This window comes from Acomys russatus, chromosome 27, assembly GCF_903995435.1.
Source record: "Acomys russatus chromosome 27, mAcoRus1.1, whole genome shotgun sequence".
Lineage (NCBI taxonomy): Eukaryota > Metazoa > Chordata > Mammalia > Rodentia > Muridae > Acomys > Acomys russatus.
Genome location: NC_067163.1, coordinates 12,861,093 through 12,922,040, shown reverse-complemented (window position 1 = coordinate 12,922,040; position 60,948 = coordinate 12,861,093). Strand labels below are relative to the sequence as shown.

The window sequence follows — 60,948 nt, the reverse complement described above, 5'->3', positions numbered from 1 at the left end:
AATGTCTTAAGCACTGGCGTTAAAAGTTGCTATGCTCAGCTAAATGACTCTGGTTTTTGTTTTTTTTTTGTTTTGTTTTGTTTTTTTAAAGACAAGTTTTCTCCCTGTATCCCTGTGTAGTCCTGGACTAACTTTGTAAACCAGGCTGGCCTCGAACTCAGAGATCTGCCTGTCTCTGCCTCCCCGAGTGCTGGGATTACAGGTGCGTGCCACCACTCTGGCACTAGATCTGTTTTTGATAGAGGGCAACTTGCGTCTAAAATCAGGTGCTCGTAGGCAGGACATTCCCAGGCACATCTTGGTTCTATTTGAGCATCTGGACTAAGGATAGAAGCTTCCCTTTCAGCAGAATCCTTCCAATCCCTGCAGATTGCCTGCTGCCCTTGATGTGCACCGAAGGAGGAGCTGCCCTCTAACACCTCCACTTCCTCCTTCCACCCCAGGAACGCACTTCTCACCATGAGGCTGCTATTCCTTCTTTTCCTCCTTCTTGTATGTTTTACTCAGACAACTTCAGGTAAGCTGTGAAATCACCTGGATGGGTGAGATGGGACAGTAGGTGGCTTTGCAGACTGGAGTAAACCAGACAAACTCAGCCATCGAACAATAAAAATAATACCTTGGCACGGCTATGAGAAGTATAGGGTGTCTGGTTGTTGGTGCTGTCAACTTGACAGAATCAGCGTCATGTTGATGAAGGGTCTCTGGGTATGCCTGCGAGGGATTATCTTGACTGTCTTAGTTAAAGTGGGAAGACCTGTGCCCTTCCTGGGCAGTAGATCCTGGGGTGTGTGTAAGTTGACCCCTAACATGCATGCATTTGCCCTGTCTGCTGTCTGCTTCTTGACTTTGCTATAACATGGCCAGCTCCCTGAAGCTCCTGTCATGTGACTTCCCAGCCACGATGGGGACCCTATTTTGAACTGTGAGCTAAGATGAAGCCTGTCTCCCTGAAGTTGCCATGGTGTGGGAGAACTGCTTCACTCTACACCCAAGGAGAAAGAAGCTTAAAGCAATAAGACGACTTCCCCGGGGCTATCTTTAGCGGGTAATAACTAATAATTGTGACACACAACATTTGTAATGTGCCTTTCAGGTTACAAATCACTTTCATGAGAATAAAAACAACAGCTCCAGCACAAATAGTGATAGGGACAGAGTGTGCCCACTTTTTCTTCCCAAGTGTCACTTTTTAAAACATGAGATATTTGTTAGTGCTTTATTTTTAATCTTGTTAACTTTACTATTGACCCAAAGTCTAGACAACTTTGTGAACTTTATACAGGCACTCAGAGCAGACACTGTGGAGCTTCACGTTAAATCACACTTTCAGTACTGAATGTGCTTTCTGCACTTAGCCATTACTAAAGCCAAAACTGCCATGACGGGATTAGAACCAGAAAAACAATTAGCTTTACATCCTCTTCATGTCTCATGCCTGTCACCTTCATTCAGTCCTTCCTCACCTCCTTATAGTCTTTTTTTTTCTATTCATATTATGTACATTTCTACACACACACACACACAGACACACACACACACACAGACACACACACACACACACACCTGCATAAGAGAGAGGAAATGCGGGTTTTTTTTTCTAAAGATTGTGTCTCAGCAGAGCATGGTGGTGCACGCCTTTAGTTCCAGCACTCCAGGAGGCAGAGGCAGGTGGATCGCTGTGAGTTCGAGGCCAGCCTGGTGTACAAAGTGAGTCTAGGGCAGCCAAGGCTAACACAGAGAAACCCTGTCTCTAAAAGCCAAAAACAAAAAACAAAAACAAACAAAAAGATGCGTCTCACTTAATACTGTATAAATCTATCCATTTTCCTGCAAATTTTTATATTTCATTTTTATTACCTTTGAATGTTATGTCTGTGGAGGAGGCATTGGATTCTCCTGGACGTAGAGTTACGTGTGGTCATAAGCAGCCTGATACTTATGTTGGGAATCAAACTTGTGTTCTCTGAGGAGTAGTTAGTGCTTTTGACTGCTGAGCCATCTTTCTAGTCCCTAAATATGTAGGCCCTAAGTACCTCCTTTTTTTGAGAAAGATTTTCAGATACCATGACTGGCCTAGAACTCACTATGTAGACCAGGCTAGCCTCAAACTCAGATCACTCCCCTTCTGAATGCTGGGACTGAAGATGCACACCACTACGCCTGGCCATAAAAACAGGCTTCTGCCACAGGACAGCCACTGTGCTATTTGCAGCAATACTTAAGGAGTGAGTATTTTATAGCTGTGATGTAGAAATGACATAGCTTGCTTCCAGCCACACAGATGATACAAGTAAGAATAGTTCAGTTCTGCAGCTAACACTGCTAGAATACCCCCACCCATCAGCCACACACCACTCCTGTCAAGCACTCACTAGGTATTACCACATGTTTGCTGTACACTTGTAACGTTTTGCACTGTCTAGGAGGAAGACACTTTAGGAAGGCTTCATACAGAACATGTGAGAGGAAGTCAGTTACAGCCACATTCTCAGAACACGGTCATGTGAGGGGCTTTCTCTGATCCCAGCATCCTTACTTGAAAACAAAACTTAAGCTACAGACACCACAGTCTTTCTGAAGGTCCAGGAAATAAAAACACTGGACTCCTAGGGCCACCTGGCCTCAGCCACCACAGGTCACTTTGGTCTTTATCATGAAAACAACCACAGAGAGTGAGTGAGTGAGTGAGTGAGTGAGCAAGTGTGGCTGTCTCCCAGTTGTCTCCTTCAAAGATACTGAAGTGTGAACTTCATACCAAATGATCTCCCTCATCTGATTTTCTTTATAATAGTCTGCCAGTGAGCAGGTGGTTATAAGTCAGGTCACACCTGAGCCACAAGAAAGGTAATGTGTCTTGTGGATGGTTTTGCCCACCCTTGCTAGACAAAATAAATTATCTTTGGTTTAATGAAGCTTTACTTGTCCCCCCCCCTTTCTTCTTTCTTTCTTTCTTTCTTTCTTTCTTTCTTTCTTTCTTTCTTTCTTTCATTCTTTCCTTTTAATTACTCCCTTCCCTTTTGCTTACAGGGCGCAGAAGAAATTTGAAATATCTTATGTGTGAGAAAATGGGTGGCATTTGCAAGTACCAGAAAACCCACGGGTGTTCCATCCTGCCTGCAGAATGCAAGAGCCGATACAAACACTGCTGTAGGCTTTAATGGCAGCTCGCTGGCATGTGCGGTGCAGCGTGAGCGTAGGCACCTGCTCTGACTTCCGTGTAATAAAGACATTGTCATGTGCGTCTGGTCTTTCCAAGGGTGTAAATTTTAGGTGAAATGCCAGTGAGCTTGAAAATGTGTTAGTGTTGGGGTTGGGGTCCAATGTTTCCAGGTTCTTGGCTTCTTACTCAAGAAATTAAAGGCTCATACAGATTTGCAAAGCGAGCAAGGAAACTGCTGAAAATTTGGGGTTAATGAAGTTGGTACTGAAGTTCCCACTTACTGCCTGCCTTTCTCATCTCAGAAAGGTGCCTGGTTCAAGCTGTGAAAAGCCTAAACCAGAAAAATTTGTGGAATTGAAAAAACGAGGCTGAGTAAACTTGTCAGTGTTACTCAAAGTCAAAACAGGTGAGGATGATAGGCAGGATGGGTGTGGCCCCTGACAGCTCCTATGTTTGAATGCTTGGTGCCCAGTTTGTAGAACAGTTTGGAAAGGGTTAGGAGGTGTGGCTTGATTAGAGCAGGAGTGTCACTGGATGCCTTTTTGCCGCCATGATGATAATGACCTAACCCTCTGAAACTGTAAACAAGTCCCCAGCTCAGTGATTGCTTCTACAAGTCACCTCAGTCATGGTGTTCCATCACAGTGATACAACATTAAGACAACAGGTTAAATGAACATCTGTGCAGTTGAGATGGGGAAGCTGGCAGAGCTGCCCATGAGACACTGATCTTGTACTTGGGTTGAGTCTTTTCCTCTGCCCCTGCAGAAGTGTTTAAACAAGAAGCCATTTGGTCATCAAATCAGGCAAGGGTTTCAGAATACATAAGATGCTTCCCGAGTATTTCAGGGATAAATCTAAAGAAACAGTAATGATTGAATTAATTTGTTTCCTCCCTGCAGGTGTGTGTGTGGATACGTGTGTGTATGTGTGTGTTCACTTGTGCATGTGTGAATGAAATCCAGAGACTGGTTTGAGTACCCTTCCTCTGGCACTACCTTCCAGTCTGAGATGAAATCTGACTGAACCTAGGCCCTTCATTTCAGCTAGCCTGGCTGGTTAGTGCATCCTGGAGACACTGCTCTCTCCTTTGACTTTGCCTAGTGGTAAGATTGGTCCCTACATCCAGCTTTTTGGGTCTAACGATTCAAACTCAGGGCTTCATACGTGTACAACAGGGCTGTCTACTCCACTGAGCCATCCCCCCTTAGCATATGTTATTTTCTACAACTCACTGAGCTTCCCTCTGCCTGGTGACCTAAGGAACTCAGAATCTCCCCTCTTTAACCGGAGCACCAATGATTACCAATAGGGCTTGTGAACAGTTCTGGAGTGCCTGATCTGGAGTGCACAGCATGAAAAAAAAAATAACACTCTGAAAACCCACTGATGCCACAAAGTAGATGGGTTCTCGGAGGCCAAATGCAATGCTCACTGATCTCTATTCAAGTTGGGCATGGCTATCATTGGAGGCATCAAAATTGAAGATTCGATAAGATGGTTTTCACCCCACAGATCTACAGCAAATTTGTGCTGCTGCTAACATGGACATGGGAGGGCAGTTTACCAGGATGGCTGCAAGCGAAGCTCCCACAGGCTGCGCTGCAATCCCATAGACGGCTTTCATCTTCTGCTTTGTTTACACCCTTGACACCTGGGACTTGTGCCTTCATTGCTACTGCTGTGCAGTGTCTTTTGGATGTCAAACCCGTCTTGACCCCTTGAAGGTCGGTGTTCAAGAGGACACCAACCTTCATCCTCACCCAGTGCTCTCTGCTACCCTGTGTTCTCATGGATTAACACACCTGCCACATGGGATGGGTCCCAGTGTCTCTTTAGATGACCACCTCTGGCCTAAGCCACACTTTAAAACTCCAGGAACTAATTTCCTGGAAGCGTCCATCATTCAACAAATCAAAAAAGGACGGTTCCCTCCAGATTCCGTGCCTCTACCTTTTATTTTCCTTTTTTCTTTTGATCGGGGGTCTCAGGTGTCGTGGGTTGCCTTGACACTAGCTGAGGATGACCTTCAGCCTCCTCATCCTTCGGCCTCCACCTCCCAAGGGATTCCTGCTATGTTCCACCATGCTTGCTTCTTTGCTGAAACCAGCTGCATGCCTTTGGCATCGTCTTAATGCATACCCTGAACGCCCAAATATTTCCATTTTAAGTTGTGTAATCTACTGACTGCTTCTGTTTCTAGTCTTCCAGTCCTCCCCCACACCGCTAAAAACTCTCCAGCGGTATGTTACAGGACAAGAGATAAATTAAGTGCATTTAGCTTAGAAACTGGACTGCTCCGGATGTCAACTCTACCTTTGCAAGTTTTATTTCTCACGTCTTAGTTTCCAAATTCCCCTACCAACTGTCCCCCGCCCCTGTGCCTACCATGGTGGGAGCCAGAATTCTGGCATGAAGGCTATATGTAGTTTTCCTTCATTAGAAAAATATTTAGATCACTTCAGCTCTTCCTGGATAGTTCTTACCACTTAACATTCTGCTTGGGCATGCCATTGCCAAGTAGATGATGGCCATCTACCCATTGATGCAATTTCTATGCCTGTGAGCTCCTTAGTAAAGTTGACCTTGGGTTGTGTCTCCAGCTCATCAGCACAGTTCTGTCACACAAAAGGTATCCAATGTGCTTCATAAGTTAGTAAATAAAATGAAGAGAATGACACAATGAGGTCTCAGTGTTCTGATATAATTCAGGAAGAACAGGAGAGATAAATTCCTCAGGTCATGGTTCGCACACAGCAGAAACTCCTGCCAGGGCACAGTCCTGGCATACGAGTACAATTTGTCTTCCTCCTGAGGCACACGCTTGTAGGAGAGTCACAGTAATGGTGTTCATAGTCTGTAGAAGGAACATAAGCTGTTTTAGGCAGAAATTCTCAAGCGCCCTGTGCAGGAATTGATACCATCCAGCACGGTCAGAGCCCATGGACTCACTGTTGATGAAGATGCCTTTCTTCTGTACCAGATCTTTCCACTCAGTCTCTCGTTCCTGTTTACAGCCTTCCGGAGCTAGTTATAAATGAAAGTATTTTTGTTGTTATTTGGAGAATAAGAATCTTCCTGTAGGATAGACGTATCATGAAACCTGTATCACGTAATACTACAGCTCTGCCAAGGAGCTGCTCAAAAATGCTATTTTGAAGGAACATGTTAAGACTTCATGCTTTCTAGCTGACCTGAGAGGCTCCACCCAGCAGTGGATTGACATAGGTGCTGAGACTCACAGCCAAACATTAGGGGGAGTGCGGGGAGCCTGGTGGAAGAGTGGAGGTGAGGACTGAAGGACCCAGAGGGGACAAGAACAAGAAGGCCAACAGAGTCCACTAACCTGGGTCCAGGAGGATTATGGAAACTGAAGCACCAACCAAGGACCAGGCATGGACTGGACCTAAACACCTTACACATATGTAACCGACGGGCAATTTAGTCTTCATGTGGGTCCCATAGTAAGTGGAGCGGGGGCTGTCCCTGACATGGACTCTGGTGTCTGATTTTATTTCACTTCGCTCTGGTATGGCTGCCTTGCCTGGCCTCAGTGGAAGATGCAACTTGATGTGCTGGGATGTATCGGGGGGGGGGGGGTCCTCTTAGGACAAGGGGAAGGGGGAGGGGGAAAGATGGTGGAACCACAGTTGGGGAGAAGAGGGAGGGAGCTACCATTGGGATGTAAAGTGAATAAATAAATAAGCATATATATGCTTTCATCCTCCTGATGACAGGATGCCAATGAGAATATAATATAATAGCTTGTTGCCAGGAGGTGGTGGCGCATGCCTTTAGTCCCAGCACTTGGGAGGCAGAGGCAGGTGGATCGCTGTGAGTTCAAGGCCAGCCTAGTCTACAAATCAAGTCCAGGATAGTCAAGGCTACACAGAGAAACCCTGTCTCAAACAAACAAAGAAACAAACAAACAAACAAAAAAGCTTGTTTCCCCAAGAAGAATTATATTAACACATGCATTAAAATGTGTTAAGATATGTGATATGTCTCAAACCTTTTGAGGTGTTAGCAATACTCGAAAATCTATATACAATTCCAAGGCTTGCAAATCCATGTTTGGTAAAATACGTGTTGTAAGAAAATGAGATTGTAGATCTGAATTTCTGATTCCATGAGTAAAGGACTCAGCATGATAGACATAATCTGGGGTAGAAGTTTTCTATTCAGAAACACAACTTTCACCTTAGTCAGGGCTGAATTTGGCTTCTTGCCTGCCTCCCACTTGGAGGAAAAGGAATGCTCATACAGAGTGCAGGGGCTGTAGTGCTCCCTGTGGGATGGCTTGTCTGTTAGGGACCACCGGCAGAGGCTACCAACTTCAGAACTCAACAGAGGTCCCAGAGGTGACGCTCATCAGCATCAGAGTAGCTTTCCAGGCCATGCCCACCACATGTGAAACCCAATACCAGGGCTGAGTGGAAGATCTGCCCATCCCATGCCATCCTAGCCTGGCCTCAGCCCTATTTCCACAGACCATTCTATCCACTCACTGAAAGGGAAGTGACTAGAGCTATGCTTGCAGCAAAGACACTTCACAGGCATGCTTACCACGGGATCCCATGTCATCATCACTCCAGGGTCGCTAAGGAACTTTGTAATGCAACATCCCTCTCCCTGAGCACAGGTCAGATCTACTCAAATGCAGCTGTCTCACATGGAAACTACCGGGAGCTCTCCCTGCTCCTCCATGGGAAAGCCCCGTGTAGTTTATCATCTATTTGACCGCAAATTGGCTCAGCAAGGAAACTGAGTCAGGACCCGCATTTTGAACGACGCAACATTATTACTTATTCCAGTGTGTCACTGTTAACAAACGGTTGCCATATAAAGGGACGGAAGGACCATGGGTGAAGGAAGGGTCTGTCCAACCTGTTCCCAAATTCGGAGCTTGCTGTCTATCAGTCATCTGAATTAGTAGCCTGGGAAAGCAGATTGAATTCTTAACAGGAAGACACAGGAAGTAAATATTTAATTTTATATGTTTATATAAAGGGCTAATCACAGGAGGAAGAGGGTAGCAGAGGAGGAGGACTCAGGTGGGTAGATGATACCTAATCTGCTGCAGGAAGCAAGGTCCAAATTCTCAATGACCTCCCAAATCAAGGACTCGAAGTTCTCCGAAGCCCTATGAGCTCAGTCCCGCACCAGGATGTAAAGGATGAACAGTACACAGAGAATCAAACCTCTGTCTCCCCTTCATCCCACACTTGGCACTCTTTTCTCAAAATAGGGGACATAATTGTCCAAGTTCCCTCCAAAGTGCCATGGCTCCAATTGTGTGCATGCCTTTCCCCCCCGCCCTCTAAAAAGCTCTAAGCTTTCTCTTCTTGTCTTTGCAGCCAAATGTTAAACATGATGTCTCCAGGCCATGGCTACTGGTAAAAACTGCTCCTGTTCAAGGCCACATCAATAAAGGGACAGTAAGCGAGTCAGCAGGGTGGCTGAGAAAAGTCACCTTCTCCCTTCTTCCTGGGTCTCAGCATTTCTTCACAGTTAGTGAAAAATCATGATTTGTAAGACTTGTTACTGCTCCCGAGAAGCATCCCTTGGGAAGTTGAACTCATTGGAACTCAGAAAAGAAGAAAGATGCTGAATGAGGCTTACCTGCCGTGACTTGAGAAACAAAAAGGACAACCGAGATGAGAAGGCAAAGTAATTTCATGGCACCAGCCTCAGTGGAGAATTCCTTGACGTCCCTGGAAGATAGAAACAACGACACCATTGAACAAAATACAAAGTCCTCTTTCACAGGTTTAATTGGAACGGCTGAACAGTGGATAACCATGATTTGAATGGTGCTAAACAACATGTGAGGCACAGCTGCAGTAAATTCTCCTGTTAGCGTCTAATGGGTCAATGATTAGGAAAGAACAGAAAGATAGTAAAAGTAAAAACAACAAAATCAGTGATCTATTTGTTTTAATAAAAAACCTCTGCTAGTTAGTGGTGCTAATTTTCGTTACTCTCCGACCTCAACTTAAAATCTTATTTTCACAGTAATCGGAGTGTTGCCTGAATGCCTAAAGAAAATAAAAACATTTGCCTACCTCTTAAGACCTTCCTTATGGAGTCTCTGCTCTCTTAGGACACAGTTGTCCACGTCTCCATGGATATGTGACACCCTCATCGCAACCAGCCACTCTTGGCTCCCTTTCCATTTGTCCTTGGTGGAGGCTGGTCCTACCCACCTGGACCAATCAGAGTTGTCACATCCTTCTGGGATGACCCTGCTGACTCAGGTCTCTCTTCAGATGATGGTGGAGTCCCATGACTGATAGAATCTTATGTTCTTGGCTCTTGCGCTGTTAAGTCTAACAGTCCTTGAGTACATGAAATCTGAGGGGCTTTCCTCAATGAATCATTGTAAGAAGTGTTTTGAAAAGCAGCTGACTCAAAATTTTCGTGTCTTTTCCTCTTCTCCCATGATTGATTACCCATTTTCTTTACTTATTCATTAGGACCAATTATAAGGAACATTGTGATTTTCTTATAGTTAGAAGGAAATTACTCTTACCATATCTAGGCATTGATGCTAAACTCAAAGAATTAAGATAAAATTTAATTTAGAAGTATTAATTGTGGTGATAAAGCCTGTGCACGATGAAACCAGAACTATGTTCAGCAGTGTGCCTCTGCATTCTGAGTTATTCACTGTTCTAAGTAGTTTACTATTATTTCTCAAGGATCAGCTATCAGTGCCAAACTTTTAGTAGTAATAGCTTTCTGTGGACTAGTGGCAGTTTAGAAGATAGCCATCTTTAATTCAGAAAAAAAATGACTTAAGCTAAAATCCAACCCTGTTCTTCCCAATAAGGGTTGCTGTTTGAAAACAGTTACTGTTCATAAATATTTATATAAAAACATAGTTTCTTTATTATTTATAGCCACTTAAGTATTTCTGACTTTATTTCAATTATGATAAATATCAGTGCAGAAAATCTTAAAAATTAAAGTTATTTAAATTCTTCAATTTTTTAAAAAAACAAGTTCTGAAGTTTAAAAAATTATATAAAATAATTAAATACTTTATATACATTTATGAATTTGCTAAAGGACAAAATGGAGTATATAAATGTATTGAATTTTAAAATAATTATTTTTTCTTTAGAAGGTATTAATTATAAAAGGAAGCACAAATGAGGAGACCCAAAACAAACAAAAGCTGGGAGGATTTGTCACACAAAATGTGCTATGGAGACTTCTTGAAGGTGAAATGAAAATAAATTAAACATGAAAGCACATAAAAGCAGAAAAGTTGTTGGTAAGGTCAGGACACAGAAAAATCCAGATGACTAGCATCACAGAAAATGTCAGGTGACCGCTTTTGTTTTTAGTGTAGAAGTTAAAAGACTAAAATATTGACACTATAGCTATGAAAATGGAAACATGATGTAAAATGCATAAATTATTACCTGAGTCGCATCAAGGGTCAATCAGGGAAGTCCACATGTAGAATCTTCAAGTTTAACAGTTATCAGCTTAAATTAGAAGTTAATAAGTATATGATATCTTGGGTAAGCTTTATAGCCAGAGGCAAAATAGTTTTTAAAAATGTACAAAACCAGAATGTAATTAAAGCCTCATGGCATGTCAAAGCAAGAAAGGAAAAGGGAGACAGAAGAATCACAAGACAGAGCAGTGGACAGAATGTGAGTATCCAGTCCTCCCTCTCCGTAATTACTCTAAAGGTAAATGGATTTGACCCAGAGCAGCTGAATGTAAGGATGCTCAGATACATGCCATCCACAGAGCCCCACTCTGTATTTTGGACATTTGCTGGCTGATAGTTAAGGAATGGAAAGATAGTTCGTGAAAATGGTAATAAAAATTTAAAAGCAAAATGGCTATATATTAGAGCAGCTAAACTAAGTAAAAAAAAAAAAACTTATGAAACACAGAAGAGGCCGTTATATAATGATAAAATAATTGGTGAAAGAAGATATGGATATAGTTTTAAACATCTACGCAACCCACATCAGAGCATCTAAATATATGGTGCAAACACGGACAGAGCTAAGGGAAGTGTGCACAGCCTTATGCTAATAGTAGCAGGTTCCAATACCCTGATTTCAACAATGGACAGACCGATAAGATATCATTGGGCTTAGAGAGCATTGGAGAAGACTCACAAGACATTCTAGCCACTTCCAGAAGAATACACATTTCTCAAGGAAAAATTACAGATACATGGAAATCAACACACACTTGAAACAACTAAAGAAAAAAAAAAAAAAAAAAGAAAGAAAAAGAAAACATGTTTAAACCATACAGAAAAACAGATTCCAAGTGGGAAGCATATCACTTATACCTATATTATCCAAGAGAATTGTTAACTATTATTATTATATTTGATATTATATTAAACAATTCTACATTTTTTTGGTATCTTATTCTTTTTAAAAATACTTATTTTATTTTTATTTATGTGTATATACACGTGTCCGTCTCCATGAGTGCAGGTGTCTGCAGAGGCCAGAAGAGGGCTGCAAATCCCACTGAACTGGAGTTACAGGCAGTTTTGAGCTACTTGTCCACACTGCTGAGTCATCTCTTCAGTGCCCAGCTTTCTAAGTCTTTCCTAAGGTTTTCTGTTCTTTGTGGCCTGTTTGTCCATGATTTCTCACTGAAGCAGCACCCCCCCCCTCCCGCCAGATCAGCTTTAAAATCTGCAGTCTCTGCTGACTTTTCTTTCAAACCATGATTGTCTTGTTTCTTTGCATGACAAATCCCGTTTACCATTCTTCCTTGAGCAGAGAGCCTCTGCACTCAAGACTTCCTTGCAGGTCCTGGCTTGTGCGAGGGCAGGCTCATGCCACACGGTGGCGCCTGGAATCTGACATGCGGGCGCTCCCCTTTGCTGGGCTCTGCGGCAGCTGAGTGTCTACTTTGGTCTCCTCTCCCTTTTCTTGATCCTGCGGTTTAAAATCAATGTCAATATACCACAGTTTCTTAGTCCATTCTTCTACTGAGGGACACTTAGGCTGTTTCCATGTTCTGGCTATTATGTATAGAGCAGCTATGAACATGGTTGAGCATATGTCCCTGTTGTGTGGTAGGGCATTTTCTGGGTATATTCCAAGGAGTGTATATTTACACGATGGAATACTACTCAGCTATTAAAAACGAGGAATTCCCGAAATTTGTGGACAAATGGATTGATCTAGAAATTATCATAATGAGTGAGTACACCCAGAAGCAAAAAGAGACAAACGGTATATACTCACTTATATCAAAACACTAGTCCAAGGGATATGTACCATGAAAATCTTTACTTACCAAGAAAGTGGGTCAGAGGAGAGGATATCCGATTGAGACTTTAGGCAAGAGTAGCATGGAAGAAAGAGGAAATTGTAGTACCCACAGGGTCCTGGAAACCTACAAGAAGAACTTTATGACAGGCAGATCTGGATCCTGGGGTCCTCCTCAAACTAAGGCACCAGCCAAGGAGAATATAGGCAGTAAGCTTCGAACCTCTACCAAGACCTAGCCGATGAACATGATACTCTCAACCATTGAGTGGAGAGTGAGATCTGACTCTCACAGGAACTCTGGTGCCCCTTTTCTGACCATGTCCCCCAGATGGGGAGACCTGGTGGCACTCAGAGGAAGGATAGCTAGTTACCAAGAAGAGACTTGATATTCTGAGAGCATATATAGGGGGAGGAGGTCTCCCTAGGTCACGGACATAGGGGAGAAATGGGAGGGAGGGAAGAATGGGAGGAAACGGGGGAAGGGCTAACAATCGAGATGTAATATGAATAAATTAATAAAAAAATCTAAAAAAAAATAAAAGAAAAGAAATAAAATCAATGTCAAGGTTAAAAATTCTTTCGTTGTTCTCTTTGAGTGCACGCGCTTTTTTTCGTGTCTGTAGATTCCCGTCTTTAAACAGCAGCCACGCCCCCCACCCCACCCCAACCGCTGCAAATGCCAATCACTGTGTTTTCAAGCATTGCTTCATTTCAACCTTTGCGAGAGACTGTCTCATGGCATCTTCGTATCCCTTTGTTTTTATTTCATGACTTCACCCTTCTTATTTTTGTTATTTTCAATCGTGTTTCTTTGTGCTGCCATCTGTGTGGTTTCTCCAGCATCGTCAAGCATTCCTCGGCCGCGTTGAGTGCACCATTAGCTGATAAGCTCAATTTCTGATCCATAATTGTGGTTGTTCAAATATTTTCTGTCAGTTTTTAATCATCACCGTGGACTTTCCGTTTTGAAGTTCCGCATTTTCCAAATGTAACCACTTGTTACATAGTTGATCATTACCTTCTGTGGTGCAATTTTACAGTATCATGTTCCCAACAGCTCCCATTTCTGTGATTTCTTTTTCTGTGTGGCAATTTTTGAATGGTAAGTCATACTTAATTTAATTGATTTTAGTCCCCTAACATCTGTGTCCTGAGATTGAGAATTTTTTTTTAAGAGTTATAAGCGGTTCATGATCACCATGGGTTTTCCCAGATTCACACTGTTTAGCCTTACAGATCTTGGCTGGCGCCTTTCGCACATCTCCGCTGCCTTAGGACAATACGGGTAGTCACCAGTTCTCTGTAAGGCTAATCAAAGAGCCTAGTCCTGTAATATCCGGTATCTGTGATATGCACTATTGACCCCTTCCCCTGCCCTGGGACTTTCCCACATAGCCTTCGGCCTGCCCAACAACGTGCTTTGGTGATGACACATGTTTTTACAGCCAGAGGTCCTCTCTGGGTAACCTGAGGAAAGAGCCCATGTGTGGTGGAAGCCGTCATATAGCTGTGAATGTATCAGCCACAAGGGCTGCCCAGGCTCTGAAGTACGGGTTTAGCTGCTGCTTTGACCAAGTTACTTGTTTTAGCCTCTTTGGCTTTGAAACAGAGCAGTTCAACTTTGCACTGAAATTAGGAAATCGACGGATTAATCCAGTTTACAGACAGATGACAAAGCCTCAACAAATATACAGGAGGCAATGGGCAAGCTACAGTTTTCTATAGAGAAATAACCTTTACTTATGGCTAGCACTGATTTTATTCAACATGATAATAGTAGGGATGATTTTTTAAAATAAAATCTTTAAATTTGAACTGATAATTTATGTAAGTGTAACAGTAATAGCATCTAGGCACATTTTCAAATATTATTCTAATAAAAATTTGATAATACCTAAGATGCTTATTAGCTTCAATAAGTCATATATATACATAGACACACACACATATATAGTATCAAGTATATATATTTAATACTATAGTATATATTTGACACTATATAGAATATATATATTTATACTTCATACTACATATAATAAATATATATATCACTGGAAGTTTAGCAAGCTTCCTGTGATTAGAAACCAAACTCAGAACTTCCCTGATTGCATCATGCCATTTGGAGAACAGCTTCTTATGGGAGTTTTGCAGATTTCCTTGTGGCTGTGGCAAGAATAGTCAATAGGAGTCCCCAAATTCTGGAACAATTATAAAAGTCATAAAGAGCACTACCATCCTGATTCAACCACTCAGTCATACAGCTCTGTTATGCTTGACACTGGTGAGCAGTTTTATGAGCTCATGGCCTTTCCATTAGAGGTCTGAAAATTTGTGTCTACCCTGGCAATTCGGTCATTACAGTTGCCTGTGCCCTGGTGCTTTTCATGAATCTCTTGAAGTTTGTGAGTCTGTGGAGGAAGGAAGACAGCACAGAAGAACCCCGGTAGGAGGTAAGGTGACGCCATCTGTATTGGAAAAGGCTCTCCCTGTAAAGCAGCACACTAGACAAGCCTAACTAACTTAGCATTTCCTCTTAAAGAAGCGCAGACGAAACTGGGGCTGTTCTAGGGAGACTGTTTAACAGATAAGGCAACGCGTCGTCCATGTGATGTCTCAGACCAATAGTGCAGGGGAATCTTGAAAGAAAATGAAATTCTAGCATTGATTTGTCCAGCATGAGCCCCATCTTCTTAAAGCTCTGTGAACAAATCCATCAAATGGTAGCAGCGTAGCCATACGTGGGGTCTCTTCTCACACACCGTAACTTGCTATCTCTATTTAGTTTGTATCTTACACCTTTATTTTTCCTTGTTCAGGATTTATCTATAATTTTGTTTATTTTAAGACAAGTTTTTAAAAAGAAAAATAAATGCCTGACATGTTTTTCCTTTAAGCAGTACATACTGTTTTATTTATTTTTCATACGTAATTGTTTCCTTTCATCTTTTTATTTCCAGTGGGTTCCAACATACCTAATAATTAGGATGTTTAGCTTTAGGAACCTTAATCTATAGTGAAAATGAGGAAGTAGGGGATTTTGTAACCTTTAATTTTTGAATAGATCTCATAATCTTTCAAAAGAATATTTCCTTATAACATATTTTATATGTCATACAGGGCATTCTTACCACAGACTCCAGTTGCTCTTTTGTTTAAAAAACAAAACAAAACAAAAAAACAAAAAACAAAAAACAAAAAAACAAATGAGCATTGAATTATCCAAAAAGTGGTCTTCACTGGGGGGCCCTGGGAAAGGTATGACGTCATTGTGTTGTAGATTGTCTTCTTGTCAGTGATGTTCCTCATGAGCATGGGAATGATTTACAGATGCTGGATAAGGAAAAGCTGGGAGCATTTCGAGATTTTTGTTTGGTTATTGTCAGTGGGAGAGAGAGAGAGAGAGAGAGAGAGATCAGCAAAGGTCATATTTTAGGTTTTCATAGGATCCCATATTCTTTGGTTACATAAGCACATGGGGACAACTCTGCAAATCAGGATTAAATGCTCCTTTGGTTGCGTAGTGAAGGCTCTAGTTCTTGAGAGACAATGCTACAGGGAAGAGTCCTGATGAGAATCCGCACTCAGTGTGCCACAGGAGAGGGCGTGGTGAGAGCGTCAGAGACAGAGATCCAGGTCAACCAGAATGAAAAAAGAAAAAAGAATATACCCAGAAGATGCTCCAGCACACAACAAGAAAATTTGCTCAACCATGTTCATAGCAGCCTTATTCATAATAGCCAGAACATGGAAACAGCCTAAGTGTCCATCAGTAGAAGAATGGATAAAGAAACTGTGGTACATATACACTATGGAATACTACTCAGCTATTAAAAACAAGGAATTCCTGAAATTTGTGGACAAATGGATTGAGCTAGAAATGATCATAATGAGTGAGTTAACCCAGAAGCAGAAAGACTCAAATGGTATATACTCACTTATATCTGCATACTAGCCCAAGGGGCATGGCCCACGAAAGCCTTCACTTGCCAGGAAACTGGGACAGAGGGGAGGACATCCTATTGGGACTCTAAATGAGAGAAGCATGGGAGAATAGCAAAGTAGAAGGATCCAGAGTGTCCTAGAAACCTACAAGTAGAACATTATGATAGGCAGATTTGGGCCCAGGGGTCCCGCTCAAACTAAGGCACCAGCCAAGGACAATACAGGCGGTAAACTTTAAACCCCTACCCAGATCTAGCCAATGGTCAGAACATTCTCCACAGTCGAGTGGAGAGTGGGATATGACTTTCTCATGTACTCTGGTGCCTCACATTTGACCATGTCCCCTGGAAGGGGAGACCTGGTGGCACTCAGAGGAAGGACAGCAGGCTACCAAGAAGAGACTTGATACCCTATGAGCATATACAGGGGGAGGAAATCCCCCTCAGGAACAGTCATAGGGGAGGGGAATAAGGGGAAAATGGGAGGGAGGGAAGAATGGGAGGATACAAGGGATGGGATAACCATTGAGATGTAACAAGAATAAATTAATAAAAAATTTTTAAAAAAAGAAAAAGAAAAAAATAGATATTTAAAAGCATGTTCATTGCATTATTTACTCAAGCCTTCTCTTGGCTTAAAAGACTTTAAAAAATACATTTTTTTTTATGTGTATGAGTGCTTTACCATCCTGTATACGTATTTGTGTGCATCTGTACCATATATGTGCCTGCTTCCCTTGGAGGCCCGAAAGGGAGTCAGATATTCCGGAACCCCACTTGTTACGTGGGTGTGGTATGTGAGCCCCCATGTGGGTGCTGGGTGCTAAAGTCAGCTCTTCTGCAGGAGCAGGGTCTGAAACTCGTGAGCCGCCCTCAAAGCCCTTAACGTTGAATTTTCATAGGGTGTTTAATTTTTGGTATTTGAATGACACCAGTGAGGCTTGTCTCCCTTGAAAACAGCTGATCTTGTGGCTCAACATGATTAAGCCTTTAGGAGACAGAGCTTCAGGCCAGCCTGGGCTATAGAAGGAGACCTGTGTCAGAAGAAATTGTAAAAGCAAAAAATTTTTTTTGTGTGTTTACGCAAAATCGTTTTTCATACATCACATCAGAATAAGACATAATAATTATTAACATCTACACAAAGCTTTCGGGTTTGCCAAGCTTTTTCTGAAAGATTATCAAGCCTTTCCAGAATTTTATAAGAATCAATCTAACTGGTGTTTTCTGCTCTCAGACAGACTGAAAGAGGAAGCTTGCTTGTGGATGCAGAACCACAAGGTGGCGCAATAAAGCAAGTTCCCCCGTGTCAATCATCTGTGCACTCTGGCAGTTCCCCTTATGAGAAGCCAGAGTGCACCTCACATATATTAATTTGTTTAATTAAAACGTCCGATGCAATGCATTTGGATGCACCCACCAGAAAATATGAATTTAGATGTCTTAGGATGATTTGCTTCCACAAGATACCACACAGACGCCCATGCAGATAACTATTATTTAAAAATATGATCTGGCTTGGTCTGGAGGTAAACTGTCTTAAGTCAATTTGTACATTTTGGAAACTGCTAACCCACACTGCTGGTTCACTCAGGAATTTAAGTTTTATTCCTTCTCAAGTCTCTGAGGGACATTGAAGACAAGATAATATAGTTCTATAACCAAGTTTAGCTGGTTAGGGGACAAGATCATTTTAGATCAAGACAAAGAAGTTAAGCTATTAGAGTTGAGATAAGACAGATATTGAATCTCATTCGGAGATCTAGACCCAACAAGACAGGAAAAACACTTACTTCAAACGAGACGAATGCAGATGGCCAAGTCACTATGAATGTAACATATATATTACTCAGTATTCTCATGATTGTCACATGGTTCTCCCTGCTGTATGTAGTTTGTTTTACACATGTGTAACAAAATAAAAGTATATATTAAAAAAAAAACTAAGTGGGAGGGAGGGAGGAATGGGAGGATGCACAGGATGGGATAGCAATTGAAATGTAATATGAATGATTAAAAAAAAAACTTATTCTGTTCTAATTACAGAAATCAGAAACTCTGCTTCACTAGAGTAGGTTTTGATGCTTTATGAACCTTTTTTTTTTTATTAATTTATTCTTGTTACATCTCTATGGTTATCCCATCCCTTGTATCCTCCCATTCTTCCCTGCCTCCCATTTTCCCATTATTCCCCTCCCCTATGACTGTTCCTGAGGGGGATTACCTCCCCCTGTATATGCTCATAGGGTATCAAATCTCTTCTTGGTAACCTGCTGTCCTTCCTCTGAGTGCCACCAGGTCTCCCCCTCCAGGAGACATGGTCAAATGTGAGGCTCCAGAGTACGTGAGAAAGTCATATCCCACTCTTTATGAACCTTTGACATGAACTATGGCACCCCCTATTCAACCACTTCCCCTTGGTGGAGAGGCCTGGTGGCGCTCAGAGGAAGGGAAAGCAGGCTACCAGGATGAGACCTGAAAGGCTGTGATCATTTGGTGGGAGAAGAGGTCCCCTTCTGCCACAGGCCTAGGGGAGGACAATAGAGTGAAAGAGGGAGGGATGGGGAAGGGAAAGATACAGGTGAGGAGATAACAATTGAGATGTAATCTGAATAAATTAAATAAAAAGAAATTAAAAAAAAAACCTTAAAAGAAAAAAATATGAACTGGCTCTGGGAGGAGGTGGAAACATTGGGCTCCTTGTGCCTTACTGAGGAGACTATGGAGAGTCCCAAGTCTGCCAACAGAGTACAGTGATTCCTCAGAAGGCGAGGGGCTGGGGGGGGGGGAGGCACTATCACATGACCTAGCACTTCGACTTAGTTTACACCCAAAAGAAGTGAGAGTGAACACTAGAGTGGATAGCTGTACACACATAAACCCAGCAGCTTTATTCCCAGTTACCTGGGCATGTTCACTGCCTGTCTGCTAATCTGCCATGACTACTCTTGGTTGTCAAGTGTGATTACATTTGGAATTAACTAAAACACAGCAGCTGGGGAACATTTGCCAAGGATTTTTCTTTTTCAATTTATTTATTTATTCAATTTACATGCTGGCTGTAACCCCATCCCTTCTCATCTCCCAGTCCCACCCTCCCTCCCTCTCCACATCTCCCCTTCCTATTTCTTTTTTTAAAATTTAATTAATTTCCTATTTCTCAGAAAAAGGGACCCCCCCCCCTTTCCCATCCACCCTGGCTTATCAAGTCAAATCAGGACTGAGCATGTCCTTTTCCCCTGAGGCCTGGCAAGGCAGTCCTGCCAGGTGGAAGTCATTGAAAAGCTGGCAAGAGAGTCCATGTCAGAGACAGCCCCACTCCACTTACTAGAGGACGCACACGGAGCCTGAGCTGCTCATGGGCTACATCTGCATGGTCTCAGGCCCTCTGGGCCCTGGTTAGTCGGCTCTGTTGGTCTCCTTGTGAAGCCTCTGTCACCTCCAGGTCCTTTTCTCTTTCTCCCTCCACTTTACCACAGGACTCCCTGCCACCCAGAATTTTTCTTGACTGAGTCATTTTGGTGTGAGAAGACCCACCCTAAGTAAACCTGGTGGCTGACAATACAAGAGACTTGGAAGAAGAGAGGCAAATGGGTTGCCTTTTTTTTTTTTTTTTTTTGTGAGAAGGCTTACAAATGTTGCAAAATTAAACAGTGCTCGAGATGAATTAAGGTGGTGATTGGCCAGCAGTGTGAATGTACCTAAAATGGAAATTTTCATATTACATTAAAGATTGGTTAAAATATCAAAAGAAAAATGTATTCAAATATATTCCTTTTTTTCTTCTAAGAACTTTGGCAGTGTATGCTCTACAGAGGCTGCATCCTTCAGTGAAGCAAGACCTTTGATTTTCCTGTCTCTGCATGCCTCACTGTACAGCCGTGAGCTTGCAATGCGCCCTCTGTTTAGGTCACAAGTGTTGCGCCAGCCAGTTGGAACTCAAGGACGCCCTGGAGCCGTGGTGACTGGTTTGTTCAAGTGAAGCACTGTGGTCAAATTCCCCTTTTCCACTCTGCCAGGCATAGTTCCTAATGTCCCGTAGCCCAGAGTCCGCGTTGTCCTGAACAAACATAACACATGTAATTGCCTCCGTGTGTTCTGAGGGTTCCCACAGCTCAGTTTCACAGGTTTGGTTCCTCACTATCTATTAATATAAGGCTTACTACATATGTTGAAAAAAAAAATAGCTGTATAGTTTGGCATTGTTTGCTCCCTCCTTTCATTGCCATCTCAGAATAGATAAAACACCTTCGACTTTGTCTTTTCCCTCTGCATTTTTTCCCACTCCTTGGCAACTACTGCACCTATTAGTGCCTTACCTTCATCTTTGAAATGTAAACTTAGACATGGCCACTTAAACTTGCTTTTCAAGTAAACCATGAATTTCTCACTGTTGTAAGAATGCCTCAGTTATTCTAAACATAGGTCAAGCATGATCTTTGAGATTTCCTTTGTCGGTGCAATCTCCCTTTACATAAACCCGAGACCTGATTAAAAGCACCAACTTGCCCACAAGTGGCGCACCCTGCCTCTCTGCAGCCTCTTTCTTTCCGTACACTGCATGCAGAGGATGTCCAGGGCTGGAGGACTCCGCAAAGCTCTTCGCACATTGTAGGGGGATTTAACGGAGAGTCCTATGGATGTCCCCAAATTGTTTGGTTTTAAGGTGACTTGGTTACTGAATTTCTTCTCCTCATCAAAACCAAAGCTGAAGAAGTGATTTGGCGATGAGGCAAGCACTTAGGGGCTGAGATCCTTGCTAATCTGCTCCCCAAACAGCAGCCTTGCCTGAGCCTTGAATCTCCTGCCTGTAATGACCATTGTCCCGCCCTCTTTCACCCCTTGTCCATATCCTTCTCCCAAGTTGGGCACGCGGGGACGTCAAATCTTTTAATCTGTATAATTACTATTGAAAATGCACTTTTCCTTTGGTACTGTTTAAGTTGACTTCTTGCAGAAGGCTTCTCTTTTCTGAGGTCTTCATCCTCTTCCATCCTCCTGGTGGAAGGGGAGTGGCTCTAGTGTGGTCCCTTGTCCTGAACAAAGAGGGCAACTCTGAACGGGCTGTCTGTAAAGCTCACTGATGTCTAGAAACCCAGATAAGTTTCACTCCCGCCCCTGTTTCTCCACCATTTTCCTGGGATCTAACCCTCAGAGAAGAGTCAAGAAGTCAGGCAAAAGTGAGACATAAAAAGGCCAGACAGAAGTGAAGGCATTGAAGTCTTTGACACGACAGTGTACAGAGCACTGGCTTCTAAGGCAACATTCACAGTCTATTGTGGGTACAGAGAAGTGGTTAAAATGTCAGCTTTGCCTGGTACCACTACCAGCATCTATATCTCTGCTGGCGCCTCCATGATGCAAGTGGGACAGATCTTTCCTGGGACAGAACTAGAGCAACCTTGTGCTGGGAGGCAGGTCCGAGTCTTACTTTTGCTGTTCTCCATGTGAAGAAAGAACCCTTGTGTGTGCCCTGGTTTATTTAGCCTATTAATTCTACAAGCTTTTTTTTAAAAAAAAATTGTAACTAACTAGAAGTGCTAGGTGAGGGACCATGACTGTCAGGCAGATCTGCTAGTTTGCATCTTCTTGAGACTTATCCTAATCCAGGCACTCACAGCATGGGCTGCTGGGTCTCTGCCTGGAGAAAGAGTAAGTTAGGGGTTCCACGTGGATGTCTGCCCCAAAGGCTTGGTAGGCAGTGGAGGGAGCCCTTGTGTCATCTCTGATGCATGAAATAATTTTTTATAGTGCTTTCTATGTGGCTTGTTACGGCGCGCTCCAGGATTGAGGAGAGGTAGCAATAAGGGCATTTTTTAACCTAACGCCCTCAAGATAGGACATCAATAAATTATTTTAAGCAATTGGTTTTGAGACTAAAAATACAACTAGTACCATGGGAGACTGAGTGTAGAGCAGGCAAGTTTCACAGACTTCTGCTCAGAAGTGAATTTATTAAAAAAAAAAAAACAAAAACAAAAAACAGAAAAAGGACCTAAAAATGAGTAAATAGTTTGATTTAGCAATTCCACAATGTGTACTTAAGTCAACATGTCATATTGTATAGTAAGTATATATAACTTTACTTGCCAATTTATATAAACATATGTTTGGCAACAAGTAAGTGAATCAATAAGAGGTATGAATAACAGTGCTAGCTAAATGAAAAATGAATGAAGCAGACCTGGATCTCAGATCTGCAAGATCTCTTATCTGACGTTAGGGTGGGAATGTTGCAGTGGCAGCATTCCCACCCTAACCTTGATTTCAGAAGATCTGATAATTCCAGGAGATCCCATGAGTGAACACAGTTTAAAATTCAGGAGAACTAAACAGGCAAGCTACAAAATAGACGGCATATGTACTGGGGTAGAACCCATCTCTTACCTACTCTTCAGTGGGACCCATCACGGAGATCCAGCCACAGAACCGTCAGCACTTCATATTCCTCTCCCTTGATCTCTTTTGAAATCTTACATTTGCAAATATACAATGTACTGAGTGTTATTTATTTATTATTGTTTTTAAGCTCAAGGACAATTTTAATAGAATTTCAAAGAAAAACTGTGGAGAATGCTAGCTGTAAGTCTCAGCAGTTGAGCAGAGGAGGGAGATGGAGGAAAGGAAAGAAAATCACCACCATGTGAGTTAAATTGGCATGGAGGTCAGCCACGTGGCAGGCAAGCAGCCATGTGGTGGGGGAGGGGAACATTAGAGAAAGAAGGAAAAAGCCCACATTAGCAGAGAAAGCTTACTTAGGCTTTGGCCAACACTAGAGAGAAAAATAAAGATGAGGGGGGAAAAGAAAGGGAAAGTCAAGGCACAGAAAGGCAGGCAGATCTACCAGAACCCTAGGGACAATCTGGAGTACGTGTGTTAAGGGGTAGGAATTCTGGGAAGGAAAAGTACATTAGCTCATTAAAAGACTAATTAAGAGTACTGTCTTGAACATAGGTTAAGGTAGAGCCACCTGCCTGAGGCCTGACCCCTGGGCCAGGCGGTTGATATCCCCAACTGGAGTGTAAGGTCTTCACCAAGCCAGGGATCCCAATCCCTTGACCATAAGGGATTTCCCCACAATCAGCCTTTGCTGCCACTGCAACATTCCCACCCTAACGTCATTTATGGGATGGGATGAAATTGGAGAATATATATAATTTATTGTTACAGTAAAAATCTAGAGATTTCAAAGCTGCTCCCCAAAAGGGACTAAATGTCTGGCTTGGAGCTTTAGTTTCCATCTTCATGTACAGACTCTAGGATTTGGGGTTTGTTTTTTCTTGTATATTCACAAGAATAAAAGCATCAGAGAGATAGGAGCTCAAACTCTGTGGTCGTCCCTCCTAACAGGCTGTAGAGGGAGTTAATGCCTTAAGGACTCAACATCTTTACAAGCATTTTTGCAAATCCTGGCCTGCAGCTAACCCTTGCTGACCCGCGCTGCATTTTCATTAGGTAGCCATTGATCGGGACGCCTTGCGCAACTGATCCCGCATGTCACATGCTGTGGGACCAGTTGTGAGCTGTGGCTTCCCATGAGACTGTGCCTGGTAAGAAACTATTGGCACCGCTGGCATCTTCTCCATGCTTTACAATCCCCTGGTCACTCTGCAGTGTTTCCCGCCTCTTTGTTCTTCCCATTCCAACGGCATTGTAAGTCCCAGCTGGGGACAGGTACATCTAGGCCAAGCCCCTCACGAAGAGGATCACAAAGGATCAGCATTACCACAGCTAATGTCTGGATGAGGACAAGTGACTTAAGAAACATACAAAACAGTCGCATCTACTCCAGGACTCCAGCGCCACGGCCTTCTGACTGTGATTTGAATCCCCCCCCCCCCCGCCCGCAGGCTTCTCCCCATGTTTCCTCACAGAACAGGCACTTATAGGCAGCGTATGAACCCTGTGGCTATGATGGCTAGTTTTATGTCAGAATGACAAGCTGGAGTCATTCGGGAAGAGTGACACCCAATGAAGAAAATAACCCTCATGAGACTGGCCAGTGGGCAGGCCTGTGTGGCATTTTCTTGGTTGATGATCGATGCTCACTGTGGTCAGCACTGTCCCTGGGCTAGTGGTCCTGGGTTCTATAAGAGAGCAGCCTAAGGAAGCCATGAAGGAACAAGCCAGTAAGCAGCATCCCTCATGGGCTCTGCATCAGTTCCTGCCTCCACGTTCCTTCCTTGAGTTCTTCCCATCATTTCCCTGAATGACGGACTTACAAGCTGTAAGATGAAATAAACCCTTTCCTCTACAAGTTGGTTTTTGTCATGGTGCTTATCATAGCACCATGGTGCCACGGGGCCCGTCTGCCTACTCAGTGAGCTTTTACATAACACAGTAGCTTATCTCAAGCCAACCATACCTGCATCCACTTCTCATTAGTGAACTCTCTCTCTCTCATCCAGCAGAGTATCTTTGGAAAATTGAGAGGAGAGTCTTTGACTTTGCATTTCCATTTATTGTCTGTGATTTTTGGCGAGGTATTCAGCCTAGTTAATTCTTAGTTTCTACATCTATAAAGTGTGGTGGATAAAGCCGAATGTTTTCAAGGACTATATACAAGAATAAAGATCTTTGTAAGTGTTAAAATAGAATTTAAATGGATTTGTAAGGTTTTCTCCCTCCCGCTCCCTCCCTCTTCACTGGCCACAGTAGGAATCATTAGTGGTGAGGAAGCACATGTGGTTTAGACTTGAACATGTTTCTCTCACTCAGACAACAGGATCCACGCTCACATCCCTCGCCAGGCCCCTTGACCCTCTTCTGTCAATTTCTTATCTTGCAGCAAACAGTGAATGCTCTGCAGGGTCCCCGGAAAGGTTCACAGTTTGGTGTTCCCTGCTTCAGGCAGATGCCTCCTCGGAGGTAGCAAGGTCTTTCAAAGTTGAGTGCACTGCTGATAACTGAAAAGCAAAAGAGAATGTTTATGTGAAGCCTGGAGAAACTTGAAGTCATTGCTGTGGTAAAAATGCTTAGAAGTCTCTGTTTGGGGCCTCTGGAAAGAATCTTTGCTATCACGTACATTTACAATAGTCAGGTGGGTAAGATTGGTTGTCAGCTCATTCTGTCAGTTTTGTAGAGAGGCAGCTGAAGATGACTTTCCTAAGGAGACCTGGCATGTCATGAAGACAGGATGACCAGCTATTGAAGGAATGTTCCTGACTAACCTTCCTCCTCCTCTTCTGTCTCCCTCTCTGTCTCCCCCTTCTGGCAGTATCTGGGATAGAACCCTGTGTCTTCTAGGGGCACAGAGGTGATGATGTCTGTCCCATCCCTTCGTGCTTTACTTTCCAAGGATGATTAATACTGGGAAAGGAAAAAAGAGAAAACAACGAGAAAGGCCACGAGAGTTGGTATTTACCGTGCAGTACCTGGAAGATGGCAAAGAGGGCCAGGAGGAGAGCGTGGAGTCTCATTGTGGAGCGGGGTTCTGAAGACCTGATGGTGACAATCAAGACGTAATTAGGAGGCTGTTTCTCTACCAAAGGAACTCGTGGTGGCCCACAGGTCTTTCCTGAGACCAGCTGTAAATGTAAGCCTTACTTATAGCTTAAAGTGGTGGTTCTCAAGCCAGGAGTCAGACGACCCTTCACAGGGGCCACCTACGAGCACTGGAAAACACAGACATTTACGTTACAGCTCATAACAGTAGCAAAAACTACAGTTATGAAGTAGCAATGAAAGTAATTTTATGGTTAAAGATCACTGCAACATGGGAAACTGTATTAAAGGGGCACAACATCAGTAAAGTTGAGAACCACTGGTTTAGAGGGTTTTGATTATTTTCCTTTGCTAATAAAATCATGCAGATATTGTTTTAAATTTAAAGTACATAATCAGACTTCATAGCCAGCTCACTTACATCTTTCCATTTGAAGGTTATCTTGAAAAGCCTCCAATATTTGTTTAAATATATTCATCATAAATGTGTGTGAAGTTTTGGAAATTTATGTGACTACGACCTTGTATGAATTCTTAGAAATGGAATATTGTAACAAAATGTACTTCAAGATTTACTATGTTTTGTCAGTTGCTCATTTGGAAACTGCCAACTACTTTATTTTCTTGATAATATCTATGAGAGGATTTCAATTATTAATATTATTGTTGAGACTTATCATTAGAAATTTTTGGTTTTATGTCAGTGAGATGAGTGAATAATATTATTTCTGTTTATATTAATATTAATATGCATTTTTATTCTTTTTCTGAGATTGAATTATTTTTCATGCTCATTGGTTATTTCTGTCACTTCCAACTCATTTTTCTGCTCTACCATTCATCTTTCCTAGTGATATATAAGAACTCCACACGCATTTAAGGTCACAATATCGACGATTTATCGTCCAGCAGCTGGCATTCTTGGCTGTGCTCAATTATTTCCCTGTATATTATCCATGTTCATTTTCTCTTAAGGATGCTCATTTTATCTGTGGTTTTGTCCAATTCTCTCTGCATTTTTGGTCGGTTTTTTGAACCTTGGATTGGAGACAGTTCTGAAAGTCTGTGGCAGGCTTGCATTCCCGGCTACTGAGCGTGTGATGTCATATAAAAAGCACAGGTGTGACTTCATGCTAGGTTTTGTTTTGTTTTGTTTTGTTTTGTTTCTTTAAGGAACTGTGTCTGACAGGGTTGACAAATAAAGCACACGGTGTTGTGAGGAATGAGGATGCTGGGGATGCCCACAGGTGGGGTACAGCATGGCACCTTAGAACGGCGTTCCTTGCCCTCATTGGCTACAGACTTTCAGAGCTCTTTAGGCCAACCTTGTCAGATGTACAATGCCTAGATGCCCCTGGTGGCTTGGGATCCTATTATCCTCATGCTTCAGGTTGTATTTCCCTGTGCCAGCCCTTCCTAGTTTAACTCAAGTAGCGTGTATCAGGAATATTTGGAATTCATGAGCACGGTCCATGATTCACTTCTACAAAATAACTCCTGAACTACCTTTTCAAGTTGGAAGATGGTACTTCTTTGTTATTTTAGGTTTTGCTGGGGAAAAAAACCAACCAAACAACAATCAAACCACCACCACCACCAACAACAACAAAAAGCCAAACCAAAAAAACAAAAACAAAAACCACCACCACCACCAACAAAACCCCCAAAACAAAACAACAAAACAACAACAACAAAACAACAACAACAACAACAACAACAACAAAAACAAAAACAAAAAACCCCCCCAAGAGTCTGATAATAAGAGTTCGCCTTAAATGCATTTGTCTTATGTTAGCATGTTTTCCTTGTTCTGTGTAATAAGATTTTCCTATAGATCCAGAATGTTTTCACAACATTGTTGACAGTCATTTTGGACAATTATGATTCATAATTTCTCTGCATGCCTTTCACTGTTCTATGACTGGCAAGGTTCATTGTTTCGTCTTCTGTAGAGAAAGCTGTCGGTTTTGCACTCTAATTTTCTCACTATCTCACGGCTGAACTCTTCATGGTTCTTTACCTTTTACTAGTAATTTCTCCCAATTGTTACTTTCAGTCTTGATGTGATAATGCCTGGCTAATACAACTTAGGAGAGGAAGGATTTATTTTGGTTCATTCTTTGATGGGTATAAGAAGCCATTATAGCAGAAAAGACGTGGTCACAGGAGGCTACATGGCAGCAGAAGCATGTGACAGAGCTACTGACCTCACAACCCAGTGCTACGAGAAGTAAAGAACTCACCAGAAACAGGTCCCAGGAAACCACAAGACCCACCTCCAGCTACAACCCACCTACCAAAGGGTCCACCACTTCCCACAAACCCCATCAGCTGGGGGTCCAAGCATCCAAACACAGGCTCCCAGGGAGACACTGCAACTGAGACACTTAGCATTGTCACATATAAACTCATAACTAGGTAAAGAACTATCCTTTTGCCTAATAACACAGAATACAAATTACTAGACTCTCCAGAGACTACCCTGTCAACCTTTCCTCTTACCATGGGAAGCTTAAGTCAGATGAGAGGAAAGCTTACCTTACCGATCCGGTTTGCCGTACACACCCCTTAACTCCGAGGAGCTTTTTCTTGGCAGAACACGGGAAATGGTCTTATTTCTTCCCCATTTTCTTTCTCATCCCTCGATACTTTACTTAAGTGGTACCAACTTCTTTAATATCCAAAAGCCAAAAAGGGGGGAAAAATCAGATCTTTAAAAATAGATGTTTTGGCAGGGTTTTTGTTTTGTTTTTTGTTTTGACATGTGTGATGCCTTCCGTAAAAGCCTTTGATTTTTCTTCCAGAATGCGATTAAGAATTTCAACTCATGCATTAAGCACAGGTTGCAGCCTTAGCTCCGATGTCCTTAGAGACCAGAAACGAGACTGTGTTTAGTAAAGAAACTGAAAGAATTTTAACAACCACACAAAAGCCTGGTGCCCCTATGATCCTTCACCAGAGTACGCTCCATTTAAGGTCCACAAATGGCATGATTATGTTCAACCCAAGAATTTTATCAAATAAGGAAGAGCTGGGGGGGGGGTGTTTTTCTAAGAATACCTGGACTTGTCACTGTTTGAAGTTCTGAAAACTGTCCCTGAGAAGATAAAGTAAGAAGAAAATAAGAAGGGTAAAATATACCTTCATTTTTAAAGAAAGCAAAGTGGGGAAGAAGAGAAGGTGGAAGCTTCAGTAGGCAGAGAGAAGAGGGAGGAGGTGGCGGCGAGGGCAAAGAGAAGGGGAAACATGCAAGAAGGACGTCATGAGACTGTGTAGAGCTTCTTTAGTGTCTCGTGGCAGGGTCATGGCGGTGCCCTCCAGGAAAGCCAGCCTCTGAACAGACAACCTGAGAGTTAGAGCTCTGCCTACCTCACCTCTCTCACAAAACAAATCTTGCTGTTCTCTTCTCACTGCAGCCCTGGCCTGTACAATCCCAGGCATCTGCATCATCTCTGTCAATCTACTGAGTCATTCTCCTTTCTCACCAGAAAGTATAATTGTTTCCCTGTCATCCAGAGCCACTGAGATCCTTGTATGTGTTAACCCATCGTCCCAAGGCTAGCTCTTATCACTCTCTGTCTTCTTGGCATGGAGCTATTGGGCATAAGCGCAAAGAGAATGAAACTGTTCTATAATAATGAGACAGCTTTCAGAAAGATGCAGACTGCTTCAGCTCACTCCAGTCTATACGCCTACACCACAGATCTGGACATTGATTATGTGCCCCTGAACTCCCCATTCAGTTAAGAATTTCCATCCCTCAACAGCATCGTTATCCACATCAACGTGTTCTTGTGGTTATACAAGAAGGTGTGTTTACTTTGTTCCTGAAAATAAAATACACACCCTCCAGCCTGTGTAGATACAGAGCTTCCTATATTTGGAGAGGTTGTGATGTGAAAACAGGTCTCTGTTACGCCCCGTGATCAGTAGCTGATCACGAGCTCTAGAGTCACATTAACCAGTGCACATCATACTTTTACTTAACCCTCAAAGCCATTTTATAGAGCTGTTCTAGAGAGAAGAAAGTAGGTCCAGACCATGGTCAAATGGAATTTAGCTCAGATGTAACATCTGTCAGCTCAAATTCAAGTCACATGCAGCCCTGCAGCACCATACAACTTTGGTTCTCTGTGTATCAAATTCTTCCATGTGAACAGGTCCAGGGACTGTAAGAATATTGAGAAAATACAAACACAAACATGTAAAGGTTTTGAGCATGCAGGCCCTGATTCTATCTCTGCTTTGGTTAAGAGTTATGGGAAGGAAGGAAGGAAGGTGGGTAGATAGGAAGGAAGAGAGAGAGAGAGAGAGAGAGAGAGAGAGAGAGAGAGAGAGAGAGAGAGGAGGGAGGGAGGGAGGGAGGGAGGGAGGGAGGGAAAAGGTGGGCCGGAGGAAGGGAGGGAGGGAGGGGGAGATTAAACATGTTCTTTTGGTCTAATTGGATCTTCTGGAAGGATCTAGTAACTAAAACTAGGTGATCTGGCACACACAGCCCAGTCCCAGGTCCTCCTGGATCTGACCTGGCTCCTGTGGGCAGTAGAGTGCGGTGTTCAGTCTCCTCACTCTTGAGTGGTTATGGCTGCAGGTTACAATAGCGCCTGATCATGTTCTGCTCACATTGGCGCTAATGAGCTGAGGATATCACTGAGTCATTTCCAGGCCAGTAGCACATGCTCTAAGAATGTTTAAAGATGTATTCCCTCCTGAAACAGGATTGGCTACCGAGATAGGTCATCTTTTGTCAACTTGGTTGAATTTAAAAATGACCTAGGAGATACATGCTAGTTTTTAAGAAAACTCTTAGAATTGTTACAATCCTTAGAAAGGGTACAAACCAAGTGTCTAATAATAGAAGACATCATAAATAAACCAGTATTGGTTAAAAAACAGTATATCTAGTGTGATGCCACGGTCTCTAATTGTAATGAGCATACATGTGTGTGTATGTTAATGTCCAAACTGGTGAGGAAAGTCAGAAGATAAATTTTGCATAAGTAGCATCTGTAGTGGCTTGAATAGGAATGGCCTCCATAAACTCATGTGTTTGAATGCTTGCCCCATAGGGAGTGGTATTATTAGGAGGTGTGGCCTTGTTGGAGTGGGTGTGGCCTTGTTGGAGTGAGTGGGTGTGGCCTTGTTGGAGTGGGTGTGGCCTTGTTGGAGGAACTGTGGGGGATGGGCTTTGAGGTCTCCTATGCTCAAGCTACATTCAGGGTGGCACGAAGTCTCCTTCTGCTGCCTGCAGATCCAGGTGTGGAACTCTCAGCTCCTTCTCCAGCATCATGTTGGCCTGCACGACTCCATGTTTTCCACCGTGAGAATAATGGGCTGTACCTCTGAAACTGTGAGCCAGCCCCACGGAAGTGTTTTCCTTTAGAAGAGCTGCTGTGGCCATGGGGTCTCTTCACAATATTAAAACACAATCTAAGGCACCATGCAAAGCAAAAGTTTTCTAATGATTAACTATATATTTAGTCACATAATTTTCTTGGTGGTGATGTCAAAGGCAGCCAGGAGATAGAGTCCGGCCAGCACTGCTGCCAGTAGTCTCAGCGGCTCTGCCTTAAGGAAGGACACTCAGAGAAAGTAGGATCCTTGACTCTAATGCAGAGAAGAATTTCAGGACCAATGCATGTGAAGCAGAGTTAGAATTTATTATGAAAAGGCTTTAACATTGACTTAAGCATGGGTGTTGTTGGTGGCTCAGGATAATGGCAGCTACACCCTGGATATGAGTGTGGGCTTCTCAAGAAAGAGTCTTGTGTCATGTTTTTACAATAGCTTTATAGATGAACTTGATAGCTTCTGGAGTTGTATTTACAAAGGAACTATCTGTCTGTCTCTTTCTTCTTCTCTTTCTTTCTTTCCTTCCTTCTTTTCTTCTTTTTTTTTCCCAAATGAGATCATAGACTAATTTCAGAAGTATAGTAGATAAAAGTATAGACTGCTGCTGAGATAAAACTGTGGGGCATAAGGTTCAAAAGAGTCCTTTTTACACTAGGTTACAGGGAGTTAAAACATATTCTTACTGTAGACAAAGTTCATCATCTTGTTTTTTTATGCACTTCTCTAAAAATTGCAGATTTAAAGTTGAGAAAGGTTGGATGTGGTGGCACACGCCTGTAATCCCGGCACTCTGGGAGGCAGAGGCTGGTGGATCTCTGTGAATTCGTGGTCTACAAAGGAAGTCCAGGACAACAAAGGCTACACAAGGAAATCCTGTCTTGAAAAAACAAAACAAAAAAGCTAAGAAAGGAGTAAAGTCAAACTTGAAGGTCACGTGCACTCAGGTCTTATGCTGGTTCATGCTGTAAAACCATTCTCACAGGTTATATTTGGGAATATGTATATGCCTACACATATCTACACACAAAAATATTGCCTCTATGTAGGTAATCCTCACAGTAAATGTCAATTGTATCAAAACTCATGACTCTTAACTGGCAAGTACCTCAACCAGACATTTGAAGGGGCTCCTTTTCTTTCCTTTCCTACAGCACTCCTCATGACAGGGGTTGGAGGACATTTTGGCCTATAGAATAAGCATATCCCTCTTAGTGATAAGAAACACACACACACACACACACACTGGAGGGGGATGGAGAGAGGGAGGGAGGCATATTTGATGAACTAATGGTAGAAACTGTAATGGACAGATTAAAATTGCAGAGATAAAATAAAAGAATATTCTCCACAGTTGAGTGGAGAGTGTGATACGACTTTCTCACGTACTCTGGTGCCTCACATTTGACCATGTCCCCTGGAGGGGGAGATCTGGTGGCACTCAGAGGAAGGACAGCAAGTAGCCAAGAAGAGACTTGATACCCTATGAGAATATATAGGGGGACGTAATCCCCCTCAGGAACAGTCATAGGGGAGGGGAATAATGGGAAAATGGGGGGGGGGGGAGGAATGGGAGGATACAAGGGATGGGATAAACATTGAGATGTAACAAGAATAAATTAATAAAAAAAAAAAACTAAATTATAACAAGAAAGAGCCACGCCTTACCAGGAAGGAACAGCCTTCCCTTTGCTGGCCTTTGATAAGCAGCCTAAACAAAGCCTTGGCAAATTCAACTATCTTTGCCCAGTATGTAACAGCTTTTTCTATTTACAAAGCACTCTAAGCTCCAGGGAGAGAGACTCAGTACTACCTCCTCACTCCTTCTCCTGTTAACTTTTTTTTTAACTTGAAACTTTATTGTGTTAACAGGGACAGGGGAAACCAGAATCAGCAAGTAAAATTAGATTCAGAGCCACAGGGAGAAATTCATGTGGAGGGCTGGAGAGATGGCTCAGCAGCCAAGAACATACTGCTCTTTCAGAGGACCTGAGTTCAGTTCCTAGCACCCCTGTCAGCCTGCTTATACCCACTCATAGCAACTCTAGCTCCAGGAGATCCAGTGCCCCTGCCCTCTATGTGCTCACATGTGTTCTCATGCACGAGGGCACACACACATGCATACACACATGCATACACACATACATACACACATGCATACACACATGCATACACAATTTAAGATAGTCTCATGCATATCATCAGAAGCTCTAGATATACTAAAATTTATAATTGAAATAGTTTCCCTAAATTTATCTGAATACTGTTGCCTTACAATAGTCTTTTTAATTAACATTTTAATTTTTAATTAAAATTTAAATTTTTAATTAATTTATTTAGATTACAACTCAATTGTTATCCTATCCCTTGTATCCCCCCCATTCCTCCCTCTCTCCCGCTTTCACCCTATTCCCCTCCCCTAGGTCTATGACCGAGGGGGACCTCCTCCCCTACTATATGGTCATAGGCTATCAAGTCTCATCTTGGTAGCCTGTTTTTTCTTTCTTTGAGTGCCACCAGGCCTCCCCACCAAGGGGAAGTCATCAAATATGGGCACCAGAGTTCATGTCAGAGTCAGTCCCCGCTCTCCACGTAACTGTGGAGAATGTCCTGTTCATTGGGTAGATCAGAGTAGGGGTTTGATGTTTACTACTTGTATTGTCCTTGGTTAGTGCAATAGTTTGAGCAGAACTCCCTGGGCCCCGATCCACCCATCACGATGTTCTTCTTGTAGGTTTCTAGGATCCTCTGGATCTTTCTAGTTCCCCATCGCCTATATTTCTCTTACTAGAGTCCCAGTAGGATGTCCTCACATCTATCCCAATCTCCTGGTAAGTGAAGACTTTCGTGGGATGTGTCTTTTGAGCTAGTGCCCAATTATAAGTGAGTATATACAATGTGAGTCTTTCTGCTTCTGGGTTAACTCACTCAGTATGATCATTTCTAGATCCATCCGTTTGTCCACAAATTTTGTGATTTCCTTATTTTTAATAGCTGAGTAGTATTCCATGGTGTAAATGTACCACAGTTTCTTTATCCATTCTTCAACTGAGGGACATTTAGGCTGTTTTCAGGTTCTGGCTATTATGAATAAGGCTGCTATGAACACGGTTGAGCATATGTCCTTGTTGTGTGGTGGGGCATCTTCTGGGTATATTCCAGGGAGTGGAATAGCAGAGAGACCAGTTTCTTTATCCCCCCACACAGACACCCAGTCCCTGCCACTCACACATGGTGCTGAGCAAGACAGTCATTTGAAGGGGAAAGAAAATATCTTAAATGAGAAAAATGTTGTACATTAAAAATATGAAATACTTATCAGACATTACAGAGGGAATAAGCCCAATTTTCAAAAACCAAGACTGAGAAAATGTGTGTGTGTGTGTGTGTGTGTGTGTGTGTGTGTGTGTGTGTGTGAGCTCGCTCACACGTGCACGTGCATTCCCAGGCATTCTAATTATGAGGGAATGAGTAGAAATTACTGTCAATAACGATGGACATAGATATTTGTCCATTTGTTGAGTAAGAGTTGAATGAGATACCAGGGAGAAGGAGATATCTGTCCGAGATTCAAGGAAAGAAACTGTGGGAGTGATGAGACAGTGCAGCCGGAGCCCAACCCTGGTGGCCACTACTGTCCTCACAAGGGTTTCTGGGTCTGTCTTTAGGGTGTATGTGCAAATTCTCTCCTTTTGATCTCACAGTGTCTCCTTAGGCTATCGCTGCAAATTTCTTCCTTTGGGTTTCTCGACCTCTCCTTAAGGTACATCTGCGAATTTCCTCCTCTGGGTGTGTTGTGAAGCCAGTGGAGCCTGACTTTTGTGAATGTTCTACAAATGTTAAAATATTACTTATCATCAATAGCACCACTAATAAGCCAAACATCCTATGGCATTTGAGCAAAGAAAATTGTTCCTTAGTAAATGTTGGCATAAACTAACTCAAAGGTATCTTCGGTCTCTTGTTAACTTGTTTGGGCATTTTTTTTTTTTTTTTTTTTGGTGTGGGAGGTTGTGTGGGAGGTTGAGACAGGGTTTCTTTGTGTAGCCCTGGCTGTCCTGGACTTGCTGTGTAGATCAGGCTGGCCTTGAACTCACAACAATTTGCCTGCCTCTGCCTCGTGGTCCTGACCACCAGGCTTGACATTTTTTTTTTTAACCTTACTGGTCTTTTGCTTGTACATTATGGTTTCTAGTTTTGTGGGTTTTGTGGGTTTTGTGTGTGTGTGTGTGTGTGTGTGGGTGTGAGCTGCGTGTGTATGAGTGCCTTGTGCCTTGTGTCATGAGTAGCCAGTGCTTCACTAAACACAGGCTGGAGGAAAAGACAGTGGGCAAGGCTAGTACCAAGACTTCTGGGGACATTCCACTGGACACAGTGTCTATTAGACATGTAGGATTTGATGAGGTCTCTAATAGAACCTAGGTGGGATATGATATTTTAAACTTTAAGTTTCACTTCTCTGAGAACCACGCATATGAACCACACTGCATCTACTCCACTTCTGCTCCTCTTCCACCCTTAAAACTCCTCCTATACCCCTATCCAAACTTACTATCTCATCTTTAATTATAACCACCGTATACATACACATGTATGCTTAAATTTTAAATGTGCACATGTGTTTTTAACAATGGCTATTTAATATTGCTCATATGTCTATGTAACCACTTTGGATGTAGGCTAACAACTGACAATAAAACCTTATGAAATAAAATGCTTCCCTATAGCAAAGAATATAATCAATAGTAAAGAGGAACTGTGATAACGACAGTTTGCAAGATATGTACCTGATAAGGATTATTATTCAGCATATACAAAGAGCTAAGAAAATAAAATAAGGCAGGTAAGAAAGTAATCTAATCAAAAATTAGCTGTGGATCTGAACAGAGAGATATGAAGAAAGAAAGAAAGAAAGAAAGAAAGAAAGAAAGAAAGAAAGAAAGAAAGCGAGATTGGGACTATTCAAGGTGGAATGGCTGCACTGTGGAAGCCCAAGTCAGATCAAGTCCCACATGGAGATGGGAGTGGAGGACACATGTTGCACTTCCTGCAATGGAGGTGTCACCAGTTGTTAGTTGCTGGGAGTGGGAGACAATTTTTTCCCTGTGTATCCCATGGTAAACTGACCATATTCTAGTGGAAAACCCTAAAAACATATTGGCAGTAAAATTTGGTCTAGATGGGTTTTCCTTAAAAGAAAAAAAAACTTGAGTGGGTAGGAGAGGGGTGGATCTGTGAAGAGTATAGGGAGTGATGAGTATTTTCAAATAGGTTGACAGGTTGTTGGAAACCTCAAAGAACTAATAAAAATAGCCAAGAAGGGCCTGGAGAGATGGCTCAGAGGTTAAGAGCACTGACTGCTCTCCAGAGATCCATTTCCAGCAACCACTTGGTGGCTCACAACCATCTATAATGTGATTTGGTGCTCTCTTCTGGCCTGCAGGCAGAGCACTGTATATATAATAAATAAAGTATTAATTTAAAAAATAGCCAAGAAGTATAAAATATATTTCTCTTAACAGAGAAATGCGAACTAAAATTACACGAAGGTTTCATTGAAGCCCAGTTAAGATCAAGAAAACAACTGACAACAAATGTGGGTGAGTGTGTGGGGAAAGGAGAGCCCTCATTGACTGTTGGTGGGATGGCAAGCTGGTGCAGGAACCATGGAAGTCAGTGCAGAGAATTCTCAGAAGACTCTAAGTAAATCTCCATGGCACAGTTGTACCACTCCTTGGCATATGCTCAAAGGACTCAGCATCCTACACCACAGACCCTTGCTCACTCATGCTCATGTCTCTGTGTCCAGAACAGCTAGAAAATGCAAACAGCCTGAAGTCCTTCAGCTGAAAAATGGATCATGAAACTGTGAGACACATTTTTGAGGGTAAGTCTAATCAAAAGGACAGTAGAGTTGACAGACAAGAGAAGTAGCTAGAGCAGAGTCATTGCGGTGTCTTGTCACCTTGTAAGTAACCTTGTAAGTTGTTAGGACTGCTTGTTAGGACTGGACTGCTAAGCTGTGACCAATACTTGTTTTATGATTCACTGAAGATTCAGCTACATGGCTCAGGGGAGTCCTGACTGAGCTGTATAGGAAGCATCAAAGAAAAATAAAATCAGATTTTTTTCTCTGCAAGGAATTTATTGGATAAGGAAAAACTATTGAGGCTAAGTTAAAGGGTATTGATAGATTGCAACGTCTCTGAGCACATGGTTATGATGTCTCTGTGTTCTGAGATCCATGGCAGCATATGTACCGTCTTGGAAAAAATCTGCAGACCCCAGTGACATGCTCAAAACTTTCACAGGCTTTTTTGCAGTAGCATGTCCTCTTCCTTCTTGAGGCTAGGGACGTGGAAAGAGCATTGGGCATTAAGTGAGGAGACCAGCAATACACGATAGTATACCATCCTACAAAGATGCACAGGGTGCAGAGTAGGTTTGCTGTATTGGTCATGACACAGGCACGATGAGCTCTGAACACTTGGAAATAAGATCTTTAACAAGGATTGCTCATACGCAGGACTCGACATCCATTTCATATTCCTTCACATTTTTTATGCTTTCTTGACCCCAACACATTCATACATTGGCAACAGGTTCCAATACATACATACATACATACATACATACATAAATTATATTTCATATCTAAATATCATATATATGTATATTTTTTTTGCTTTTTTGAGACAATGCTTTTCTGTGTAACAGCCATGGCTATCCTCGACTCATATTTGTAGACCCGCATGGCCTCGAACTCACAGAGATACACCTACCTCTGCCTCCCCAAGTGCTGGGATTAAACATGTGCACCACCATGGCCTAGCCTAGATCTATTCTTTTAAGCAAAGCAGGTTTTCCTTTCTATAGTAATGTTACTAACCAGATATAAAGAATACTAATCAATGTTCTATATTTTAAAACTAATCCACAGATAAATTTTTAGATTAAGAAACTTAACCGAGAGCCAATAAATTACACCTTTTGGACTCTCACTGTTACTTCTATGAATATGAATATGATAGTCAAGATCCTAGAGGATCAATAGGAACAACTTCCAGAACTAGAATGCTCTGGACAGGCTTCCATGGCATACCTTCAGCCCTCTCTCAGGAGTCTCCAAGCCAGCATCACACCGGGCACCACCACTCACCTGCATCTTGAAGAGCAAACCCTTCCGGATCTCCAAAGGAGATGGACACGTCCTGGTCCTCTTCCCCTGTCTGTTCTTCAATGCTCGTCTCTTCATTTGCTTCCGGGAGAGGATCAGCCTGGGCCTGGAAGGCCAGCAGGGCAAGGGCAGAGAGGAGGACAAGCGTCTTCATGGCTGGAGTCACCTGGAGGAGTGGTGAGCAGGAGCTCGATGTGTGGACAGTGAGGAGGGAGCCTGCTTTTATAGGGCTGTCATGAGAAGGTGCAGAGACAGGCCCCACAGTTAGAGAAGCCACTCTTTGATGGGGACTGGGAGAGACAGTTGCCCTCGAGATCCCTTTGATGTTCCTCTGTCCTCACAGCTTCCACCATGACGTTGGTCTGTGTGTTCAGCGACAGCCCTCCCTTCCAGCTGATAATGATGAAGGGGCCCTGCTGTCTTCTCCTGCTTCCCATCTGCTTGAATATTTACCTTTCAGTGGTCGGGAAAGAAAAGAGGCAGACATGTCCTAAGCTACTAAGTTCATGGAACAAGGGGGTTTGTGTTCTAACGCTGGAGCCTGCTGTTCTCAGAAAGTGAGGAACCTGGACCCAACCCAGATACCTGTGGATTGGACAGTCGGTTCTTTGTGTGATTCGGGGGGAATTGTCACCCTCATGGAGGAAGACTCTGTGACTCCCCTACATTGGGGCACTTATGGAGAAAGTGAGATGGCCTTATCATGCGTCCAGTGAATTGAGTTCAAGAGGAGACGAGGACAGACTTGGTCTGAGTGAAGCTAGAGCTGGCGTGCTGAGGGTGCCAGAGTGACTGAACACAGCTCAGGAGTGGATGAGGAGTAGGAGATAGGGGAAACAGGGGAGGAGGGAGGAACTGGGAGGAGAGGTGGGAGGGGGCTGTGACTGGTATGTAACGTCAATAAATAATTTTTAAAAATTGTTCATGGTATATGCTATCTCTGAGTTTATTTTTAAACGTTGAGATCTTCCCATTGGTAGAATTTAGTCATTTTTGAACTTTTCTAATACATAGGAAGACATCAATGTCTATCATTATATGGATGCATGTGTAAAAATACATATAAATATACATACTATATAGCTTAAAAGCAATAATAATTTTGAATACATATTTAGAAGCCCAAATGCTGAGTGTGTTACTGCAGTACCCCTGTAGTACATGCAAAACCATATATGTTCCCCTGTACCCATACATAGTACACATGTGATAGTTGATCATGCTTCTTACCAACATGAAGCCAATATGACAAACATACTCGATACCTCAAGTGTCTTTCCTAGGTTTTAAATCACTTGTTGGTGATTTCTTTGATCAGTGCCTCATGCTTTTTCTGCATATCCAAGCCTAACCAGGACTTGTCCTGTCATTGTGGGAGTAGTCTTCCATTTTACCTGACTGAATCTGAGTCTTTTGCACCTATAAAGGGTGATACATGCTGCTCATCCTGTGCACCAAGAATGAAGAAAAATTAAATTACTGCTTACTTTGAGACTCATAAATCGTATGTCATTTACCTATTATGCTGTGAGGTTTAGTCAAGAGTCTTTTGACTAAACAAAACCCTGACTCCAGTTTGTAGTGATTGCAAAGAGAACAGATTCCTGATACAAAGTGAACGGAGGAGGAGGAGGAGGAAGAGGAGGAAGAGAAGGTGAAGAAGGAGGAGGAGGAGGAGAAGAAGAACAAGAAGAAAAACAGGAACAAGAAGAAGCTCAAATTATGCTGCTGTTCCCACTACGTACCCTCTATTCTCTTACTTTTGCCTTAATTTACACTGGATACATCACAAAGGCATCTCTCATATGACAGGCTTATATAGTCTTCTGAAAGAATCTCATTCAGAGAGAATGATAAAACACCTCAGGAAGGAATAGCAGTGAATTCACATAGTGAGAATTGTAGTGAAAACAAAAGAGAAAGGCCGCTTAAGAGATAAAATGTCAAGAAAATGAATTGTGCACAGAGAAAGAATTGAAACGAGGAACAAGAAGATGGCTTAGTGGGAGAGATGTCACCACCACCCCTGATCGCCTAAGTTCAACTTTCAGGATCCACATAGCAGGAGGAGGAGCAAACAGACTGCAATTAGCTCAACTCTGATCTCCACATGAGTTCTCACCACACAGACAATAAGTAAATAAATGTAAAAAAAATCTTAAGAAAATGATAACCTTCTCAAGACAGACTCCCTCAGGCTTAGTTATAAAAAGTATGATTTTGTCTCACAGAAAAGATGCACAGGTTGACCTAAACCCAAAGAGTCTCAAACAGTTTCATTTTGCCTTGGACAGACATTGAGGGACTGTGAGTTTATAAACTAATTGAGAGTTGCTGTGGGTTGTGATGCTCAGAGGACATATCCCTGTTGAAATCACATCTTCTCCATCAACATGGCATTGTTAACATGTCCCACTAATAGGGTCAGATGACATCACGCATCACTACAACGAACCTCTGAAGAAATTTCAGGGAGCAGCCTATGGATTCCCAAGATCTTTCAAAAAATAATCCCACTGATCACAGATACTTCCAGTGGACAACACATGCCTCCTAGCTCATGCTCTGTGACAGGCTCATGTAATGGCTTCTCACTGTGACTCTGGACTCCTTGTAGAATAGAAGTAAACACAGGGAAAGGTGTGTAAACTAGGGCAGGAATTGAAGACCTGTATTGACTTCATAATTAAAATTCCCATAGGCTTCACTGGTTTCTTTCTTTCTTTTCTTTTTTGGTTCTCTTCTTTCGTCTTTCTTTCTTTTCTTCTTCTTCTTCTTCTTCTTCTTCTTCTTCTTCTTCTTCTTCTTCTTCTTCTTCTTCTTCTTCTTCTTTTTGGTTTTTTGTTTTCTCTGTGTGTAGTCCTGGCTATCCAGGAACTTGCTTCTTAGATCAGACTAGCCTCGATTTCACAGAGATCCGCCTGCCTCTGCCTTTCAAGTACTGGGAATAAAGGCATGCCCCACCACTGCCCAACTTCAATGGGTTCTAAACACTCATTTTTAAAACAAGGAGGCCTGTCTTCAAGATCTGAGGAAATCCCTCAGGCCAGTATGAAGCAGTTACAACTCAGTTTCCATCAACTGTCCTAACATCACAGTCTTATGGTCAGACATATCTGCACCTCACTCTGGTAGACTTTTCTGTTTTTCTTCTTCTACCACTGATATTCAGAATACACATCATCACCTCTAAGCTCACCTATGTCTCATTAATCCTCAAGTGAGACTTGTTGCCTCACCCTTCTGTACTTATACATAGCCTCTTTTACTCTAACTTGGAAAACTGTGCTTCCTGTGGTCTCTCTTTAATGTGAGATTATTAATGTCATAAAGTTGTCAAGGTATTTGGAATTAGAAAATATGTTTCCCTGTTAGTTTAAAAACTATTAGGCATTATCTGTTACATAAAATATTTAAATGCTATTGAACTTGACAACTTCTTATGTATAGTGAGAATGCTAAATTTCCATTTATTGTAGAGTTAGGGTAGCTTTGTGTGATGTCATAGAAATCATGATAATTTAAAACCTAAGATAACCCATGTAACAGTCTCAAAGTATATAATACATGAAGCATACTTATATTAGCTTATATTTATTGGTTGCTAAGATCTTTTTTTATCTATTCCAGTAAGAAGTTTTCACAACAACCCAATAAAGTAGCTGCTTTTATTGACCAATGTTTTGTGGGTTTGCAAAGGAACTTTGAAGAGGTTAATTGCCCTCCTCAGAAACACTAAAGATTTGGCAAGAGGGCCTTGGCCAAATCCCTTGCACTTTACCACCACGCCATCTTCCATCTTAACTTCTGCATTCTAGAGCTAACTTCTGTCATTTATTGGAATGATTGTTTTATTGCTTAGAACCTGACAGTGGATGAAGGTTGAAAGACATATGTTAACAGATGGTCTCTCCACGGCTTCTCCCTGGGTCTATCTCTGCAAATTTCCTCCTCTGGGATTTGATGGGAAACCACCAGTAAATAGCATACACTCTCTAGAAAGAACTGAAGAAAAAGCTGTTGCCAGCTATGGCGAGTCATAACTCACATGTATGATCATTGCTAAAGATATAGGCTTGACTAAGGGGAAGTGTGAGTTCTGTTGAGTTTTTCACACTTTCTTCTGGTACACCAAGCGAGTGATCAGCCCACTCACCTTGGGGTCCAGGATGCAGTATAGGAAACCATAAGAAGAAACAAGTCCTGAAGGACCTGAGCCATATGACCTGGGTCAGCAGAGTCTGAGTGCCTGAGGGAAAAGGAGGAACAGCCTCCCATGTGCACAAGTGGTTCAAGTGTAAGGTCTGAGGTTTCAGGGTCCATGGGAGGTTAGCTTCCACCCTTTAGAGGAGATGTTTCAATATGTGATGATGCTTGGCCAAGACTTGGTACAGGGAGAAACAGCAGGGAACTACAAAGCGTTCCTTCATGTCTCCAACATCACTTCAATGTCTCTGACCCACCAGCTCCATTCACAGCCTTATTGCCTGACTGCTTGTTGGGAATTCACATGTGCTATCCTATGTTGGACCATTAAAGATCCCAAGCACTGTCCATGCGAAGGTGCAGCTTCCTCAGTTGGGGTGCTGCACAAGAAAGACAGCTCGGTTTCAAACACAGGATGTGGTAGGGATTTTGCTAATGCCACTAAATCACTAAAACACACAAATTTGAGTTTTTACAAATTTAAGGTGAAAGGGAAAAAGAACTCAGAAGCATTATTAAAGAATGTTTGGTACAGCAAACAGAAAACGACAAAGAACGCTGATAATCTTTAAGGAGATTTGTAACAAATGACACAAAGAAAAAACTTCCAGAATTGATGAACAGCAGCTGAAGGTTAGTTAGAGACATTGTGGAGCAGGAGGCCTGGCTCGGTGGTTACACAGAAGTTGGTGCTCTTGCAGAGGGCCTAACTCGGTTACAGCATGCATAGCATTCTGTAATTTCAGTTCTGGGAGATTTGACTCCTATTCTGGTCTCGATAGGCAACAGGCTCACACATATATACATCAAGGCACTTATTTTTTTTTTATTAATTTATTCTTGTTACATCTCAATGTTTATCCCATCCCTTGTATCCTCCCATTCCTCCCCCCCCCATTTTTCCATTATTCCCCTCCCCTATGACTGTTCCTGAGGGGGATTACGTCCCCCTATATATTCTCATAGGGTATCAAGTCTCTTCTTGGCTACTTGCTGTCCTTCCTCTGAGTGCCACCAGGTCTCCCCCTCCAGGGGACATGGTCAAATGTGAGGCACCAGAGTACGTGAGAAAGTCGTATCACACTCTCCACTCAACTGTGGAGAATATTCTGACCATTGGCTAGATCTGGGTAGGGGTTTAAAGTTTACCTCCTGTATTGTCCTTGGCTGGTGCCTTAGTTTGAGCGGGACCCCTGGGCCCAAGGCACTTATAAAATAAAAATAAGTAAATCTTTTTCTTAAACAGTGTAAAACAAATGTGCCAACCACTCCCTCAAGGGAGCATGTGACCAAATACAAGTGCATACACTACTTAGGCATGTGCACATCTGCCATCAATTCATGACGAAAATGTAAACTAGTATGATACAGAAATATCAATTTTTACCTATCAGATTGGGACTAGAAAGTGTGGGGAAAGCATCATAGTATGTGTATCAACCTGCACAAAGACCATAAAACTCCTGCAGACTCTAACCCACAAGGTAAAGATCTTCTTTCCCCCAAAAGACTCAATCCCAGAAGAGGGGAGGTGACTGCATGTGACTTCACAGAGAGGGGACTCTGGTCTCTGTCTTCTCTGATGTGCACATGAGCAGGCATCTTTCCTCAAGTGAGATGGCTGATGCTGCCAGGGTTTGGGAAGAAATGAAGGAGAGAACATAAAACAATGAGGAAATGAAATTGATGGTACAAATCAAAATTTGATTGCCTTACTTTAAAAAGACATTCTCGGGATACGCAGGGACTTCAATGACCAACTCTGCATCGAATACTGGCAAGAAGAATGGAAAGTGAAAACACAATACTATAAATGACACAATTGAGTCTTTTGAGTATGCAACTTTTTGTAAATGCTACTGAGGCTAACACTATAAAGAGCAGGGATTTGTCTGAAATATAAGGTGTGCTTTTTGACTCACAGATCTAGGTCTACAAATGTATTTAAGAGGGCATGTCCCATTAGGCAATAGTATATATATATGTATATGTATATATATATATATGTAATTGTGTGTGTATGTTTAAATAGTATGTAAAATAGTTTCTTACTACTTTGCTAGCTATTGTACACAGCTGTAAATAAAAATATTTAAACAACTGAACAGTATTTATCAACATGTAAATATGAGCTAGCACTTACAACACTGGGACTCCATGCACTGGTTGAAAATACAATGTTCTCTATCTTTTGGTATATACATAGTAAAGGAAAAGGGATGAAACATGGACAGAACAGTGTTCATATATAAACATGTGGCACTTTTTGGGATTGGGAAGCAGAATATAACCCTCTCTGCATTCTGGATGTTGTTTCTTGTAGGTAAACCCACATTTCCCAAAAGTTAAAAAAAAAATGGTACAGTCTCTGACAGAAGAAGTGCACATCACTTGATGGTTCCCGTGTGAAGAGGCACTTGGAACACACTCCTGAGCTGTGTTCAGTCACTCTGGCACCCTCAGCACGCCAGCTCTAGCTTCACTCAGACCAAGTCTGTCCTCGTCTCCTCTTGAACTCAATTCACTGGACGCATGATAAGGCCATCTCACTTTCTCCATAAGTGCCCCAATGTAGGGGAGTCACAGAGTCTTCCTCCATGAGGGTGACAATTCCCCCCGAATCACACAAAGAACCGACTGTCCAATCCACAGGCATCTGGGTTGGGTCCAGGTTCCTCACTTTCTGAGAACAGCAGGCTCCAGCGTTAGAACACAAACCCCCTTGTTCCATGAACTTAGTAGCTTAGGACATGTCTGCCTCTTTTCTTTCCCGACCACTGAAAGGTAAATATTCAAGCAGATGGGAAGCAGGAGAAGACAGCAGGGCCCCTTCATCATTATCAGCTGGAAGGGAGGGCTGTCGCTGAACACACAGACCAACGTCATGGTGGAAGCTATGAGGACAGAGGAACATCAAAGGGATCTCAAGGGCAACTGTCTCTCCCAGTCCCCATCAAAGAGTGGCTTCTCTAACCGTGGGGCCTGTCTCTGTACCTTCTCATGACAGCCCTATAAAAGCAGGCTCCCTCCTCACTGTCCACACATCGAGCTCCTGCTCACCACTCCTCCAGGTGACTCCAGCCATGAAGACGCTTGTCCTCCTCTCTGCCCTTGCCCTGCTGGCCTTCCAGGCCCAGGCTGATCCTCTCCCGGAAGCAAATGAGGAGACGAGCATTGAAGAACAGACAGGGGAAGAGGACCAGGACGTGTCCATCTCCTTTGGAGACCCGAAAGGGCTTGCTCTTCAAGATGCAGGTGAGTGGTGGTGCCTGGTGTGATGCAGGCTTCTAGTCTCCTGAGAGAGGGCTGAAGGCATGCCATGGAAGCCTGTGAAGACTAATCTGGTTCCCTTGGTAATTCTATTTTACTTCATTTTATTTCTTATCCATAGCAGTAACAGTGAAAGTGAACTGTCTAGTTGAATTTCTTTCTCATAAGATTTTTGCTGCAAAAATACACCTGGGAACTTCATCAGGGTATAGAACAATATGCTGAGTTGTTTCCAATAGAACTCAATGAGTAGTCTTAGGTTTAAGGAGAAAATTTTCTTTGCCTAAAGGAACTTCAGATCAGTGTAAGAGTGCACTCAAGTGTATGTATGGTGAGAAAAGGAGCATAAACACTAAAGACACATCAGAATGGGTCTCAAATGCTTTACCAAAAATCCTTAAGTATGTTATTTGTTGAGTTGGCCATGCTGATGGCTGTAATGTTGCCAACACAACACACTGATGCTGTATCACACGTCTTCATGAGATTGTATACTGTCCCACGCTCCAACCTTGAAATTTAATGTCTGGTTTTCTTTGTGTGTCTCCAGCCTCAAGAAAAGTCCTCACATGCTATTGTAGACCAAAATCCTGCATAGGACTGGAACGCATCACTGGGATCTGCAGCAAGGGGAACAGAAACTACATATTCTGCTGCCGCTAAGCATGGAGACTGAGACAAGAAGACGATCATACACTGCGTTGCCCAAGAGAGCTCTCTGATTACCACTACACTTGTGTTTCTTCTTTATCTTCAATAAATTACTTGCAAGAGGATCCCTGTGTGTTTGTATTCTTTTGATGTTAGATTTCTAGATCACAAGTATTAGAACCTTCAAGGAAATTTTGCAAGGGAATAAATAGTTTAATTTTTACTTACAAAATACTGGCTCCAAATACTATCAGTTTTAAAGGATGATCCCAGGATTCAGGCACAAAGTATAAGGAAAGTTCAGAGTGCTGGTGAGCCCCTTGAATTTTGACTCTGCCTTCATGTAGATTCAACTCCCTCTCAAAGACATCGCCTATGTATTAAGAAAAATATACTACTTTGGCCTCCAGGTTTATAGAAGTCTAATATTTTGATTTTTCAGAGAGCTACTATATCCTTAAAAGGTTTGAAGTTTCAATGAACAGGTCGGGATCATGCCTCTGCCTTCTAAGCGCTGGGTTGTTTTTTGATCCATAGAGACAACTTTTACCAATATTAGAAAAAAGCTAGTGCAGAGACAGAATGGGTAGGAAGAAAAGCAGGGCATCTCATACTATGGTGTGTGCACACTATCTGTAGCACTGGCACTCATAGATGACAACATGTATTTTCTATACGGTAGTACAGATAGTGTGGGCTCACAACAGATGTTCTCTGGGCACTCAATAAGGATGGACCCAGGCTGGAAGCATCTCACTTGGTAGTTGCTATGAAAACCTGTGTTGAGCTATGACAAATACCAACTTCACTGGCTGAACTGGTAGAGAAAGTTCAACTCTAGCCAGTCCAACTCCTATAGCGTCAAACATCACAGGATATTGATTAGTACATTGAAAATATAATGTGTAGTTACTATACTGTACAGTTTTTTTTTCCTGAACTCTACATCCAGAAACAGAATATAAAGGATTAAGAAAACATTTTTTCTGTGCTTTTGCAACTTTCTCTTGCCACTCAAAGCCCTGAAGATTGTTTCAGAAACTTTCAGGTTAGAGGAAAAGCCTCTCTGTACTAATGGGCTTGGACTTTCACCTTCCCAACCTCTTAATACCTTAATCCCCTCAGTGACCAAAGTCCCACAAGACATTTCTGTCTTAAATGAGCACCTGTGACCTGGGCAAATAAATGTAATGATTAAATCGAACATAGGGTCAGCCTTTTGGAATGCAATGATCTAAGGACCTAGGTTCTCTGTTTCCGGGGACGGTTAGTGTAACTCCAGTAAGTGTTAACCAGCAAGCACATGAAACAGTCATGTTGATCAACCTCCCTGCTAACGCTCTCCAGGATTTCTCCATTAGCTCACAGAGCTTAAAAAAAAGTCTCTGTTGTCTTTGTCTCCAGAGAGTTTATTCCGACACCTCTCCCTCTTGCAAATTCTTGACTCTGGATGCAATAATCTCATGAACCCTTCCTTCCCACTTTTGAAGTTTGCAGTGAATTTTTCTTGTAAAATGCCAAGAGCTCATTGTTTTAAAACTGATTGATGTGTTGCAATGGTGAACATTTAAGGTCACACATGTGCACACTGAAATTATTAAATTGGGGAATTAACTCATCTGTCACTCCAGATATTTATAATTTCTTTCTGGTCAAACACTAAAATTCTACTGCCCTAGCTGTTTTGAAATACATAATCCGTTATTATTTACAGTCATGCCATTGTGTAAGAGTTCACCAGAACCCACTGCTCCTACATAAGTGTCATTCTGTGCCCATTGACCAATCTCTCCTCAGCATCCCTTGACCTTGCCAGTCTCCAGGAGCAAGTATTCTACCCCCAGCTTCCATTACATTGCTTTTTATCCTGGATGTGTGAGAACATATTGTCCTTCTCTTTGTGTATCTGGGTATTACACAGCAAGTGTCCTCTGGGATACTCTCAGTTATAGCAAATTCCATCTTTTCATGGTTGAATAGTGTTCCACTGTGTATACATGCAAACACACACACACACAGACACACACACACACACACAGTGTCTGTGCATGCCACATTCTCTATCCACTCATCCATTGAGGGACATGGAGGTTGAGGCCATCTCTTGGCAGTAATGTACAGTGAACAGAACTACAGTACACCTAGATACCTCTCCAGCATAAAGAGTTCATTTCCATTTGAAAGTTTTGCTTTCTGAACTCTTTCTACAACCAGAAACAGAATATAAGGGATTAAGAAAACATATTTTTTTCCTGTACTTTTGCATCTTCTTTGCCACTCAGAAGTCCACAGATCACTTCAGAAAGTTGCAGGTTAGAGGAAAAGGTTCTCCAGTCTGATGTGGCCCAGATGGTCACCTCCCCAGCCTCTTAATACTTGAGCATGTAGGTGACAGTGACCCTGTCCTCACTGTCTTCAGCCCTCTAGCCAATCACCACATGGCCACACACTTGCCATCCACCCTCATTTGGGTATCAATCTAAAACTCCTGGCTTGCAACCTCTATGCCACTGCCTTCCAGCTCTCTGGTGTGGGTGACTTTGGGTCTTTGATCATGACCCTAAGTAACATTGTGCTCCTTAGTCATCTGAGAACTCTGAAGCCCAGACTGTACCAAGAACACTTATAACCAGCTCTTTTCTGTCAGATGCTCTGCATTAGGATTGATCACATTTCCCATGTGTATTAATTGGAGGCCTTGGATTCAAGGTCCAGGAACCACCTTGGGCTTAGCATTTGCACTCAAATCCTTAAGAATTCTAAGAAGGAATCATGACAAGAAAGACTGGTTAGTTCAAGGAATAAAAGTGGTCCCCTGGCCTTTCTTTCTTTCCTTTTCTGATGGCCCTCATGATGGCAGAGGGAACGAAGGACAGATCTATGGAGCCTTTGTCGTTCAAAATTCTAGAGAGAACAAAACAAAACAAAACAGAACAGAACAAAACATTTGCTAATTTTTCTCATGTTTTAGCAATTATCAAGGCTATACATGCCCTCCTCCCCACCTCTAAGTCTCCCCCCAGGGACAGAGATCTGAGCCATAGTTGGGTTGCACACTATCCCTGGATTCCCATTGCAGAAATTTAGATGAAAAATGAATAAAAAGTTGTTCACTGAAACATCCTAAAGAGCACAGGACTTTATGCCACTTATCTATAACATGTTCTATGTTATTCTTGAGAAATTAAGTGAAAAGATCAAGTCCCACTTTTGGGATACATTGACAAAGCAAAAGCTGGCAGACAAAATAATCCACACAGCACAGGTTCTCTTACTGTGTTCGTGAGCATGTTCTGCACTCCTACTGCTGTGTAAGAAATCATCACACACACACGTGTGTGTTCTAACTCGTATTTACCACTTGGACATTGGTTAGCACTGTGGGCAGAAGGATGAGTGGTTCTCTAGCATTTGGACAGTTTACTGGGCATGTCAGGGCTGGTGTCAGGAGGGAGCTCAGCAGGACTATGAGTTGAGACCAGATATGTGGAGTACATCCATTCATTCTGGTTCAGGAGGGGGATCATCAAACAGCTGTCCTCATCTGAAGCTGAGTGGGTTTTGATGGTGGATATTTATAAACGTTATAAATCAAAACTTTTTCCCCTAAGAAAACTGGCTATAAATATTTCTGGTTTACCACTATAAGAGGCCTCAGTTCTTCCTCCATGATCTCCCCAGTAAGACTTGGGGTTACTCAAAATATGGCCGATGGGTTCCAGTGTGGGTCTCTGCCTTAGTCCATTTTGACTGGTATAATGCAATGCCACATATCAGGTCATATAATAATTGTGTTATATACAGCAGTTCTGGAGGTAATGAAGTCTAAGATGAAAGTGTCAAAAGATTTACTTTGTGGCAATGGCCCATTTCCTGGCTTATAAAGAATACTTTCAGAGGATGTTTCTACCTGGTAAAAGGGTCCCCTGCCAGAGGACCCCACTTGTGAATGTCATGACTTTTGGGAGTAAGATTTACACACATTAATTTTAGCAAGACCTGATTCAGACCACAGCATCATCCAGTAAGGAGAAAGTGAAAATATTAATATTTCAAGTCTTGGAAACAAAACACAACATGGTGACATGTGAGATTCTGCTAATGGTTAAGAAATTACCAAATATAAGCTCAGGATGAGTGGGCACAAGCCTGCATTCTGATAGCAAGTGCCAAAGGATTTGAGGTCATCTTAAACCATTCTTTTCCCTTTTAGGGGGCTGTATGGTGGAAAGCAGTTGCGTCTCCAGCAGGCAACGTCCGTTCTGGTCATGCTGGGGCTCACAAAGTCCTTGTATATGACTAATATTGGTTTAGGCACGACACCTCTGAGCACACATCACTTGGTAAGACCAGCTAGTGCCAATCTCTCTGCCATCTGTCCAGCCTGTGGGACATACAGAAGACATTGTGTCTCAAGAAACAATGTCATAAATGTTTTGCCCACTTGGCTTTAGATAACTCTTTAGCCTTATTTAGTGACCAAGGAAGGTTGCAGCTGGTCCTTCCAGATAATGACTTGATATATATACTTCAGTCACATGGGAGAGTCCATTTGAACCTGCACAGCTGCACAGCAGAACTAATGTATAATGTTGCCATAGTGCAGTATTCCTACTCTGCCGAAAGGCTTAACTAGCCCTAATGGTTGTATCCTTGGTCCTGGGGAGACTCGCTGAGAAGTAGTTTTCAAATCCTTCTCTAGATGCTCATTGGATATTTATTCTAGTCACAAAACATAAGCCATGATTTGTAAGCCACACGTTTCCTGTGCACACGTTCATACTTTCTGACATTAGTGGTTCAGCCCCAGAGTCTGGGCTTTGCAGCACAGGCTTCACAGTGTGAGCAGTACTGGACAAGTAAGTGTTGTCTAGTCCTGGATGAGATAGTTAAGAAATCCTTCTGGGAAGCCCTACTTTGCCCCCAGCTTTTCCAAATTGCCTAACTGTCCTTGCACCATAGGTGTTTGAGGTATCCAATAGAAATTAACCACACACACAAAAAAAGTTAGGACATTAAATAGGGGAAGTCTGTTCCACGATGTTTCGTCCGCTGTTCTATCCTGAGATCTGGACAGAGGCGTGCTCTCTCCTGCTCTGCGCTCCGTGCAGCACCAAGGATCTGTAAGTAATGGAAGTCCCTTAACTTTCAAAGTATGGATGTGTCGTTGAGGCCTAGCTGCAACTGACTACCTAAAGGCAAGGCTCCTCTGGAGGAGCCCACATAATCAGACCCAGTTTTTCGGGCTCTTCTGTATGAGCCTCTGGTAGCTGCTAAGGACAGTAGTGACTGGTAAAGGGGACACTCACACCCTCCTTTTCAAAACACAGATGTCTTACTTGTCATTCCAGTAGGGACAGTAATATAATCTGTGAAATGTCTTTACATTTTAAGGAATATCTCTTGGTACAGTTTGATTTTGGCTATTGAGTTACACATGTTGCCTATATATTTTGGAGATCAGGTGCTTATCAGATGTATGCTTTGCCCACCTTTCCCACCATATGCTAGTTTGGCATTTCACTCTGATGCTTATTTTCTCTCCTATGTAGAAGTTGTAAAGTCCAGTGCAATCCCACTTGCCATTTTTGCTTTATTCCCAGAACCTTTGGTGCCATGGAAGAACTCACTGTCCAGACCCAGCTCTGAATTTTTCTTCTAGTAGTTTGATGCTTTAAAGTCTTATATCCAGATCTTTATTTCATTTTATTCGAGATAAAGATCTGATTGTGCATCAAATCACTGGGTTTTATGCTTTAGTGATTACTGGCTTTATTGTCAATCACATTTGCATGAGTGAAAAGAATAAACACTCCTCTTTTTTTTTTAGACCAATGCTCATTTCTTCCATAGTTTAATAAGATCAAGGTGGTTATCAAATGTGATGTAATAGAAACAACCCTAACAAGCATGGACTCTCCACATCATCAGGATTCAGGTCTGACCTAGAGTCAACAACTTCAGATGGCATCAGAATCCATCTTCAGAGATTTAGAGGCATTGATTCCTCACACTTAATGCATGAAAGTGCTTCTCCTCCTCCTCCTTCCATTAAAAAGTAAACACTCAGCTGGGGGTGGTGGTGGTGCATGCCTGTAAGCCCAGCACTTGGAAAGGCAGAGGCAGGCAGATCTCTGTGAGTTCGAGGCCAGCCTCGTCTACAAAGTCAGTCCAGGACAGCCAAGGCTACACAGAGAAGTGCTGTCTTGAGAAAACAAAACAAAACAAAACAAAACTAAACTAAACTAAAAAGCGAACATTCATTCAAGTGGTAAGTATAAAATCCAAGTGGTGACAGGAAAGAATAGCAGAGTCCTTCTCATCCTGTCACCAGCCACACAGGCCGAGGCAAGTCACGAGGGAAGCTGTGAGGATGAGGATATCACGAGGACCTTGAGGACAAATCCCCCTCTGTATCCATGTAGCCCTTCCCTAACTGCTGCTGAGCCCAGCTTGGGTCTTTCTCTTTACAGGCTCGCCCACCCCCCAGACACTTTGCTCCTGATTTTTTTTCATCCCCTAGGAAACCCACAGCCATGAGGACACTCGCTCTCCTCACCGCCCTTCTCCTGCTGGTCCTCCAGACCCAGGCAGAACCTCTCCTAGCGAGAGGTGAGGAGGCTCCAGACCAAGTGCATGTGGGAGACGAGGACCAGGATATGGCCATATCCTTTGGAGGGGATAAAACCACTGCTCTGCAAGATGCAGGTGAGGGACGACAGCATGCTGGAGATGTGGAGTAGAGAGGAAGGGTGGGGACAAGCTCTGACACTGGCCACCTGGGTGACTATTACACCTTTACTTTTTTTTTTCATTTAAGAGCAAGAGCCAAATAAGTCAATCTCTTCCTGCAAAGATTTTTGGTACAAGATACATTCATGAATATCACTGGGCTTAATACATACAAGAGACTTAGTGACTATCTCTTTTCTAAATTTAAATGGCTAGACTTGGTTATAGGGAGGATATTTTTATTGTGTTTATTATATTTTAGAAGCTGGAGGTGTGCTTAAAATGTGTGATTGCCTGAGTGCACAAAAAAAAAAAAATGAAGACAAACAAAATGAAGACACATGGGGATGCCATTATTTATTATTCATATTGATTGTGATTGCTCATGCTGCTGTCAGCAGCGATGAATGTGGGGGAGCCGCTTCACCCACCACAGATCTTGGCCAGGATCTCTTCCATCCTGCTGACCCAGGCGCTGAGTGTCTCACGTGATCTTTGTCTCCCCAGATGTGAAGTCAGGCTTGACCTGCTACTGCAGAAGAGGGAGCTGTGGGTTTCTAGAACGCCTCTATGGGGCCTGCAGTTACCGTGGCTACATCTTCCGGCTCTGCTGTCGCTGAGCACTGAGAACAAGAATAAGTAGGTTTGTCCTGTGACTTGAGATCCTGAAGGATACTGCTGTTTGCCCCATGCTGTGCACTTGACTCTTCCTCCTTTATATATAAATAAATCCTGGCAGCAAGTTCCCTGTGTGTGTGTGGCTGTGTGTGTGTGCTTGGTTGCAGTCTCCAAGCAAGACTCTGAGAACCAAGTACCAGAATGCTATGAAGAAATTCCTGGTTCTAGTTTGTAGGGATATTAAGGCTATCACAGGGCTTCTGATGAATATGTAAGAAAGGTCAATGCTGCTGTAACCATTCTAATCTCCCATCTCATAGCTCTGCCTCATTTAGATTAGACACACTCTCAAAGCCATTTTCAATGTGGGAGGTAGAAAACATGATGGTTATCTTCATGTTGCCATTGTCACAATGCCCTAACTCCTCAAAGTAACCTACGTCCTTATTCTAAATGTTAAGGCTTGGACAAAAAGGCCAAGATCATGTATCTGCCCATGAAGCCTTAGGTGTGTGCCTGCTCCACAGACACAAGTTTATACTAAACAGGAAAGACACTAAACAGGAAGCAAAGCAGGAAGTCTCACCCAGATATACTCATTGCCTGAAAGTATCCGTACACATCTGGCAAAGCTGGATTTGATATATGTGGGCCTGGCTTACACACACACACACACACACACACACACACACACACACACACACACACACACACACACACACTCCAAAATCCATTCGCTGCTCAGATCTTCTCAATTTGTGCTAAGCTGTTGGAAAATGTGATGACTAAAGTCACTTACATAATAAGATTGTGTAGAGAGAGGTACAGCAGGAGGGATCTGGTGTTGTGTACAGGATCCTTGGTCATATACCCACTCATGCTGTCTGTACCTGGATCCTGAACCAAGCATGGTGGGCTGCAGAGGGAACTGGGGGCCTTAAGTCTCCAATTCTCAACAACCATCCACCAACTTCACAGGCACATTGACATGGATGTGTGACCCAGAATTTATCCCCCTTGCAAGCCACTTTAAGGTGCTAGTTTAACAACAGTAAAATAAGAAGAGGTCCCCAAGCCTTACAAAGTCAGAAGAGGTAACAAGGGGTTGTGGTTGCTTTTGTGAACTCACTTCCTCACTGGTGCTTGGAAGATCTGTGAATCCATAGATTCTAGTCTCTTTTATGGACTCTCTTTTGCTTTTCTTGGAATGCTTCCCTTGGAACTAATGTGGTAATGCTTAAGAGTTCAGCAGACTGCAGCTTGATGCCCAGTCCTACTGCACTGAGAGTCCTCCAAAGGTAAAGAAGAACCTTTAGGACAGCTGTACCGCCTAGTGGCCAGTGTGGGGCCATCTGTCCACTTCTCTATGGGATCTGCTCCCCATTTCCTGAATTGTTTGGACACTTGGTCAGCATCTCGTGCAGAAAGACATTTTAGTATGGAGTTGCACCAGAGCAGCTGAGAAGAATAGACAAACAGATGGGGTGGGGGGGTGCGGGGAGGGGGGGGTGTCTCAACAGATTGTATTCAGTATACACTCCTAGATGTCTGGTTATTGAACTGGCTTAGCTGTGGGTGTATGGAAGAGATAAAGACAGATCAGACATAAGGCCCTCATGACTGAGTGTCATAAAAGCAGACCACAGAAAAAAACAAGTCCTTTGAATTAGGGTGAGACTTCAGTGTTTGCACATGTGTAAGGGGAAGGCACAGAAGTGTAGGCAAGGACCACACAAAGCGCCCTCATCCTTCTTGAACCCTTTGCTCTTCCTCTGATCTGGGATTTCTGCTTATACCATGTGTTGAATCTATTTGATGATAAGCTTTCTTTGATCCCTGGCTGCTTAAACATTTATCAACAGCCACATGCATTGCTCTCTGTTGTAATATATCACTTTTAGAATGCACCAGGAACATTCACCAATCCTCAAAATATATCACACACTTTCAAAAATACATATCCCTGCAATTTAAAGGAGCATCTCCAGGAATGGCCAGAGTTTCGAATGTCAGCAAAGGGCTTTGAGAAATAGTTTCTTTTTTAAAAAATCTGTTTTGTTAATTTATTCAGATTGCACCTCAATTGTTATCTCCTCACTTTTATCTTCCTGTTCCTCCCTTCCTCCCTCTTTCACCTTTTTTCCCTTCCCTAGGTCTGTGACAGAAGGGGACCTTTTCTCCCACCATATGGGCATAGGCTATCAAGTCTCATCTTGGTAGCCTACTTACCCTTTTTCTGATTGTCACCAGGCCTCCCTACCAAGGGGAAGTGGTCAAATATGTGGCACCAAAGTTCATGTCAGAGTCAGTCCCTGCTCTCCCGCAACTGTGCAGAATGTCCTGTCCATTGGCTAGATCTGAATAGGGCTTCAATGTTTACTGCATGGATGATTTCTATATTCAGTGCACAATAAACTTCTGCCCTGACTCCCTGTGACACTGAGGAAGTCTTACTCAAGCACAACTGAGGCCAGGCCTAGAGGCCCAGGATGAATCAGGCAGGAAGACAGCAGTACCCATGCCAGCTGGGCTGTGTAGTAAGACCCCCATCTCACAATGAACAGACATACACGCCATAGTCACTGTGATCACTCTACTAACTTTCTGGAAAGTGTCCTTCAGAGATTAAAACACTAATTTTTACAATGGACACTTATGCATTTTTTCTTGCTAAATGTTTGGCTTCACATATAAGACTCAGTTGCCAATGGTAAGATATGAACATTCACCTGTCTTCTCTGAGTTTTTCTTTCTTTCTTTCTTTTTTTTTTTTTAATATTCAGTAGTCAACTCTAAGATTCTGGTTCATGCCGAGTTGAATATTTTACATAGCACGAGGTAGAATTCAACTGCATATTATTGCCTGTGACTATCTAGTTGTTCCGACAAGTTTTGATAAAGCGACTCACCCACCCCGACACCCCCTGCCACTTCAAGGACCCTAATGTCCTTGAAGAATGTCAGTTATTGGCATGTGTATGAAAATGCCATAATAAGACCCATCACCTTGTGTGCTTACTAAAAATAAAACAGTGCATCGTGAGCCATTCCCTTTACATGTCTGGACTTCTTACCCTTATGCTGCACTGTCCACTGTATACACCAGTGCTTTAGCGGGCTTTGCAAACACCTCCTGCATCTATAGAAAGTCTGCTTTTTTATTTTATTTTATTTTATTTTATTTTCTATTCTGGGTTTCTGACAATCCCATGCAACTTTCAGAATGTCCACAGAGCTCCACTAGGAAACTCCCTCAGCATGATGGCTTTGCTTGCCAAATTTTTGTATATATTTTAAATGTTTCAAAGAATTAATATCATTTTTTCTAACTCTTCCAAAATAATGAAGAGAAGGCATACTTTTGTTAAGTTTTTTTTTCCTTTTTCAAATATTAAGGAGCAAATGTAGACAGAGATGATAGGAAGTGATAACAATGCCCTTATCACTGTGCTGTTCAGCAAGTAGACACTGGACACGGAGCAATGTTGTGGAAGCTGTGAGAATACAGGAACACCAAGGGGCTTTGCAGGGGAATCTTCCTCCTTTCCTCACCAATGCTCCCTCACTCAGCCTGCACAGCCTGTGTGGGAGCTTTCTCCTAACACAAGTCTCCATGCCACACACATTTGGTTCCTGCTCATCCATCCCCCAGGTGATTCCCTTCTGCTGGTTCTCCAAGCGCAGGCTGAGCCTCTCCTAGGAGCAGCTGAGGAAGCCTTGGACCAAAAGCAGCCAGCAGAAGAGAATCAGATTGTGCCCATTTCCTTGGGAGAGTAGATAGCTCTGTTCTTCAAGAAGCAGGTGAACACACCCACATGGTAGAAGATTGGGGTTAAAGGAGAAGGGTGGACATAGGCTGTGGATGAGGTCTGGAAAGGCCCACATTGCTTGAGAGCTTCTTTGATTAACTTTTCAGATGGGCTTTAACTTTCTCATATACAAACTGAAAAGTCAGAGACAAATGCATTTAAGAAATGTTCTTCTTAGAGGACAGTTATGCTAGGCTCTTGTCTGCAAGCACAACAGAGTATCATTAATAGTGTGAGGGGTTGGATCTCTCCCATGGGGCAAGTCTCAAGTTGGGCCAGTCATTGGTTGGACATTCCCTCAATCTCTGCTCTATCTTTATCCCTGCATATCTTGTACGCAGGGTAAATTTTGGGTCTAAGGTTTTGTGGGTGTCCCCCTCCCTCCACTGGAAGTCCTGCCTGGCTAGCAAAACTGTCCTCTAAGAGGCTCCACACAGCAGTGACTTGAAACCATATGGCTGAGACCTATAAACAAACATTAGGTCAACCTTGGAGAGCCTTGTGGGAGACTTGGGGGGAAGGATAGAGGGACCCAGAAGGGACAAGAACTCTATAAGAAGATCAATAGAGTCAACTAACCTCGGCCTATGGGGGTTTATAGAAACCGAAGCACCAACCAAGGAGCACGCGTGGACGAGACCTAGGCCCCATACACATATGTAGCTGCTGAGCTGCTTGGTCTTCATGTGGGTCCCCTAGCACGTAAAGTGGACGCTGTCTCTGACATGACTCAGTTGCCTGGGTTTTTTTTTTTTGTTTGTTTGTTTTGTTTTTTGTTTTGTTTTTTTGTTTTTTTTTTTGGCATTACTTTTCTCAAGCTGGGCTGACATTTTGGCCTCAGTGGAAGAGGATGTGGTTAGTCCTGATACAACTTGATGTGCTGAGGTAGGTTGGTAGGAGGGGGGGGGGCTTCTCCTTTTCTTCAGAAAAGGAGAGGGGTAGGCAGAAAAGGATGGGTGGGGAGGACCAAGAGTACAGGTGCTCGGGATTAAAAGTGGATAAATTGAGAAAAAAATGTTCTTTTTGGATGGCTTTTTGTTCTAAGATCTGTCTCTAATTCACCAAGTTTAAGATATGAACAAATCTAATCAGATCAAAAACTTAGCGAGAGGCCAACTATGGTGGTGCACACCTTTAGTCCCAGAGGCAGGTGGATCTCTGTGAGTTCAAGACCAGCCTGGTCTACAAAGTGAGTCTAAGACAGTCTTGGCTATTATATAGAGAAAACTTGTCTTGAAAAACCACCACCACTACCACCACCACCAACAACAACAACAACAATAAACAAAACAAAACAAAAACAAAAACTTAGCTAGAGGATGATTTTGAATCTGGGACTCTGGTGATATATGTTCAGTGTGTGCACGGAGGGCCAAGAGTACACAGAAGTGAAGATTGTCAAGCAACGTCTCAGACCCTGAGTGACCAACACTCACTGTGTGTATTGACTTCTGTTGACAGAGTTGTGCCAACTAGGCCTAAGGAAGTGACATGTCATACCCATTTGATTCTGCATAAAACATATCAGTTCTCTTAACCACCCATGTCTGACCCAGTACTCAGGGCCTCATGTTCTTCATGGCACTAGGTCTATCGAGGAACCAGGTGGGCTTCTGCCAAGTCCATTGTGTTTATTCTCAACACGTAAGGGACACTTGTGTAAGATCAGTTAGAAACTCCTAGTCTGCTGCTGCTGAGCATCAAGAACAGAGACAAAACAAGAACATCATTATCTTCAAGAACTAGGAACCAACTGACAATATCCTTGTACTTGCTCTCAATTTTCTTAATTCATGATGGTCTCCTTGGATTGTTGCTACTAGACTCAATGAGAACTCCTTGGGGAACCAATACTAGAATTTTTAATGAAATCATTTCAAACAAAATCCTGCCACTCAACACTAGAAATGTCAAGAATGAACATGGGCTTGGAAAGTCAAAAGTGAAGCTTAAGAGCACTTCTGCTTGTTGTGTGACCTTCTCGTCTCCCAACTTTGCTTTCATTTACATTTTTGTCATTCTTGCTGTTTTGTTTTGTTTTTCGAGACAGGGTTTCTCTGTCAAATTTTTGTTGTTCTTAAAGACAGCTCTATGCCAGGCACATTTAAACAGTCATAGCATCTCACTTCTCAGGAAAGCCATTATCTTCCCTAAAATGTTGGAGTTTTATTGAAAAGACCCAAAGAAAACATCTGTCTTTTAGGACTTGAGAGTGAATTAGATCCATTTAAAATCCCATTAGCAATCATACTATTAATGGTCCCTTAAAAAAAACCTATAACACATATGTCTGCCTATAAATAGACATATATTATTTTAATGAACTTTTCTAATTTGGGCTGACAAACTCTCCCTCTAAGAGCCAAAGACCATGTGACAAAAAAAAAAAAAAAAAAAAAATCCAACACCAGACACAAGAAGTCTTCTTTAGAGTTGATGATCAGGGTTGTCCAAGAGCGTACCAAGAAAGCACAGTCTGTTGCTATTGTCCTTGCTTGTTCCCAAGAGATGGAAGGTAAGTTGCTATTACTGAAGACAAATTATACTTCAGGTTCAGGGATCAGAGGCCTCTCAGCTGGAACTGATGCAGAAATTTCCTCCTTGAGGACTAACTTTCATGGTGCCTTACAAAACAGGGAGGCAACCAACAGCCCTACCCAGCTATGATGCATATGAACCACAGAAACAACCAAGATAAGGCTCAGGTAGCAGTAGTGGCATGGCTGCCTTGGTGGTAACCAATGACTGTCTAATTGCACTTGAGGCCTATTCAACAAGAGGAACATAATGTCTGGTACTACAAATCTAACTAACTACCCAGGTCTAGTGAAGTAATGGTTCTTAGTGCAGAACCTACAACCACAACTTTACTAAGCCAGCAAAATCCCTAACGACAGTCTAACTATTTGTCCTTAGACCCACAGAGAAGTGTAGTCCTCAGCCCTCATCAAGAAAATGTCTCTTTGCAACCAAGGGAGAACATTGTGGGGAAGCACAGCCAATCAAAATGTAAAATCCAGTCTCAATGCATACATCTACAAAACACTTCCACACCTAAGGCTCAAGGAAAATTGCAGAAGAGGGGAGTAGAAAGATTGTAAGAGCCAGAGAATCAGGGAGTTTGCTTTAAGATTGTGTCTCCAAAGAATCTCAAAAGCCACGCCCATATAAAGTGACTCCAGCATGACTGCCCAAACATGATCTGAACAAGAACAATAAACAATTTGCCAAAGTGGATGGGAGAAAGCCCAGGAGGCCCCAGCCTTACACAAAGAACTACAGGCAACCAAAGAATGCAGAGTGGTAGAAACAGTCTTCTCCA

The 60,948-nt window shown here is 42.6% G+C and overlaps 4 protein-coding genes across 4 annotated transcripts; 3 read left to right on the top strand and 1 right to left on the bottom strand.

The window, feature by feature from the left end:
* The first annotated feature begins 373 nt into the window (after positions 1-373).
* LOC127210266 (beta-defensin 33) lies at positions 374-3,182 on the top strand. The gene is made up of 2 exons (XM_051169960.1): positions 374-517; positions 3,031-3,182. Exons 1-2 carry the CDS (start codon positions 460-462, stop codon positions 3,159-3,161), a joined length of 189 nt encoding a protein of 62 aa, XP_051025917.1. The 5' UTR covers positions 374-459; the 3' UTR covers positions 3,162-3,182.
* Positions 3,183-37,380: 34,198 nt separating this feature from the next.
* LOC127209815 (alpha-defensin 9-like) lies at positions 37,381-38,764 on the bottom strand. The gene is made up of 2 exons (XM_051169457.1): positions 38,323-38,764; positions 37,381-37,511 (listed from the first exon to the last, which is right to left on the bottom strand). Exons 1-2 carry the CDS (start codon positions 38,492-38,494, stop codon positions 37,381-37,383), a joined length of 303 nt encoding a protein of 100 aa, XP_051025414.1. The 5' UTR covers positions 38,495-38,764.
* Positions 38,765-45,489: 6,725 nt separating this feature from the next.
* LOC127210070 (alpha-defensin 24-like) lies at positions 45,490-46,479 on the top strand. The gene is made up of 2 exons (XM_051169762.1): positions 45,490-45,805; positions 46,374-46,479. The coding sequence occupies exons 1-2, from the start codon at positions 45,630-45,632 to the stop codon at positions 46,477-46,479; spliced, it is 282 nt and encodes a 93-aa protein (XP_051025719.1). The 5' UTR covers positions 45,490-45,629.
* A 6,517-nt stretch (positions 46,480-52,996) lies between these two features.
* LOC127210280 (neutrophil antibiotic peptide NP-1-like) lies at positions 52,997-53,864 on the top strand. The gene is made up of 2 exons (XM_051169975.1): positions 52,997-53,175; positions 53,707-53,864. Exons 1-2 carry the CDS (start codon positions 53,004-53,006, stop codon positions 53,817-53,819), a joined length of 285 nt encoding a protein of 94 aa, XP_051025932.1. The 5' UTR covers positions 52,997-53,003; the 3' UTR covers positions 53,820-53,864.
* The last annotated feature ends 7,084 nt before the right edge of the window (positions 53,865-60,948 follow it).

What these genes read in the sequence shown, in the direction of transcription:
- LOC127209815 (XM_051169457.1), bottom strand. Translation starts at nt 38,494, where the DNA reads ATGAAGACGCTTGTCCTCCTCTCTGCCCTTGCCCTGCTGGCCTTCCAG. An exon ending in GTTTGCTCTTCAAGATGCAG is followed by an intron (nt 37,512 to 38,322) that starts GTGAGTGGTGGT and finishes CCACGTCCCTAG; the next exon opens with CCTCAAGAAGGAAGAGGACA.
- LOC127210266 (XM_051169960.1), top strand. Translation starts at nt 460, where the DNA reads ATGAGGCTGCTATTCCTTCTTTTCCTCCTTCTTGTATGTTTTACTCAG. An exon ending in TTTTACTCAGACAACTTCAG is followed by an intron (nt 518 to 3,030) that starts GTAAGCTGTGAA and finishes TTTTGCTTACAG; the next exon opens with GGCGCAGAAGAAATTTGAAA.
- LOC127210070 (XM_051169762.1), top strand. Translation starts at nt 45,630, where the DNA reads ATGAAGACGCTTGTCCTCCTCTCTGCCCTTGCCCTGCTGGCCTTCCAG. An exon ending in GCTCTTCAAGATGCAGGTGA is followed by an intron (nt 45,806 to 46,373) that starts GTGGTGGTGCCT and finishes TCCAGCCTCAAG; the next exon opens with AAAAGTCCTCACATGCTATT.
- LOC127210280 (XM_051169975.1), top strand. Translation starts at nt 53,004, where the DNA reads ATGAGGACACTCGCTCTCCTCACCGCCCTTCTCCTGCTGGTCCTCCAG. An exon ending in CACTGCTCTGCAAGATGCAG is followed by an intron (nt 53,176 to 53,706) that starts GTGAGGGACGAC and finishes TTGTCTCCCCAG; the next exon opens with ATGTGAAGTCAGGCTTGACC.